General features: G+C 45.1%; 5 protein-coding genes across 11 annotated transcripts in view; 3 read left to right on the plus strand and 2 right to left on the minus strand.

Annotated features, from left to right (window-relative positions):
- Positions 1-7,118, plus strand: part of calb2a (calbindin 2a) — an 11,335-nt gene extending 4,217 nt beyond the window's left edge. The window contains exons 2-11 of the mRNA XM_060060916.1: positions 1-16; positions 187-276; positions 605-685; positions 2,041-2,097; positions 2,274-2,351; positions 3,040-3,095; positions 3,209-3,248; positions 3,443-3,496; positions 5,245-5,316; positions 6,187-7,118. The exon at positions 1-16 is cut by the window's left edge and continues 61 nt beyond it. Of these exons, the coding sequence (XP_059916899.1) occupies positions 1-16; positions 187-276; positions 605-685; positions 2,041-2,097; positions 2,274-2,351; positions 3,040-3,095; positions 3,209-3,248; positions 3,443-3,496; positions 5,245-5,316; positions 6,187-6,303 (661 nt within the window). The 3' untranslated portion in view covers positions 6,304-7,118. The remainder of the gene's footprint in view (positions 17-186; positions 277-604; positions 686-2,040; positions 2,098-2,273; positions 2,352-3,039; positions 3,096-3,208; positions 3,249-3,442; positions 3,497-5,244; positions 5,317-6,186) is intronic.
- Positions 7,119-12,447: 5,329 nt separating this feature from the next.
- syt19 (synaptotagmin XIX) lies at positions 12,448-18,436 on the plus strand. 4 transcript variants are annotated; one of them, XM_060060939.1, is made up of 9 exons: positions 12,449-12,777; positions 13,678-13,810; positions 13,940-13,998; positions 14,712-14,804; positions 15,074-15,265; positions 15,621-15,770; positions 16,346-16,465; positions 16,575-16,680; positions 16,854-18,436. In XM_060060939.1, exons 2-9 carry the CDS (start codon positions 13,681-13,683, stop codon positions 17,156-17,158), a joined length of 1,155 nt encoding a protein of 384 aa, XP_059916922.1. In that variant the 5' UTR covers positions 12,449-12,777; positions 13,678-13,680; the 3' UTR covers positions 17,159-18,436. The 4 variants fall into 4 exon arrangements, with proteins under 4 accessions (XP_059916918.1, XP_059916922.1, XP_059916920.1 ...); XM_060060937.1 differs by having other exon boundaries at positions 12,451-12,777; positions 13,599-13,810; XM_060060935.1 differs by having other exon boundaries at positions 12,448-13,810.
- Positions 18,437-18,513: 77 nt separating this feature from the next.
- LOC132464516 (cadherin-related family member 5-like) lies at positions 18,514-28,055 on the plus strand. Of its 3 annotated transcripts, XM_060060933.1 has the most exons (16): positions 18,514-18,714; positions 18,900-19,072; positions 19,638-19,691; positions 20,007-20,102; positions 20,348-20,434; positions 20,542-20,646; positions 21,215-21,400; positions 21,700-21,790; positions 22,721-22,818; positions 23,274-23,468; positions 23,610-23,720; positions 23,820-23,886; positions 25,994-26,170; positions 26,592-26,761; positions 26,886-27,400; positions 27,829-28,055. In XM_060060933.1, the coding sequence occupies exons 1-16, from the start codon at positions 18,639-18,641 to the stop codon at positions 27,833-27,835; spliced, it is 2,208 nt and encodes a 735-aa protein (XP_059916916.1). In that variant the 5' UTR covers positions 18,514-18,638; the 3' UTR covers positions 27,836-28,055. The 3 variants fall into 3 exon arrangements, with proteins under 3 accessions (XP_059916916.1, XP_059916915.1, XP_059916917.1); XM_060060932.1 differs by having other exon boundaries at positions 18,515-18,714; positions 26,886-28,055; XM_060060934.1 differs by lacking the exon at positions 25,994-26,170 and having other exon boundaries at positions 18,515-18,714; positions 26,886-28,055.
- Positions 28,056-28,587: 532 nt separating this feature from the next.
- On the minus strand, positions 28,588-32,203 carry LOC132464519 (cytosolic 5'-nucleotidase 1A). Its single transcript, XM_060060941.1, has 6 exons — positions 31,995-32,203; positions 31,772-31,897; positions 31,417-31,549; positions 31,030-31,152; positions 30,679-30,812; positions 28,588-29,807 (listed from the first exon to the last, which is right to left on the minus strand). Exons 1-6 carry the CDS (start codon positions 32,028-32,030, stop codon positions 29,547-29,549), a joined length of 813 nt encoding a protein of 270 aa, XP_059916924.1. The 5' UTR covers positions 32,031-32,203; the 3' UTR covers positions 28,588-29,546.
- A 360-nt stretch (positions 32,204-32,563) lies between these two features.
- lamb1a (laminin, beta 1a) lies at positions 32,564-60,682 on the minus strand. 2 transcript variants are annotated; one of them, XM_060060931.1, is made up of 33 exons: positions 60,525-60,682; positions 59,868-60,064; positions 58,550-58,688; positions 56,559-56,632; positions 55,229-55,417; positions 55,048-55,111; positions 54,631-54,833; positions 53,364-53,484; positions 52,191-52,379; positions 51,154-51,330; positions 50,740-50,852; positions 50,268-50,347; positions 49,807-49,942; positions 49,361-49,519; positions 49,047-49,174; positions 48,551-48,671; positions 48,019-48,193; positions 46,504-46,647; positions 45,808-46,039; positions 45,251-45,414; positions 43,975-44,199; positions 43,486-43,703; positions 43,162-43,258; positions 39,535-39,904; positions 39,081-39,265; positions 38,458-38,699; positions 38,019-38,225; positions 37,190-37,334; positions 36,420-36,627; positions 35,125-35,266; positions 34,539-34,715; positions 34,157-34,316; positions 32,564-34,022 (listed from the first exon to the last, which is right to left on the minus strand). In XM_060060931.1, exons 1-33 carry the CDS (start codon positions 60,553-60,555, stop codon positions 33,883-33,885), a joined length of 5,352 nt encoding a protein of 1,783 aa, XP_059916914.1. In that variant the 5' UTR covers positions 60,556-60,682; the 3' UTR covers positions 32,564-33,882. The 2 variants fall into 2 exon arrangements, with proteins under 2 accessions (XP_059916914.1, XP_059916913.1); XM_060060930.1 differs by lacking the exon at positions 60,525-60,682 and having other exon boundaries at positions 59,868-60,113.
- Positions 60,683-60,948: the final 266 nt, after the last annotated feature.

Below are 60,948 nucleotides of genomic sequence, written 5' to 3' on the forward strand. Positions count from 1 at the left end.
GAAAGGAGCAGGGGTGGTGAGTGAGAGGACCATGGATTCTTTCTTGCTGGTTCAGATGCTAGAGCTTCTAGGAGCTTTGACTTTCACAGATTTCTGGTTGTTGTCATTGATGAAAATGGCCTGTGTTGTATGCCACTGTGTGTGTCTGTATGTGTGTGTGTGTGTGTGTGTGTGTGTGTCTCCTAGGACCCCGCTAACCCCACATTCAGAGAAAGGATGAAGGAGTTCATGCAGAACTTTGACAAGAACAAAGATGGCCGCATTGAAATGTCCGAGGTAGGTGTTGAGACCTTCTATCGTTTTCTTTTCTAGATTTTTTTTGAAGAAATACAGCAGGGCTAGTGTGGAATATGCATTATTATCTCATCAATAAACCTGCTATGAATCTATCAGACATTGGTAAAGGACTGAAGGCTTCATCAAGTACAACATTTCTTCTGAGTTAGGAGACTCCATTATTTACGTAGCCCATTTAAGCCCTGTCCTCTCCCCTGGCTTTTCCTCCTACCATGTCTCGTTTCGCCTTCTCGTTTAATCCCTTTCTAGCTCCTGCTCTCTCTTTCTCTCTCCATGTTTGACTGTTTCTCTTCATCTTGTCTCTTAGCTCGCCCAGATCCTCCCAACTGAAGAGAACTTCCTGCTCTGCTTCAGACAGTTTGTCGGTTCCAGCGCCGAATTCATGGCGGTAAGTGTGTGTGTATGTGTGTGTGTGTGTGTGTGTGTGTGTTTGTACGCCTGTGCGGCAGTATGTCTGTTTCTTCATTAAGATTACATTACATCATATGTGTATCAAGTATCTATCCTTTTGCACTATATCGAAGATGGAGATTATGCCAAAGCTAGTAAGTTATTAAGTCAATGATACATCACCACAGTACAATATTTACTTAGGAAAAAAGCTTATGTTTAGCTGGAAGAGGGCACTGCTACGGTGGAAGATTTGGCAAATATGTAAATTGCTGAAAGAAATTATTATTCTATCCAACAGTCTAAACAGTGCAATATTGTGTAGTGTAAGCAAGTGATGTTTATAGCTCAGCTATTTCAGTGGCTACATGGTTCAGGTATACGGTTTTATTGACAAAGGCTTCTTTCAACACAAATTCAGCGGGATGGGGGGACAATCCAAAGAGAGAGAGAGAGAGAGAGAGAGAGAGAGAGAGAGAGAGAGAGAGAGAGAGAGAGAGAGAGAGAGGGGGGAAATTGGCAGATAATAGCAGAGAGTCATGTGAAACTACATGCAAAATGAAAATGTCTTTTGAAAAATGAAGGACTTTAGTGGTAGGAGGGAATTAACAGAGAGAGAGACGAGAGAGAAACGAAGGACAGAGAAAGAGAGATAATGATTTTGAGGGTGAAAGACAGAGAAAGATAGAGACAATAAGAGAAAAAGAAAGATGAGAGAAAGATAGAAAGAAACATAGAGAGAGAGAGAGAGAGAGAGAGAGAGAGAGAGAGAGAGAGAGAGAGAGAGAGAGAGAGAAGGTGGTGTGATGGTGTTTTTTCAAAAGGGTTAGAAAAGGAAAGCTGAACCATCTATTTTCGGCAAGCATATATAATGGATAGGTCCACTGTAGCCCCTCTCAGCCCAGCCAGGAGGAGGGGAGAACAGAAAGGGGAGGAGAGTTGAGAGGGGGAGGAATCAGCCCATTCATCTTTGATAAGGTGCTCTTCTTAAGATAGCGACAGCTGCTAGATTAAAACATTAATTTAAATGTCCGTGTTGGTGTTGATTTGGACTGCTCTCGCCCTGTGGTCTGTGGAGAAGACGGTTAGGATTGGAATTGAATGTGTGTGTGTTAATGAGAGAGAGAGAGAGAGAGAGAGAGAGAGGCAGGATTTGTAATCCTCCTCCAGGGACTGATTCAGAACTCCTTGAAGGACTCTGATCTCTCAGCCGTGAGGCTCAGAGTACGGGAGGCTGGGGAGCCATGTCGCCGCCCTGGGCAGGGGGGCGACTAACTGAACATGTGTCATCTAAAGGGCTCTAATAAAATGGTTATCGATGGACATGTTGCATCTGTGTGTTCATTGTGATAGGCATGGCGGCGGTATGATACAGATCGCAGTGGCTACATTGAAGCAAATGAACTGCAGGTAGGACTTGTTTTTGGGGTTAATGGTTTGACAACCCATTTATTAATCTCCAAAGTTTACAGATATTGCTGGACCTTACCAATGTGCCCCTGTGCTATTCTTGTGCTAGCCTTGACATGGCTATGGTATAAGACAGAGCTCTGTCATCCCATGTATGCATCCTTTTCTGTGTCCAGGGTTTTTTATCAGACCTGCTGAAGAAAGCGAACAGGCACTATGACGACCAGAAGCTCCAGGAGTACACACAGACTATCGTAAATCCTTTGCTCTCTCCCCCTCCACACACAAACACAAGCACGCTTCTCCTTTCATTTTCTTTTGAACAATGAGTGAAAAATGAGGTAGATACACAATGGGTAGGATAAAGACAAAACCATCCCTGATGTTTCTGGCCTCCTGCAGAGCCTTCAGGGCGTTGTGGCGCTACAATAGGTGGAGCGTCGAGGGCTGTGTTGCTTTATTTATTCTGAAGACAGTTGAAAGATGGCAGTAGTATCATTGCATGTGTCTGTCAGAAATTTTGTTCATAAGACGATGCAAGGTGGATAACAAAAGCGTTGATGGTTGCAGAGGTGTATGCCTGAGTGATGTCACTCTGAGCCTCAGGTGATGTGTTCAATGCCCAGATGTGCCAACATCTGTTTACCCTTGTAAGCCTCAAAGCCTGACCTGGTTTAGCTGAACCAAGCCTTGCCAGGCAGCTCCTGATTTGCCACAGCTTTACAGAGGGAAAAAAACGGTCCTTTGTCATTCTCGCTACCGTAATGATTGATGGTCCACCCCTGCACTGATGGGACATTTTGTCTTCCTACGACACAAAGAAACAGCTCACTTTCGAAAGCTTTTAAAGCACACGGCTAGTCAGGTTATCGCCCAGAGTCGCAATGATTTCAGAGAATGTTTCCTTTCCTCAACATGTTTTGTGTCCCTTCTCCATCACAGCTCAAGATGTTTGACCTCAATGGGGATGGGAAGCTGGGACTGTCAGAGATGGCGAGGTATTCAAAACAGTCGCACCAGGCATGATTCATGAAACCGCCCCAGTAAACATTGTCTATAACAAAAATCTTTACATTCAGTACCTAACAGACTCCTTTTGTGTCTGTTATAGGCTGCTCCCTGTCCAGGAGAACTTCCTCCTCAAGTTCCAGGTAGGACACCATCCGTGGGATATGGTTTAGTACAGCAAAACACATTTAAAGGAGGAAACAAACTTGTTTTAACTCCTTTAAAAACAAACCATTTTAAAGGAGGAAACAAAACAAAGATAGAAGCAGTATGATATTTATAAAGATGTCTTATTCTTTTCAAATCCTGACAAAACTGGCATCCTTTGGTTTTCTAGGGTGTCAAACTGACCACTGAGCAGTTCAATGCCATCTTTACTTACTATGACAAGGTAAGGCACCTCATCTGTCTTCTGTTACCTCCATGTTGAATCAATTGTGAAATCGTTTTTTAACCTAGCTCATGGTTGTAGCAAAAACAAAATCACCAAAGAGTCAAATTTGAAGTATATTTTAACTTATATCATCCCCAACCTCCAAATAACCCTGTGCTGTGTCTGGTCACTGAACCAGCACGTTTGCATAAGAAGGGGGAAATTTGGCGTTTGAATCCAGCTAATCAAAGCTAATCAACTAGACAATCAGCAAGCCATACTTGCTGGCTTGTTGTCCAATCACTACAATGGGGGCGTGGTGTAATCTGAATGGGGTTGGGGAAAATGTTATGTTGTGCCGCTAGTGAAACGGAAGAAGACAGCTTGTGCATGGCCCTGGCCAGTATCAGGAGTTTTACCCCCGACTCAGCCAGACTGAGTCAGGCTTGTCAGTTCACAAAATGAGTGTTTAAAGTGTTAAAGTATGTTCATTATTATAATATTATTTTTTCATGAATGAAGTATCCAGTGTTGCTAAAACAATCATCGCTGAGTGCTCACAATCGGCTCCATTCTGCCAAATGGCTTCAGTTTGTCAGTGGCTCTGCCGTGTTTAATATGCAGATCTTATGATGTGTGCCATGGCTGCGCGGTCACAGTGGAACTAATCTGCTACATAGTAACAGTGCATCGGCTATAAACTGAGAACAAGGCCCTCTGTTGGATTATAGATGAGCCTTCGCAGTTCACCCATGTAGACACAGTCAGCGATGCTTCAGCGTTTATGTGTATAATTAGTTTCATGAGTCCCTAGTCCAAAAGCTGGAACATGGGCAGCTGCTGACTGCTTCACTGGTGCTAAAATAATCGAGGGTAGAGAGGGCGAGAGCGGCCTGTCGGCAAACATGAGCAGGTCAACTGAACACTAACATGGCTCTCCCTGCAAGCGCTTGGGAATATGCGGAGCTTTAAACAAAATGCATGATGGCACGCAATGAAGATATCGCTACCCTCTGATATTTGGTAGTTGCTCCAACTTTTATTGACTTTACTTTGAGTGTGTGTGGTGTCTTTTGAATATGATTGCAAGAATTGTGGAACTGTTCCTGTAATCGAGGACAGTATACACCCTGGGTTGCTGTGCAGACAGAATAGGAGGAAGATATCAGGAGACTAGAGTTAATATGTCTGCTGATTCCAAATCCTTTGAAAGCAGAAACCAATCACAAACCCGTCAGGGTTTGTAGGTGACTAAGGCTTGGCTGCACTAACAGGAACCTTCTTAAGGAGTCACTAGAGGACCTTCCTGTGGTGCTCATGAGCACATTGAGATGAACAGTAGTTTGATGCATTCAACTAAAAATGGAAGTCCTCTTTTCGTAACATATTTACTAAGGGCACATTGATTAACTATTTATTCACATTAGTATATGCCGTAATCAGCATTATTATAACTAGCATTAGCATGGGGTTCAGGGTTAAGGTTAGGGTAAAGGTTAGTGGGTTACGGTTAACCCAAACCCTATGAAATAATCTTTACCTTAGTTAACATGAACAGCATTAGTAAATGATAACTAGACCATTAGTTAACTGTTAATCAACTGTTAGTTGATTGTTGGTCACTGCATACATCTGCATTAGATAATGTTAATGAATGGTTAATTAATGTGCCCATATTGTGAAGTGTCACCATACTCTTTATGATGATAAGTATGAGCATAAGCCCATCCATAATGTGTTCTGCTTGTACGGCCTCCTTCTCTCAGGATGGCAATGGATACATTGACGAGCAGGAGTTGGAGGCTCTGCTACGGGACCTGTACCAGAAGAACAACAAGGTATTTTCTGAGACCCAGATAATGGTGTTATCTCTATTCGAATCTGCAACCCCCCCCCCCTCCCCCAAAATGGAAGAAACTCAAATTAATTGATTGCTTCCCAGAACACCTAATGTGATATTGCTTATAGAACATGGAACTTGGCATTCAAACCATGTGGTTCAAAGCGTATGGTTAGAAAATGCCTGGCATATCATATCTGTGTTCTTCAGCCTGACTCATGTCCGATGGTTCTTTTCAATTTGCCTATGATTGGGCATCAGGCCGCTATATACTAAGGGCTAAAGATGTAAAGCACAAGCCTTGTAAAGCACAAGACATTGCTCCAAAATAAATGCTGAAACTGTGTTAGGCAAAAGACATCCCTGTTCAGGAGGTCAGTGGTAATGACGTGGTACCTGGTGTCCCGGTCCACGATGGGGACATGCTGTGTTCAGGAGGTCAGTGGTTAATGTCGTGGTACCTGGTGTCCCGGTCCACGATGGGGACATGCTGTGTTCAGGAGGTCAGTGGTTAATGTCGTGGTACTTGGTGTCCCGGTCCACGATGGGGACATGCTGTGTTCAGGAGGTCAGTGGTTAATGTCGTGGTACCTGGTGTCCCGGTCCACGATGGGGACATGCTGTGTTCAGGAGGTCAGTGGTTAATGTCGTGGTACTTGGTGTCCCGGTCCACGATGGGGACATGCTCTGTTCAGGAGGTCAGTGGTTAATGTCGTGGTACCTGGTGTCCCGGTCCACGATGGGGACATGCTCTGTTCCGGAGGTGGGACCACAGGCAGGGCTACAAGCAGAGCATGATGCTGGGATGTCAGCGGTTGGCGTAGAGCTGGAGGTGTCCATGGTAAACCTACGGGATGTTTGTGTGCAGGATGTGAACGCGGAGCACCTGCAGGGCTACAAGCAGAGCATCATGGCTCTGTCCGACGGGGGCAAGCTCTACCGCAGCGAGCTGGAGATCGTCCTCTGCAGGGAGCCAATGGTGTAACTCCCCCTGCCTCTCCACCAATCATCATTCATCCTGCCTGCCCGACCCTCGACCCCATCCCCAGCCCCCCTGAGACCACGCCCGCCTCCAGCAGCCTGGCATTGGACACCAGGCGCATGTGCCGGACACGCCCCCTTCATGTTAACTACTTTGGAAAGATTTAAAAAGTGCACTGACAGCACCAAGCAGCTGTTCCTCTTGAAACTGTCGTACGTGTAAGGCTAACTCCCCTGTGATAGCTGAACCACACCTGACCCTGTCACTTTATAACCCCCAGGTTCAGGCCTCAGCGCTGCCCGCTGCACTCAATGGTCGTGCAAATATATCTATTCATTCAGATCTACAATATGGGTAGCGCCCACAACTACCAATTCATAATGGCTTGTCAACCCAAATATTTACTGTAATCACTATCAGTGTAACATTTTGCATCCCAAACCCACATCGATGCCTTACCTTACCGAACCCAGACAAAGACCATTAAAGTCTCAAGATCCCTACTGTGTACCCCGATTATACTCCTTACATACCATGTTTTACCCTATTCCTGCTTACCTGCTTCTAACTTAACGTTGCAAAAAAAAAAATATGAGTGAGTACCATGCGACATAACAGGATACTGTTGTTTTATCATACTTCCTTTGATCCAATTTATAGCCATAGACCTTATAGGATTTACACTTATTTCTCCGGACGCCATCATGTTCCATACTCCTCTGTACTTTAACCATGTTTTGGTTTAATTTCTAACATTGAGTTTTGGCTGATACTGTCAATGGAAAACAATAATAAAAGACATCTTGTGGATAAGATAATGCTGTGTAAACATAATCATTGGATAACTGAAGGTGGATTGTGGATTTCTTTCTGGAGTACCTCAGTGTACATGATGCTCCACCCCTGTAAACAGCTGTAATAATAGCCAAAAAGAGCTTTGCTTAAATGTCAACCTATACGAAAGGTGAAATTGATGTACCGTAACCAACTTGTACCATGTATCAAATCAACCTAAACTAAAGGTAGTGTAGATTGGCGCAACCATTCACACTTAATGTATCATAGACAACCTAAACTAAGGTAAAGTAGATGTACCGTAACCATTAACACTAAATGTATCATAGATCAACAAAAACTAAAGGTGAGATGCTAAGTAACCAAATCGATGTATCATAGATCAACCTAAACTAAAGGTTAAGTAGATGTACCATAACCATTCCCACTTAATGTATCACAGATCAACAACCTAAACTAAAGGTTAAGTAGATGTACCGTAACCAACTCAATGTATCATAGATACCAATTGTGAAGGGCTCCTGCACACCCTCAGAACATGTAGAACACATTTACTTTACCCTTTACAGTTAATACTATTGGTTTATCAGACTCTTTCCTGACTTTCCTACTTCAACCATTGTTTGAATTATAATGCTCAACTGGCATCTGGCATGATTGCTTAATGTTGCCCACTTTCATCTTTAATATGAGGAGAAACATGGACAGTTCATTTGATCACAAATACATTGGCGAAGGAACGTGCCTTCCAGTATGTCATTCATAGTTTGGAGTTGAAGGAATCCAAAGGAGAGCTTAGCATGTTTACAAAGTAGAACTGAAAGTCTCCGAAGCTTAACCATCTAACTGAAACTAATCTCAATTCTACTCAAGCATGATTCTACTATTGAGAGATAGTATAATATTAATGATTAACTACGCGTTTGAATATACCAAATATAGTTAAATCGTTCGATTGGACGATAGTCAAACCCAATAACACCCAACAAATTGCCGATACGAGATCCTTGACCAAATGAAGTGGGGTGAAGGTACACACTACCAGCTACGATCACCAGGAGATGCTTTCATCCTTAACATAAAGTCTTCCAAGCCTCTGGGATCTGACATTCCATCTGGGATACTGAGGACAGAAAGCTTTTTTTCTAACTACTGGCGAGCTCACCGACCGGTGCTAATGGGGTTGGCATGCTTTTAAATCTCGCTGAATAATACACAACACGGGTACTGGCCCTGTGAGCGCCGCAGCGCTGAGGCAGAACCACATCCATTAATCAGCAGGACTCCGTTCTGCTGTTTGGGCAGAGGAAATCAGCGGACATCATCAGTCATGATTTCAAACACGTTTAACGGTGTTGAAGGTAAGATGTGAGAGATGTAAAAAGAGAGAGAGGGGCGACATTTTAAATTGAACATAAACATCCCCTCCCTCTCTATTGCTCTGTCATTAAGCCTTTCACGCACCTCTGATTGACTTAATATCAGGGAAGAGATGTCTTGATAGGTCAGCAAGAAGCTGTCTCAAATCAAAATTGTTTCAAACAGGCAGCAAAGTCAACGCAAAACCAATCTTCTCACCACCCATCTTACTCAATAACAGCTGAAGGATGGCTATGCCATTAACAAATTGTACTCAAATAATAGCTCTTAAATCTTACTTACAGCACCTTTAATCTAATAATTTCTAGGTACGGCATAGTTCTAGGGCCTTATACTAATATGATATTTATATGACATGCAGGGCCTTTCACTTTAAAATGTGAATTCTTCATATACGATTCCCATTCTTCGAAACTACAGGGCACAGAAAATAAGACCCTGCTCGACTCTATCTGAACTCCGGTGTGTGTGTGTGTGTGTGTGTGTGTGTGTGTGTGTGTGTGTGTGTGTGTGTGTGTGTGTGTGTGTGTGTGTGTGTGTGTGTGTGTGTGTGTGTGTGTGTGTGTGTGTGTGTGTGTGTGTGTGTGTGCTTGCGTGGGTGGATGGGTGCGGGGATGTGTGTGTGAGTGAGTGAGTAAAGTGCAAGGGCAGGTCCCCTCTCCACCCCTGTTGGTACACATCATCTCCCTGAAAGATGAGCCGCGTTAGAGGTGACTGCGCCAACATTGTGCATTGGATCTTGAAATTTGAAACTGGTCGTTGATGGACTGGCGGTGGTTCCACACGGCAAAAACACCAACGCGCATTCAAAAGGAACAACCATAGCTCATGAGAATAATTTCAAATAACTTGTAATGTATTGTCAAACTGCCTGTAGCAGGTAGAAGGATGAGGTGATCAGTAGTACCTTGGAGAATGGATGGGAAAGGAATCTATCAACACTGGTTATACAATACCACTACACACTCAAAACAAGTTTGTTCAACGATGCAAACACCTTCACATCTGCCATTAGAACAAATGTCTCTGGGAAAAAAACGTTTTGGAAATCCTCCATATTTTCCAACAATGACAACAAACAAGCAGCCATGGGCATAATGCATATGGGCCAGCTTCATGCAGAGGAGCCTGCAGAGTTGGGTCAGCTGACAGGCTCTTGCCTTTCCATAGATATAGAAGACTATTGAGATAATAAACTCAATGTAATGTTGATTGTTAAATCAACACCATTTGCTGCTAGGAGCCATCTAAATAGAAAGAAAGACAGTTGAAGGTAGACTGCCTCCGACATTACAACATGATGTTGTGCCATGTGTGCCAAGGCACATTGCATGATGAGATGCAACGTAAATATGGGAACAGTAACCGGCGCAGATAAAGGGAACGGGAGGAAAAGAGACCTCCACAGCAGAAGGAAATAACAGCCATGATTTATTCATTGATGAAAGAAACCCTGGTGTTTTATTCATGACTATTTTAAATATAGCTCATGTGAATTAAATAAGTTATTGAATGGATGTTCCAACCTAGATTCCTCTGCATTCCAAATACACTGCCGTGCACGCACACGCACACACACACACACACACACAGGCGGGCTGTCAAAGGAAAATGTGTGTGCCCAAATACACACATGATTTGCAATACATATAATGTCTCTGATAGTGGAGCTATGTAAAAAAAAAAATATGAATCTCCAAAAAACAGACAAGAGGAATCTTACCAAATTAATAATTCATAATACTAGTTCTAATATTTGAAATGATGAGTATTTTTCTGGGGGAGGGGCTTTCAAACGACTACATGACCCCTGGATTTCATCATGCCGTCGTCATGGAAACACATGGACATTGTTTGCCAAACAGACGGATTGATGAACGGTAATAAAAGAAAATAAGATTTATTCATGATGATGTGTAGAACTTAGAATTATTTTGATGCATAGAGTATAAGAAATTAATTTGTGCAGATCGAAGGATGTCTCCACCCGGTCTTTGTCCCTGCATGAGGACTCTGGTGAACACATCTGGACTGGTCTTTGTCCCTGCATGAGGACCCTGATGAACACATCTGGACTGGTCTTTGTCCCTGAATGAGGACCCTGATGAACACATCTGGACTGGTCTTAGTCGCCTGAGTATTCAGATGATTAGCAGGTTGAATTCAGGTAGAGAGACATCCTAAAGTACGCACTATGCACTTTGAATGTTTATTGTCTGTTGTATCTGTCATTTTGTCTAGAATCGTCCTCTCTCTCTCTCTCTCTCTCTCTCTCTCTCTCGTCGCTGAAGGCCTTGAGGGTTATGGAGATCCTATGATAGAGCATCCTGACAGGACCCAGGGACAGAAGGACTCCACTGTGCAGATCACAGTCAGATCGATACTTCGTATTATGATGCAGCTAAATCTCCTCGACCAGCGTTACTTGAAGGTTACGTGCACTTATGTTACACATACACACAGAGGATTTAATGACACACACCTAATGCAATTCAGTAGAAGCGACAGTAGGGGGCAACATTGTCTTCGTTATGAATGTTCCTATTTAAGGCTAGTGCTGTATTGTCCATGCAGTAATATGCTATTATAAAACAACTAATTTCAAATTTTGGTCCTGCTTTCCATCTAAACATAATTTTATCAAGTGAGGAGCTTTGGCCTGTCTCAACGTTCCATACATAGGAGAGGACATTAGACAAAATATTATAACTTTGAGTTTAAATGCAAACAATATATTACAACATATTTTATGTATTGGTCAATATACTTATTTTCCCTTCTTGTGATATATATTTCCATAGGAAAACTTTTATGTCTGTCGTAGCAACAGCATGCATATTTATAGAATAGTTGGGTCTATACCGGATAGACATACAATACACATCTGTGTTTTTCCTACTGTGAAACAGGCCCAGCGTCTAATTGATCCATTTGATATTTTTCATGTAAGCCTACATGCACCTGTTGTTACTGTGAATGTTTCCCTTTAGTTACATACAATGCTGGCAGCCCGATGCATAGATCAAAAATGTCATGTCATAATGGCTGATGCACACTAGATGGTGCTATTAGAAGTTTGAAAGGAATAATAATTGTTGGGCAAGTTGTTATTCTTCAATAAAGAGAAAGTTAATGACCTAGAACCATTTAATTACATGTATTGTTGCATAAATTATCAATTTGAAGTGGAATAGACACTTTTAAGATGGTTGATGTCCAACCTTTTCTCACATATTCTTTATGTTGTAAGGTCTAAGCCCAGGTGTCATTCAGTGTCATTGTGAAAAAAATTTTGGGCGTGTTTGTGAAGGAATTAAGGAACAAGGAAGTCGATTCATAATTATTATTTATGTCCCGAGGTTTTGGATTTCTTAGGCAAGTTGACCACTGACACATGAAGTGTGACATTCATTTGGCTATTTTTTCATTTAGTTTGTAGACCTGCACACAGCTAATAAAGCCCTTGGTGATAATACAGCCATGGCCCGTCTCCCGCTGAGCATGTTGGCACGGCGATCCTGCTGGAGGCAGCAGCCTGCTCAAGGGGCTGATTTGGGTAACTTTGGATGAGTACAATTATACTCTGCAAATAATGGTTAAACAAACCACCCGTCACTTTGACAAGCACGTTGCACAGACACAAATGGTTGGAACAACTGAAAGACAAGAGGCACAACAGAATACTGTGGTCTGTTCAAAGTAGGCAACCAAGAAGTCCATCCTAAAAATATATGTATCGACATATAGTTATACAAAGAATAGTTGGTTTTCGATTGCTCTTGTTGATTTTGACTTTTATTCTTGTCAAGAACATAGACTAAAACTTTCCAGTGGCGAGACCACGGGGGCAGGAGGAGTTATGATTTAGTGTATGTAAAAGGGCCATTTACATCTGACCAAAGTAAACCAGCACACAAGCTGTTTGAGGCATGATGAGTGATGCATACCATGGGAACATCCTCCCACATCCAACCAGACCGGTTTGGCTAGAAAGGTTGGAAAGGAGTCAGGTACTTTTCTGAGTGCTTTGGTCTGTGTGTGTGCGTGTGTGTGTGTGTGCATTCAAGGATACCAGAGAGTGTTTCAAGACAAGGTTTCATTTTTTCATCCCTGAAGGTTTTAAACAGGTAATAAGAAAATATAATGGATATCAAGATCCCTTGATGAATGGTGTTGACGAAGATGTTTGAAAAGTCAAAGGAGAGAATGGTTTTCTTTTTGCTGGACTTTCCTGGCGGTACGATGGCGATGCCGTAATTTCTACACGGAGTGTCTGAGGTTTTAAGCGTGTACTACCGTGGGGTAAGTGATTGGACCAGCTCAACTTGTAAGGATAACATAGGTATACATTCAGTTACTGTCTGTACAAATCAACACACACACACACAACTTGACTGGCAACACTTAACATTAAGGGTATATTCATTTACCACTAATAAACATTAGAAAATGCAGTACCAAGCATTATCTTTCAGTTAATTAACAGTAAACATACAGTATGTGTCTAGTAATAATTTAATAATGGTGAAAACTTTTACTAATTGTGTTCCTGTTAACCAATGTATTAATGTTCCTGTTAAGGAAGGAATTCATTTGTACACTATTTAATAGGGTTAACCTTAACCCTATGCTTATACTATTTAATATTGTTTATTACTGTATAAATGAATGGTTAATTCAAGTACTCATATTGTATTGTAGCATTATCATTTCATTCCACATTGTTTTACTTAAATATATTGTGTGTGTGTGTGTGTGTGTGTGTGTGTGTGTGTGTGTGTGTGTGTGTGTGTGTGTGAAATTCTATATGGCAATCAAATCAACACAATGTCAATGTATAACTGTTTTGTGCAATGACACAACTATATTATAATAGTCTGACTAATGAACTGTGTCTATATACACAATATTTACGCTTAAAGTCATCTGAGGACTAGAGATCCCCGGAAGGCATGACATCCTGTCTCTGTGGCTCATATCGGCAGGAGATATGGTTGTTTTGCATAAGACATGGAGGTTTGAACTGACATCTCATGATAGCCCATGTCAGCCTACAGGCTGCCGGTCCGACCGAGTCAATTCAAAGGCAGTGGGTCATGTTTTGGTGCCTGTACATTACCTAGGATCTGGACTGTATGGGGCGGCATGGCAGTGATCATAGAGTACACCGACATGCTGGGGGTCAAACACCTGGGTCTGCAGAACATGCCCTTCCCAGACCTGGTCAAGTACTGCGTCCTGGGCGTCTCTGGGCTGCTACTGCTGCTGGCCCTCGGCATCTTCCTGTGGCAGATCTTCAGATGCTGCACACAGAACAACGCCACGCAAGATACAAGTAGGTATTCACATATAGAGGGGCTATCGCAGGGAGCTAAACACACACCTCAATGAGACACTACATGTAAGCCTCTATTGTAACAGAGTTCAGACTGATTCTGTTGTTTATTCTGTCTGTGTATTCCAGGTGATGACTACTGGGAATCACACACAGTTGCCAGCTTCTTGCAGGGGCCGAGCGCTTTGGTAAGAACGGTATGGGTTTGTGTTGAGGTCAGGGTTGGGGTTAGGGTGAACACATTGCATACAGCAGGACATGCAGCCAGTCTGGGGGGGGTGGGGATTAAGTATGTAGAAACCCATACATCATGCGCCTGTTTTGAATATGCTTATCTGATAAGATAATAGGTTGTACAAGACAGGGACACTCCAGAATGCAAAGTAGTGAAATAGTTGAATGTGCTCAGTCAGCTTTTCTATTTTTGGCTTTGAGATTATTGTCACATATTATGTAACATTACAAAATGTTGAACATGTGTACGTATGTTATATTCAGGTTCCTCCAGAGCTCAGTTACACAAAGACCTACAGTATGTAAGGTGTGTGTCTGTGTGTGAGAGAGTGCGAGAGTGTGTACGTCAGCTGTGTTTATTGAAGTGGCTTTTTATTTATTGCCACTAACTAGGTCAAGGGAGGCATCTATGGACTTGGCATCATGTCTGAAGTGCCCCATGCTAGCACAACTTAACACATACAAGAAAAGCCAACATAAATAAATATGTAAGGAATTAGGTAGACTGAATTTGGAGCGCAATGATTTGGAAACCGTCAAAAGGCAATGGAGTCTCATTATTTGAAAATAATGCACACACTTTGAAGGTCATTGACGAATCGGACTCAGGTATTCAACAATGCTGTGTTATCAATGATCAAACGTGCTTGTGCTTGTGTTGTGTGAGAATGGAGGGCCGGGCCGGAGGAGGACTCTGAATCATACCCCCACCCTGAAAGGGGGCGCCACCAGGGAGCTGGGAGAGCCCAGCGAGGACAAGGTGATTGTTGTGATATTGGGATTATTTCCTGAATACCTTGGATTTTTCACATTATTCTCAAAGTGAAATGATTAAAAATTGTAGGCATGTAGATTATGTCTTTCATATTTGCATAATTTAAATTGCTACTGCGAATAAAAGTGCCTTACACTGTAAGTTTAAGGCCCAATCCCATTTCTACCCCTTACCCCTTCAAAACAAGGGGGAGGGGTAAGGGGAAGGGGTAAGGGGTAGAAATGGGATTGGGCCTAAGAGTCCTCTGGTCCCAGCAGGTCAGCGGGTCACTGCGCTTCTCCCTGTTCTACGAGCCGCTGCCGTCCCGCCTGGTGGTCACCATCCTGCAGGCGGAGGGGCTACAGAGGCGGAGCCAGGCCCACAGACCACACCCCTTCGTCAGGCTGAGGCTGATGTGGGAGGAGCCGGAGAACCAGGAGCAGAAGAGCTCACTGATGAATGAGAAGGTCAGAGCTTTGAAGTTGTTATGGCCCGGGAGCAAAGATGCAGATGATTATTGATAATGTGTTCACTTTTATGAAGCACTGGAAGGATGCAGGTTAACAATTACAAGCAGTGAAAACTGACGTATTGAAAGCTGAGAAGCACTACAAAGTACTATAACTACAACCTAATGAAAACTGCAAAGCACTACATATTACTACAACTACATAGTACTTCAAATACAAAGTATTGTGCAAATGAACGAGGAAGGATTTTGAGGGAGTTTCTCCTGATATCCCACTACCCTAATCACTATCCTCCAGCGAGTGGACTATGTGAGGCTCCTGCCCCAACATGTGTGTCCCGGTCTCCTCTCAGGGGGAGGGGGAGCAGCCCGCTCTGTGCTCTGCGCTGCAGGAGTGGCACACGCGCATCGTGAGGGACAGCTGCAGCCCTCTGTTCGGAGAGCAGTTCAGCTGTGCCCTGCTGCGGCAGCACGACCTCCCTCGCGCCACGCTCCGCATGGAGGTAGGAGCCCAGCGCCACCCGCCCGGCCGGCCCGGAGTCAGCTGGCTTTGAGTTAAACCGGCGCTTTGTCAGTATCGACTGCAGCTTCAACGCCCACACACCACGAGTCGATTCCTCCAGGGAATTGTTCTCTATAAACGGTTTGGTCCGCTTTTGCTCGAGCGACAACTCCAGCCGATTGATTGCCAAAAAGTGGACAAGTCAAAGTAAATGGAAAAACTAAACGGAGACACTAAAGTGCTAAATGAATCAGAATCTAGTATTAATGATCAAATGGTCTTATTTGATCATCTGAAAGAATGACAACATTGGTAAGATTTGTAGAATAACCGGATGTTACTCTGTCACTAGTACAAACTGATCGTCGAAGAATTTGCTCAATCCATTATAGACTCAAGAAGAAATTCCAAGGCTAAATATATACATTCCTGAAATTCAGTATGATAGATTGTATTGGTGCAAGATATAGATCTAAACATGAAAAGGTGTGTATTTGGAGAGAAGGCTGCTGAAGACATATGATCACTAAACATTCCATGCACGTGTCCTTATGTTCATGTTCGTCTGTGAGACAGGTTAAAGACTTTGATGGCTTCTCTCGACACATGGTCTTGGGAGAGGTGAGGGTTCCCTTGAGACATCTGGACATGTCCTATCCTTTGGAACTACGAGAGCCTCTGCAGACACCACAGAAGGTGACACACACATCTTTATGCTTTCTACATACTCTTCACATCAAAACGGTCCTCGGTCAGGTGCCAGCCAGACAGTGGGGTGACTCTGCTGGTGCCTCTGTGTCCCAAGGACCCAGTAGGACAGGTTCTGCTCTCCTTGAGGTTCCTTCCTGCTGCCCAGAGGTTAGAGGTCGGAGTGCTCAAGATCAGAACGCTGCAGACGGACTCAGATTCTGGTAACATAACAATAATAAGAATAATTTGTATAGCGCTACCCAAGGCATCAAAAATGATTGACATGGTGTGTGTCTTTCTGTGAGTGGAACACAGCACATCCACACAAAACAATAGGTAAAGAAAACATTGCTCTTCCAATAGTCTTCTCGTATTGTCTCTCTTTGATTGACAGCCCTGCATGCCCGGATCAGTGTGCGGTGCGACCAGTCCAAGCTACGCCAGCAGAGGACTACTGCTGTCCACCAGGGCCAGGTGACGGTGTTCAATCAGGTCCTCATGTTCTCCCTACTGGAGTTCCCGCCACAAGAGTGCAGCATTGCGCTATCCGTGTACAAGACGGGCGGCAACAGGAGGCACAAGCATCTGGTGGGTCAGCTGACCGTAGCGAAGCAAAGGAGAGCAGAGGACCTTCATTGGACCTTGATGATGCACTCCGTACGCCAGCCAATAGCAATGTGGCATCAGCTGCTGACCTAAGCTGAGGCTGAAGACGTGAGAAAGCATCAAAGACCGTTCCCAAAGACCATCAAGATTAGAAACAACGCTGCCTGGGGTCCACAGTCCACTGGGACAGAACACAAGTGCTTCTCAGATATATATTTAAGAAAAAAACGATGCACTCTTAGAAACTTTTTACATAAAATAGTATGAGTTTGCAATGGTGGGCAGTCGTAAAGGTTTCTGTTGCGAAAGAACAGAGATTCGGAGATGTCTCTGGCTGATGCTCACGGCTAGAGAGGTAGCTCTGGGCATGACATTCATTAGCAGTGACTTTTTCTGCCTAAACTCAACACATTTAGGTGCATCCTGTGCCAGGTCTGCATAACAATAAACATAATTAACTATTGTAATGTGCCAAGTCATTTTGGTTTGCTGACCATCGGTTCTCCCTACGGTCTAGCGGTAGCTGCAACCATGCCCAAAGCTGTCACTACAGCATCTAAGTACTTTTGTTTCAGAGCCCTTCCTGAACTCTTGGACATATAGCCTACTACTCGGAGGATGGGAGACCGCCTGGGAATACCAGGTGCTGTAAGTGGTGGCGGCCTATAGGTGGCACTCTACCCTCTGGCCTCTTCACTCATCAATCCTGATGCCCCAGTGCAGTGACGCGGACACTGTGCTGTGGAAGGCGCCGGCCTTCGGAGGAGACGTAAAACCGAGGTCCCGACTCACTGAGGTCATAAAAGATCCCAGGGCACTTATCGCAAAGAGTAGGGGTTTCCCCGGCGTCCTGGCCCAACCAGGCTCATTCAATCTGGCCCCCTGATCATCCTCCTGTATAATTGGCTGACTCATTAATTCCCTCACTCTCCATCTCAAGCTGGTGTGTGGTGAGTGTTCTGGCGCAGATTGGCTGCCATGCATCACCCAAGAGGGTGCTACACACTGGTGGTGGTTAGTGAGGTCCCCCCTTCACTGTAAAGCGTCTTTGAGTGTCTAGAAAAGCTTTATATAAATTCAATCCATTATTATTATTATTATTACTCCTATAAACTTTAGACAGCTCAATCTGTACCATAGTAACCCTTTCAACATATACTACCCACCTTAAACATCGAGTTTAATAATTGACTGGAGACATAAGTGGCAATCTCAATTTGTAAGATCTAGAATTCCCTCCTTCCATTTCTGATGTTTTTCAGAGATCTTTTTCTAACTGTGAGGTGGTTGGCTGCCTGGTTGGAATGGTGTGTACATTGTTGAATTGTGTATTTGGTGGTATTAATAAAGATTATTTTACAACCACCATAATGTGGAGGCCCACTGTGTTATATGTTTATGAGCAGGTCAAAGTCCGGGGCATGTAAATGACTTCCCATAAAGTAGTAGATCCACCCTGGGACCAAAGGTCTGAGGTGTTGACCAGGCAGCTCCATCTCCGTTGGGCAACATAAGTGCTGTCTCGCCCCCTCTCTCCTTGCACAGCCCTGGAGCTGACACACAGTTGAACAACATGGGGCTGCAACTTGCTTTGAGGAATATACCGTTTCTTATGCTGGTGTTTCCGATGTGGGGCCAAGCCCAACAACGTAAGTATTCCTTTTTTTAACATCAATGTGGTTTAACTTTCATGGATAAAGCTGGCCTTGTTAATATAACAAAATAAAATAATTCCAAGAATCAATAGCCTTACAGCCCATTTAAATATTGTCAACCATAAAACATAGCTACTTGTAGGGTCTACTCTAAATCCTAGGTGCGTTGTTCTCCACAGTATGCTCTGCTCCGGATGGGACTGTAACAGAAAACAACGCCGTTGGAGATGTTGTTACCACCATCCAGAAGCTCAACCCAGGAGTCGCTCTCGCATTCATTGATCCTCCACTTGACAACCCATTCCGCCTCGAGGAAAACCGAATGATAGTGACCAGGGCATTGGACTTTGAGGTACAAATGTAATAAATATCATTAAAACAATCACACATTTGAACTGAAACCATGAAACGGGTTGGCATTGATTTGTTGTGTGTTGATAAAAGCCCTCCCCCTCCTGTGCCAAATCAACCCAGGGATTAATTTTCTCTCTAAATAAATGTAATGTGTGAAGACACGCTGCAGTTTTTACTTGACACATGTACAGTATATGAAGTGATGGATGTGTCATATTATTCTTTAGTATATTGTCATTTCAAATAAATTCAAACAAAAGTAACGGCCACAGTGAAAATAAGTGCATGGGCAGATTGGAATGGGAAGTAATACACTTTTAAACCTTAACATTATATGCTTGAAAAAGTTGGTTTGCTGTGAGTCTGAAACAGATCTTTGTTATTAATGGCTATATTCAATGTAGAAAGTGTTAAATGTCTATTGATGTTTATTAAATATGAATTCTGATTGTAGTCATATGTTTTTGCATGCATTTGTTTTGGTAGAGAAGACAACCTCAATTTATATTGTTTATTAAAAGTTAATTCTGATTAGAGTAATATGTTTTTACATTTTTTGGTAGGCAGGTGATAATTACATAATGAAAATCAAATGCACGGATACAGCTAATCCAGCGGTAAGATGAACAACATCACACCTACAATCAAACAAAGATTCACAGTACTCTCTCTCTCTAGATATATAGATATGGTTACCTATATATCTTCATATAAATATACCTATCGATAAAGATATTCTTTGAACACTTCCTCATTTGAAATATTGTAAAACCTTGTCCTTTGTCATTTTGAAAATAGATTATAAAGCAAAATACAATTTCTATGCTTTCTAGAAATATGCAGATTACGAATAGCATAAGAATTCCCGTTTTATACGTGTGTCATGGATGTGTGAGTGGTCGGTTGGGTATTGACGTCTTCCTCTGTTTTAGTTCAACATCGAAATCCGTGTGGTAGTCATTATAAAGAATGTGAACGATGAGGGCCCTACGTTTTCACAGAACTCATACGACCTCAACGTCAAAGAGGTGAGTCAACCATCTTTCAAAGATTCATATCAGAGAAGCACCTCAGTCGTATAACATTACGAAATCAGTTTCCGTATAAGCACATGATTTATTTAAATTAATAAGAAAGATGTTGCACTTGAAGTTATTCAATTCGGCTTCTTTGTTTCTAGTATTATTTCTGTCTCTCTAATGTATTCATGGAGATGTATGTGTCTACATCTGCCTGTATCAAATTTCCTAACGGGAACTTCTTGTTCTTAAAGTTTACCCCTGTGAACGACGTTGTTGGGACTTACGACGCCACTGACAAGGACTCAACAGCACTTTACTACAGACTGATCGTAGAACCAGTAGGAGCTTCTTTTATAATAACCTAATTTAATAATCTTAATAATCAACATAATTTGTTACATTTACACATGATGATAGTTCTTCCTTTTTTCTTTCACTCACGCAGGACGTAGGATTTGGATTGGAATCTCTTAACAACGGAAGAATTGTAGTGAAAAACCTTCTGGACTATGATGTGATTAAAAGTGTGAAACTAACACTTTACGCTCAGGTAAGAACTCACAAACAATCAAATGTACAGTGTCAAAAAGGGTTGGATTAGTGCAGGATAAACAGGCCCATCAACCATATAATGTAACATGGATAGATTATAACCAGAGGGCACATTTAAGACTGAAGCAAGAAGTAGACAATACACAAGGCCATACAAAGTAATAAAACAGAGGATAAAGCATCCGATGACCTATAGAGGAGTTCAGCCATTAGAAAGGAACATTTATTTATCATACATTATATTTTTCTTTTAACGTGTAACAAAAAAGCTATAAAAAGGCAAATCAGCTATCCATTCATGTCCCAATATCTCCATGTCTCAGCCATTGCGATGCTGTTACAAAATTTGACACTCGTCCACTTCCGCACTGCGATGCCAGGAGAAACGGTTAGTCCCAGTGTAACTATAACCTGTTCATGTCCCTCAGGGTGTGTGGGGGGTGCAGTCCAACAGAGCAGAGGTGGCCCTCTGCCTAGAGCTACTGCCCCCAGCCCCTCCAGGGAGACGAGTCCAACAACGAGACCAACTTCCTCATCGTTTTCTCGTATCTTGTTACTCTTTTAAGGACACAACAGAGCCCCCACCTGAAGGTGTACCGTCTTTCACCGCCAGCACCACCATCATGGTCACAATCACTGATGATGACAACAGACCCCCCTGGTTCCAGCCATGTGATGTCATCAGCGTTGGACCGAGTAAAATCTGCCAGACCTATGGCTACACAGGAAGTGTGAGCCTTACAGAGCAACAGGTATCCACAACTCAAAGGAGATTACATGATAGCGTTGTAGCTAGAAGCTTACTTAATACACATTAATTTGCCTTGGAAATTAACCATGAATTTAAACAAGTCTTGCTTCCGACAATTTCTAAACACTTGAATAAGAGTTAAATACTGCTGCGGATTATTAGGTTTGATTATCTCTAGGGAAGAATATGAAATATTGATGTAAAATAATGGTTGTTTGTTGGATCAGCAGTTATTTATTTGTTGTAGCTTAGCCTACAAGAAATATTTAGATTGATTTGTGCGTTTTTTTTTTAATGCAGGCGGATGCCTTAACTTTGGAGCCAGGACCACTTTATGCTGTGGATGGTGATAATGGAATTAACACAGCAATGGTATACTCAATTTTAAATGGTAAGGTGCCTGGACAATAGGCTTCATGTTATTAATAAGCCCATCAGTGGCATTCAGATCATGAAGAAATACGATTCTGCACCACTCTTTCATACACTTATACAGCTGCCATTCTATACGGTGGTGATTTGAAACTTCAACAGCCACTTTGTCTAAGAAAGTTAGTGATGTCCGACCATGACGTTTTAGCTCGTCTTCCCACCTGCTGATACAAGTAAAGTTTCCAGCTTTGCTGGCATGGTTTCCCAGCGTACCGCTGGAGTTTTCCTAGCTGTTTGCTTATGCCTATCCCACCCCCTCAACTTGATTAGTCAAAACTAAAACGAAGCAAAAGAAAGTGAAACATTCAAATGCCTGTTAAACAAGATTTAACCTACTTAAGACAACCCTGGAGAAACAAGCCTTGATTTGATATAAATTAACTGAACTCGTAATTGCAGGTCAGAAACCCTCATTGCAGAGATCTGACTTGTTGATCGAAGTTGTTACTGAATTGACATCAGTAATAACTGTAAACATGGCCACACTGCCGTCTTCATCGGAATGAAATTATTATAAAAGTATATTAAAAGATTGAATAAAATTGCAATTATAATACAATTATCCAATACGTGTTTGTATCGTTCATATTTCACTCTGATAACAGCAATGTGTGGAATTCATAATTTACAGACTTAATTATCTAGCCAGTGTTTTCGTTTCCAAAGTAAGCTTAAACTGCTGCATATATTGTTTGTAATCAATATATGCAGCCGGCCCCCCCCCACGTTCAGACTGGCCTTGAACACGGTGTTAAACTCATCAGGCTTTAGATATTTCAGAAAAGTGATCAATATTATACAAAAGTTATTGAATTGAGTTCCTTCTTACACTTGTGTATTGAACATTGGAAGCTGTTTGGACAGATCCTTTCCTTTTCATATTTTTCAGGAAACACAGGAAATCTGTTTCAAATCAATGCGAACAGTGGAAACATTACAATGACGAAAGCTGCGGATGTCCCCGGCCCAATCGTCCTCAGTGTCATGGTAAAACAACGCCTACAATTATATTCGAGTCTATCTGTATTTGTGTGTGTTACAACACAAAGAAGTTGTTGTTTTTTTGCATGCCAAGTTCTATCTGCGCCCCTTGGTGTCGCCCCTTGGAAATAGCGGTTCAAGACATGAAGTTTGCAATTTGTCCGGCGTTGCCGGGCTAGGCCCTCACTGAGGCCTGTAGTGTGTTCACACATGGTTCAAACTGCTGACTGAGGCCGGTAGTGTGGTCATATGGTTCAAACTGCTCACTGAGGCCGGTAGTGTGTTCATACATGGTACATAGTGTGCACATATGGGGCTATGTAGTTGGGTAAATAGAGCAAATGAGCAACTTTGATTATTTTATAGCCCAGGCTCACTGTAGACATTTAGTTAAGTACTTAAATGTTGTACCGTCAGCCATATGAACAACCAACCAACCCTAATGTTTTCTCCATTTCCAGGCTGCACAAACCGTCAATAGCTTCCAATTTGCCACAACAACAGTCACAATCCAGGTTGTCCCCAAGAGTCTGCATGAGCCAGTATTTGAGGGGGCTCCATACAGTGGCGTTGTCTCTGGCCTGGGCTCCATGGTTTTTAAATCAACTGACAATACGCCCCTGATAATCCAGGCTACAGATGAAGACTTCCTTGGGGTAAAATAGGGCAGAGCTCAATCTTAACATTTGTTCTTGTTTGATGATGATTTGGAATTATCTTTGGCTTTCAGAACATTATTTATTTGACTAACAACTAGATCCATAGGCCTGACTTACAGTCTATGTCTTCTAATGCAGGGGGAGAATCCTGACATTGTGTATGCAATCATTGGAACCAGCAATTTCTCAATAATAGGGCATAACTTGTTCTTGATGAAGGACTCTCCATTGGGTGCCGTTTCCCTACAGGTAAGCTAATCCAGACCATGAATTTATGATTTATCTCAGTCGAATGGACCGACTGTACCGTGTTTGAGATATTATACTAACTGGCTTGTACATTCCTAGGTCGAAGCAAGGGACACTGCAGTTGGAGATGTAATAACAGCCGAAGTGCAGGTAGAAGTGACCTCAGGTAGGACAATTTAGGATTTATTACGATTCAGCCACCAGTTTCCTAGTGGAATGATGAATGCTTATTCTAATGCTGCATGCTGAAAGGGGTCTTGGAGTCCAAATTATTCTGATTTGATGAAGTTACAAATAATCTAAAATATGCCACAATGCTTTCACCAGACCTATGGAGACCTTAAGCAGGGCAGGTTGCGCTACTCTTAGAAAGGAGCAGATGGAACAAAAATAACCAGGTAGAAGAGGGGATTCTGGACCTCTATGGGCAAAGGGCAGGTGCTCGGGCCCCCTGAAGCCGGATTCATAGGCAACGTTGGTGAACTGCACAAACAGGCGTGGACCGAAGATGCGGTCACAGTAGGGCAGAGTTAACAAACTTAACATTGGGTGGATGTGATGTGATTGGAGGATTTCAAATGATGTCACGCATGGCATTTTTACTTCCTACCCTTGAGTTGTAGTTATCTTTCAAATAGGGACGCATTTTAGGAGAGTTTGTGTGAACAGTTCTGTGTGAGGTTTATGAGCCCTATGCAAAGACACACAGAGTTGCTCAAATGTTGGCCAATTCATGGAAGGAGATAGTGGACTCGCTTTCCAAAGATATCGGATGCCATGTTTGGTAAAACATGGGATATGTTTGAATTGGCTCACTTGTTCCCTCATTACCTATATGGTGAACACTATGTATATTAAGGGAACAAGTAAGGCAGAGAATTAGTAAAGATTCTGACACTTAAATGTGCCCGAAATCTATCATCGCATTGTGTGTAGTGGTAAAAGACAAGTTAAATGTCCCTCGACAGCTATTTTGCATAAAGAACCAGTATGTGCCCTTTCTATTGGATAACGATAACCACTGTGCATCGTTGAATATAGGCTCGTAATAAGTGTGCATCAGTTGAACACTTATTTGAAGGTGTATTATGGGTATTAGATGTGCACTGACTATATAGGGACCCATTTGGTCTTTACTACCTTCTCTTAGCCACCCCTTCCCCGTTCACCCCTGTGTGCTCGTGCACTCAATAGCTGCGTTTCCATGAGGTGATGCGAATCTTTAGAAAGTTCGCAAAAAAGTAATTCGAATTAGGTGCGTTTCCATCAAGTGGTTGGAGCGGAATAGGGTGATGACGTTACACGTTGATGTCGGCAGGGTTGCTATGGCCGGTCGTTATGCGGAAATCGGAAAGACTGTCAGTCCTGTGTGTTCAAAGTTCGCTACGTCACAGCTGAATCGCAAAATGTGTTTCCATCTCCCATTTTGCGAATTTACTCTGTTTCGCATTTCTCAAAAACCACCTCAAGGGAGCGGATAAACTTTTTTGCGAATTAGAGGATTTTGGTGTTTCCATCACCGTACTGATTCGATACTTCAAAGTTCGCATTAAATTAGGGGGATGGAAACGCACCTATTGAAAGCGTCTTTTAAGTTTTGAAAAGCGCTATATAAAACAAATTTATCTAAGTAATGTACAATCCTAAATTGAGAAACGCTATAGCTGTTTCATACGCAACGTCGCCCCATAACGACAAATAATTTCACAATTAATTATTACTAAACAATGACCAAAACACCAATACTACCAACATGCCTTTGCTTCTCTACTTACTCAATGGAGTCGGTCATTGGAATGTGGCCTCCCGATGTACAAGCCCTACAGGAACTAGATTCATACACTAACATTTCAGACAACAATACCAAATGATGACAGCCTAAGAAGTGCCCTCTATAGGGCACAAGTGGACCAAATTGAAACAAAGACATGGAAAACCTTTCCTCTGATAGTAGTAGATAGTAGCTTAGTAAGCAGTCTGTCATGCGTCCCATGTTGGTCCAATGTCTCCTGTCTTTTTGGCCAATAATTCAAGCGCATTGTTACAGAAAAACAACAAATTGCATGGCCGTCAATAACGGCACATCACATCGGCTATCAATTAGGATTTAGCGCCCCGCCGTAAACCGCCGATAAACCACGCCTGCCAATATATCAATTGCTATTGGTAACACTGTTTATTTGAGGATATACTGGTCTCAGGAATACAAGAAATAAATACAGGCATGAAATAATGACAGAGTATTGAGGTACAAACACTTTGCTCTCCTGCAGGGCAGCCAACCACAACGTTGGCTCCAACCACTAGCTCTGAACCTCAAACCGATTCCAGTACGACATCCATTCCTACTTCTAGTCCCCCTGGGTCTACTCTTGACAGTATTACTACTGACGGCAGCATGACAACTCAAGGCAGTGATTCAACTGCCAGCTCAACACCTTCTCACCCAGGTAGCACGTCTGACAGGGAGGAAATTCGCATCGTGCACTAATCAAATTCAAGAGTGATGAAGAGAAAAAGCCAAGCTGCTCTTTGCAGTCAGCCAGCTAATTGAAATCGCTTTCTCCAACTCTGATTGTTCTAATTCCAATCGACAAGGTTTCCTTAGAAGAAAACAAACTACAGTTAATTAACAGCAAACTAATTGTTACTAATCAATTAACGGTGTTCATGTTTACTAATGGTGTTCATGTGAACCAAGGTCTTAATTTATACGTTATATTATGGCCGCTTACCCAAACCTCTATTGATCTGCTCTATAAAGCTAATGACTGCATTAACTTATGTTAGTTAATGGTAAATTAATGTGACCTTATTGTAAAGTGTAACCAAACTGTTGATCATTAGGAGGTGTTTTTGTTGCTCTTTAAGCTGCAGGTGGAGCTGGCAGATACGGTGCATCAGACATGGCGGCCCTCGGAGCCACCCTGGCCGTTTTACTATTCATATCTCTGGGAATCATTGGATACTTGGTTTATCGTGTCCAACACGGAAAAGCAGCCTGGGGGAAACTTTCCGAAGCCAGTGTTTTCCGAAGTTCTGTGAGTTATTGTGTCCACAGATTCCTGTCCAGTATAAAAACCTCAGATCCTGAACACATTGTATTGTTAACAGTTTCCAGTCTTTTACTTTTCACTCTTAACTATTTGATGTTGGCCCCTGCAGCTCGGTCGAGGTCCAGGGGGTCCTAACGACGGCGTCCAGTACACCAATGAAGCGTTCAAGAAGGACGAAGACTCGGACAGTACGGGGCAGGCCAGTCCCGCGGAGCTCAGGCGCAAGCTGAGTGCAGAGACGGCGTCCACCATGACCAGAAACACAGCCGCCACAGAGGAAATCGTTATGAAGTCTGCAGCAACCCTCCTGGCCATGTTGCCTGAAGAAGAGGGGAGCACGTCGGAGATGGACGGAGTGGACGGCGAGAAGGAGGTGAAGCCCATTCTGACCAAGGAGAGGCGCACGGAGGAGGGCTACAAGTCCGTCTGGTTCAAGCAGGACATCGTGCCGGACGCCAAGGAGGACGTGCACATCATCCCAGACAACACGGAGCAGGATGCCGAGGAAGACGACGAGGCATCGACCTCAAGCGGAAACGAAGAGGACTCAACGCCCGGACGGAAAGTGATGTTTGGTGATGTGAACCTGGACAGCGGCTTGGAAGTCAAGGCTTCAGATTCAGGGTCAGATTCAGAAAATAATGAAATTGTGACGTCAGATCTGTGAGAGAAGGTTGATTCAGAAAGAATTTAATAACTTTAAGATAATTTAAGATGATTCACGCACTAAAATCATCCAGCGGGGACAATCCCATGACATTGGAATGGGCTATCCCCTGCCACCAGTCAGAAGCACTTTTGTCTTTGTTGAGCGCTGTCTCTGTGATTTTGTTGTAAATGTTATGCAACTCTAGTGCCACAGAATGATATATATGACATATATATTTTTTTTTATGTATCAGTAATCATAATGTCCTTTATAATTACAATTAAATTGTGTCTATTTTATGTAAATATGTAAATATTTAAAATCTGTTGTGAAACACTGCCATATGACAAAATGTAACAAATATATTTATAATCTTTTTTAGATTTTCTTTTCCATTTCCAAGTCTTTAGGGGATTCTCCAAGACACTGGCCAGTGGCCACTATAGAATGAATAGGGACCCAAAAGGACCAGACCGCTCCAGGAGCCTATGGAAGGCTAAAGCGTCAATGCATGTATACATGACGGACAAATGCATATTGACTTTGTCTGTTTAATATTTTCCCCTCACTAAATGCAAACTATAAAAGGACAAGGAGATACAGCAAGTAATAAACAATGTTGGTTTGAAAGATGTGGTGCATGATTAGTTAGATAAGTTATAAATGATATGACAGAAATGGACTTTGTCTAGCCATCTCCCATGCCAAATACTAATCCTCTCATCGCATGGCGTCACTAAAATGGATTGTATGTGTTACGTGGCGATCGGTAACCAACACTATTTCCCTGTCCATAAATCCATAGATTATACACAGTATGTGCTTAATTAGGAGAAGTTACCAAGCACTGCTGTTGTTATGATCTTACCATGACCATTTACAATAGAGGGTATTTTATTAGACAGTGAAATGAAATAACATCTGATTGATGGGGAAACTGTCATACTCGGCAATACTGCACATTTCCATAGCAACAGTGGAATCATAACAGATATGCTTCCAAGGCAACAGTGGAATCATTACACGTGATCGTGGCCACACCCACAAGGCTAAAGATTGCTGTTTCAACATTCCAATCGTTATTGCACTTTATATATATAAAACACACCGCCACTGATCTCCACTGTGGATATTTGTTTTCTCATGAACTCATGAATGCGTATTATTCTTTATAGGTTGTTTATTGTCTTTGAGTGGGACATGAGTAAATTGAAGGTATAAAAAAGCAATACATGCAAATTTTTTATGAAGCCAGAACTAACAAAACTAACAAATAGGCTGTATATAAAGGACTCTTGTGCCAATGTTTTCACCCAAGTCTTGTGCCAGTCTTCCAGCTCTGGTGAATGAAGTGAAGCGTACAGCTACACGGCACAGCGCCCTCATGCCCAGAGGTGTTCCAAGCCCTTCCGCTTTATATTTTTAATACAACTAATTATCACAATATAGTCTTACCTGAAATTGAAGGGGACTAAATTTCCCTTAAAGGATTAAAGACACACAAAAACATCTCCTTTTATAAGAAAAACTGTACTATCTCTTTCAGGAAGTAGACCAGACAGATGGATACACTTTGGATCAAAAATAAATACGACTGGCTAATAGATTTAGCCATCACACAAGAGAAGCACGAAGAGGTTCCCAACACCAGTAGCCTTTTAAACTGCGATCTATACATTTATAGTGCATAAATATTACTTAACACTTCTTGGCCTAGAGCAACCCTGCATTATGTTTATTTATTTATTATCAAAAACAAAGAACTGCTTAAGAGCAATACTCAGGCTGGTTTGTGAAATGCACAAAATCAACTCCAAAATTATTATTGGAATCATCCTCACACAACATCCACCACATTTGAGCATGAGGGTCACTACTTTGGTTTCTCTAAATTGTGATCTTTATAGAATTGGCTGAAAATGGGATATCTTGATAAGACACATTTTAAGTGGATCGTATGGCAAGTGCAGTTGAAGTAATCCAGCTTGTAATTTGACCTTGGAGTTAATCATTATCTATTTTTATAAAGTTGCCATCTATGTGACATTTTACAGCAAAATGTAACATTATTTTGGCTACCAGTCATGTAGCAGATAGAATGCCAGCGTGTGGATTCTGTGGTCAGGGAGCATGGGTAGAATGTGGACCGACCGTGACGAGGATGTGAGGTTTGACCAGGGAGAGGATGGGGTCCTTCGGGGCCCCCGCCAAGCAGTAGGCCTCATCCACAGCCAGGCCCCAGGAGCGCAGCGTCTTCAGGGCCTGAAGACACGTGTTCCTCGTGCCGCGCCCGGTGACCAGGCTGGTGGTCAGAGGGCTGTCTTCCACCCCGAACCTCTGCCTCATCCTGCCCACCAGAGTACTGAACTCCCTGAGGGGCTCCTGGGAGAGAGAGAGCAGAGAGGGGGAACTTCACGGCTGTGCGCTTAAGATTAGGGATGCACCGAATATTCGGCCACCGAAAATATTCGGCCGAAAATGGCCCAAAACATAATTTTAACGGCCGAAGGAGTAAAAAGGCCGAAAAAATACACAGGACATTTTTATTTTTGATTAAAAAAAAAAAGAATTTTGTTTTACTCATTTATTTAAAGTTACATTGTTCTTAAATTCTTGCTATAAAGTCTGCTGGAATGTTAGAAAACGTTCAGCATTAAATTAATATTTCAAAATTTTATCAAATTTGTAATTGATTTTTTTTATTGAAAAGCAAGACAAAAAAGTTTATAAAGGACATTTAATTGTTTGATTTATGCAATGGTGAAAAATTAAAGCAAAATGAATGAAAAACAGCAAAAGCCACATTCGGCTTTCGGCCAACTGTTTCAGTATATTCAGTTTCCGTTTCGGCCAAGAATTTTCATTTGGCTGCATCCCTACTTAAGATGATGGCCTCAGCACCTGCCTATGACTACATTAATGGCACAACATTAAAAGGAGCACATTTAAAAGGGGCATTTTCTGAAAAAGATGTGGGATTGCTATCTGGGCCCATTAGCAGGTTTACATGCTAAAAGCCAGATATTTGTGCTCTGCGCGCTTAAGGAATAATTTATCACTGGAACATTTTCAAGAATGGGTCATATCACCATTTACACAGAACATAAAGTACAATATAAGGTCCTTAAATCCTCTATCAAAGAAAATAGAAACACGCATGCCCTGGCCTTGGCGCCTTATAAAGACGGTAAAAACGATCTAGCCTCCCCATCCACAAATATGGTGTACCATGCTCTTGCGCCAGCCGTCATACCTGAGAATCTGGGACGTCCGAGGGGCTGGCTGTGCAGTCATCCGGAAAGCCATCTGCATTGCCATAGAAACCAACTCGGAGCTGCTCGGTGGAGTGTAGCGCCGTCTGCTGGACGACCTGAGCCCCTGCGATGCCTGCACACAACACCACAGCACGGTTCATGTATTCATCCGTCTATGCATCCATGTACTCACTCATGGAGTTTGTTGACATTTGTTTATTTAGGAGACATGTTACTTATGAGACATGCATAAAATACCTTATTATCAATAGCTTAATTTAGAACAAATAATTGTAATTTATCAAATAATCCCAGAAATTGTCGTGTATGACTACGTTGGTGAACCAAACCTCCTTGTGAGGCCTTCCAAACGTCACTGGAATCCGTCGAGAGGAAAAGCTTGACATTGTTGGATCGCAGACCTTCTACCAGATCCTGTGCAGCGCAGAAACATAGTCTGCTGATTTCCAGCGCTGATCAGAAGTAATGAGCAGATACTGTTAGACAACATTTCCGCTGGAAGAGCAGACACAATTCACCAGCATTGGATTTGGACTGACATTATCCATAACTCTAGTAGATAGAGGGCAGGGTTCTTGAATGAGGCTGAAAGAAGTGGGTTTATTTCAATGACACTTTAAATATATTCAAATTGTTATTCAATTGTTTTTTTTATTCCAGTTGCTGCTGGAAGAGCTCATTGAAATTATTATTTCAGAATCTGTGCTATGGTTCACCGTAATGTTTTAAACTGAGCAGGCTGCATGTTTGATGCTCCTCTGTGTCTTCTGATGATATCATAATGATGTCAAACAGCAGTGTCTCGGACGGATTTTTCTCCAGGAGCCTTTCATTTACTCGTTGAATAGCCTGAGAAAATGTTGAAACATACATTTAAAGTAAGAGTAGTAACAGTAGTTGCGAAATATAAAGTTTCAGAAAAAACATTAAAACGATTAAATAAATCGAACTAATCGTTAAAACAAAGATATTTGCTGTAACACTATACAGTACCATTTTGCCATTAAATATACATTCAACTCTTCCATGGTCCACATTATAAAGTCAAAATAAGGGCCCAGGGAGGTTCACCTGGATAAAAGGGAACGCAGCTCCCATGGCGTAAGGTGATGTGTTCGGGCCGTCTCCTCCTGGGGCTTCTGCCTCGAACACAGCATGAAACGCTACGGCGACCACCACGGAATGAGCAGAGTCTCTCTGCGGACGAAAGAGGTGTATTACCTCAGTCAGTTTCGGCTGAGCCCCGAGTAAGAACCTTTCTGACCTAGCTGCTACAGACCACTCTTAAGGTTACCTGCTCCACTTCGGTGTTCAGCACCGTCGAAACCATGTTGTTCCTTAATGTTATACTATTGACGGATAGGATTTAAAAGGGGTTGCTTCACTGGGCATGCGGTGGCATCTACGACAGAGAACCCCAGAAACTTTAATTTAAGCAGATATGTCAAACTTCAAACCGGATGTTGCTTTGGTAAGCGACGGTGTGTCCAGAGTGGTGTGTCAAGCTAGTGGCAGAACTGCAATAACAACATCCGGTGCAGTTCTCAAAAAACGCAATGCAAAGTCAGATCGTTAACATGAGTGAGCTATGTTCAGTTGTGTTAAGTACAATGTAGAGGAAAACATTATAACTGATTCGAAGGTAAACATCGGGGTTAGTTGATGGTATGCGTGCTGATAAGATTAGTTAATTTAGTTCAAACTGTTTTATGTATCCGCTGACATCTACTGGTTATATCGAGCAAATACGTGTGTCGAATTTACCCACTTTACCTGGATTTCATTCACTGAGATGATTCTCCTCGACACTTATTTGTGTTTTTTTTGTGTGTATTTTATGCATTATACAAGCAAAAAAAATAATCAAGATTTCAATGGATTTTTTATTACAAAAATTGATTGGGTGTAGAAAATTGTCACAGGTTACTTGGTCATAGAGTATTCTCAAAAATACAATAAAACAAGTTCAGAATACTGCAGTCTCATGGTATTTTTAATAAACATTTATGGCTTGTGGCTTTTTTTACCAAGCTTTAACAAATAGTCAAAATAACGTTCTTCGACAAGTGTAACATTCATCATTCTTTTTTCTTGGTTTACTTGAAAACAATGATTTATTTGATTGTTATTCATTAAATATGTCAATGAGCTCATATTGGCTAATATTGTTCTACATATTCCTCAACTGCATGGATACAGCCTTTGACAAAATTGGAATTTTGTTCTGTGTTGTGCATTTGAATGTGCTGCACTGTAAAAAACACTGTGATCAATGTGAAATACTTTGGTTTTGTTTTTAAATCAACCTATTTAGATATTAAAAACATGCTCTGGAATTGGACTGGTGATTGCTGGTTTCTCTCTGGTGTAAGAGAGCTTATCACATTATCTTGACTTAAACAAAGATTAACTATCTTATTCCATCTCACAGACATCTAACTGATAAATAATACCCTCCCTGTGCTCATTATTTTTGTTTGCTTTAAGCTTGTTTGTAAGAAAGTTCTGTCACACTGCATGATAAAAACCCATAATTTGAACACAAACATGAACACCCACAAACCTGCAGTTCTTTTATAGCCAACGTTTGTTCTATCGCAATTTTCAAGTTATTTAAAATGTCAACATTTATAGCGATACTTCATGTCATAGGTTGCATCTATGAGGTATGTGATGGAGCAAGACAGGTCATATCAAGGCTAACTTACTGCTTTAAACAAGCAAAATGAGACTGACTCATTCAGACTAATGGGAGTCATCGGGGCTCCCCTTTTGTGTCATCAGACATGTGTTCTGATCCTGAACAGCTGAACTGGGTGGGCTGAACTCGTGGTTAAAGGTTATCTATACTGTGGACAACAATCGGGATGTGGTTTCAATTGACATGTTACAATTAAGGAGCAAACAAGCATGTACTGGTTCTATTGTAAATTAGATTTGCTTCATGAACCAACGACAAAAATGGATGAACCTGTGTTTTCCTAAAGTAGTTGTGTAGAAAGGGAAATGTCCATGATTATTTGCTCCACTGTCTGCAATACAGCAAAGCAGTAGTGCTTTCCAGAGGTGATCAAAAGATCAGCACAGCATGGTGTTTAACATGCAGATGGCAGGTAAAATGCAAGGCCAGAATAGTGATTGTCAATGTGTCATGTGAGAAGCTATTTCTCTCCTCCAGGCTCCTAGAAAAGACAGGTGCTGTAAATTGTGACTTTTTGGCTGATGTCATCCAGAAGTTCTTTGACTGCTTTCTCAAGTTCCACCATTTGGTTGGCCTTCTCCTCCAAAGTTCTTTGGTTGTCCTCGTACGACTTCTCCAGGTCTGCACCCACAGAATTAACAGTTATATTATCAGCATTGCATATGGACATACGGGTATACATCATTTGTACCTATTTTCAAATAGTCAATGCAATATAGCATCATAATGCATATCAACATAGCTTGCTATCGTACCTTTTAGAAGCTGTAGCTTGTCGCTAGCCTGTAGGAGGAGATCTTTGGCTTCCTGCTGCAGAAGCTCCGCCCTCTTCTTGGCCTCAGCGACACCCTCTCCCTTCTCAGAGATCAGCCCGTCCACCATGGTGTATTTATCCTTCAGCTCACCGTCAAGGGTCTACATATCAATACACACGCACAGACAAAGTGATTTTTTAGTTGTGTGGATTGTGCAAATAATAATCTTAAACACACAGTGTTCATACATAGACCCACAACTATGAAGTCAAGTGGTGGTGTGAATTCAACTCTAACCAAAAAACCTACATTAGATACCTTTGCTTTACCGCCTTGCGGTGACCACACAAAATCCAAGACACAGAATATACACTCAACTGACCTTTTTGACTTTCTCTGCGACCTGGTTTATGCTGTGGGCATCTTTCTGGGTCTGCTCCACACTCAGGCTGGTGTTCTGGACCTGGTCGCGGAGGAGTGTGACATCTCGCTCTAACACCTGTAGCCTTTGGGTGGCGTTGTTGAGCCTAAACTCAGAATCAGTTGTCTCCGTCTCCACCTGCACACAAACGACAAGAGATGTCACTCTGCTGCCTCACCTCATACACACTCAGGATCCCGCTGTACTCACTCAGTGTGAAGAGTCAGAAAGGATCACACTCTACTCACTCGCTGTGAAGAGACATAATACTCTCGAAGATCTTTTCTCTTTTATGTCAACTTCATATTATTTATCCTTGAGCATGATCGGGCATCATGCAAAAGGATGCTTAAAGGTATAAAAAATATATATAAATATATCTATATCTATTTATAGATATAAATGGCCTAGATTTCTATTATAGATATATATATAAATAATATACAGTATATAAATGATATATATTAATAAAAAGGATAACTATGACTGAGGCCATTAGTACAAACCAGAATTTCACCCAGTAATAAAAGTCAGTCAGCCTTCCTACCGAGGAGAGCAGCTTGTTGGTGTCCTTGATGTCGGAGTTGGCCTGTCGGATGGCCTGGCTGGCCGTGGCCTGGACCCGCTCAGCCTCCTCCAGGGCCTCCTTCACCAGCACTGCTGAGTCCCGCACGTCAGACGCCTCCTTACTGCCACGCACACACACACGCACAACAAACGATTATGGCAAACATTGTGGCCGGTTCGCAATATACATAGATGTATTTTGAAACCATGCCGAGATTTTTTGGAACCCTTCCAATCAGGTTTTAAATCACGTCACAGCACTGAGACAGCCTTGCTGAAAGTAATGAATGACCTGCTCCTCAGTCTAGACTAGCCATTTTGATCTTATTAGACCTCAGTGCCGCCTTTGACACCGTCGACCACAACATCCTCTTGTCGTGCTCGAATAATTTCTGCTTTGACAAGCAAATTGCTGCCGCAGTCAAGATCAGTTTTTACCAGCTGAGTCATTGCTAAAATGAAATCCCATTTATCATTTCACAATCTGGAAAAAGTAATACGCGCCTTCATTCTATTCACGGCTGGATTACTGCAACTCCCTTTACCTAGGTCTCCCTCAATCACTCCTCTCTCGCCTTCCGCTGGTCCAGAACTCCGCAGCAAGGCTGCCGACTGGGTCCAGACAGCGGGATCATATAACCCCCCTCCTAGCTTCCCTCCACTGGTTACCTATCTAGCACAGAATTCATTTTAAAACCCCGCTTATGTTTTTTAAAGCCGGAAATGGCCTGGCCCCGCCCTACATCACAGAGCTCATCCAGCTCCCAGGTCCCTTAGATCAGGTAGCACGGGTCTCCTGCACGTTCCACGCACTCGATTAAACCAGAGAAGGGACAGAGCTTTGGCTGTGGCTGCCCCCCCCGCCTTTGGAACGAAGTGCCGCCTTCAATTAGAGACGCTCCTTCTGGCACCATTTTTAAATCTAAGCTCAAAACACACCTCCTCTCCCGGGCCTTTCCTCCCCTTTTGTGATATGTTATTTTTTATGTTTTCGTGTACTGTCTATGTATGTGGTATGTATTCTTTTATATGCCTTTTCTGCACCAGGTACGGCACTTTGGCCAGTGAAAACTGTTTTTAAATGTGCCTTATAAATACATTTTACTTTACTTACTAGATGTGGACAATTGAAGAAATTTAAAATGTTCAAGTAAAAATCCAGTCATGTTTGACTTCCCCCCTGTGGACCAAAGTCACTTAATTTCATTCATAAAGTGTATTTATTTGTCACACCTACTATGACTAGGAGGAATGGATTCAAATGACGGCACATACCTGGCTCGGCGGGCTTCCTCCAGAAGGTTCTCTGCCTTCTGGATGTCTTCGGCGCTCTGGTTGAGAATGCTCTCCACGTGACCCAAGTCTCCCACACGCTCCCGGATCTCCTCGGTCAGGTTCTGCAGCTGGGCGGGGGTGGTGGGCATCTGCATGGCCAGCACCTTGTTGGCCACCTTCTCGATGCTCTCCAGGTCGGCTGCGTCCTCTAGGAGGCGCCAAAGGACAAAGGGGTTATTTTTAACACAGACAGTGCACTATCAGGCGCACCCGAATCTGCTAGTAACCCAATTTACATCTGTTGTCCCTGGGCAGAACAAAAACAGCCACCCCTTTTTTGGAGACCTACCATTAAATGTATTCATTACAAAGAAGAGCTATAACAGGTCTACTTTATAATGAGTTTTTTCATTATAAAGGAAAGCTATAAGAGGTTGTGTGAGAGGTACCTGTGAGGTTATTCATTATAAAGGAGAGCTATAACAGGTTGTGGGAGGGGCCTATAACAGGTGGTGGGAGGGACCTACCGGTGAGGTTATTCATTATAAAGGAGAGCTTTAACAGGTTGTGGGAGGGGCCTACCGGTGAGGTTAATCATTATAAAGGAAAGCTATAACAGGTTGTGGGTGGGGCCTATCGGTGAGGTTAATCATTATAAAGGAGAGCTGTAACAGGTTGTGGGTGGGGCCTATCGGTGAGGTTAATCATTATAAAGGAGAGCTATAACAGGTTGTGGGAGGGGCCTATAACAGGTTGTGGGATGGGCCTACCGGTGAGGAAGTCTCTGATCTGCTTGATGAGGGTGCGCAGCTCCTCGTTGCTGCGGTCCACGCGCTGCTTGGTCTGGTTGGTCTTCTGCAGGACGTCCTGAGCGCTCAGCTTGGCCTCGTCTGCCTTCAGCTTGGCCTCAGACACCTGGACATGAAAAGGCGGAACCAAACAACAAGACCCCTCTTTTTAGAAGACTGCCCACAGCATATATACTGCATCACTGTTCTGCCTTTTCAGTTGTTCTTCTACTAAAACCAAATCTTCATATGATCAGGGCATTTCCTCCAGAAATGGCCCTACATTGTTTAATCAACAGGTAAAAAAAGTCTGTATCCTAACTTCAGGATAGTAAATACCAGTTGTCTTCAAAGCATGCTTTGTCTAGTATAGTGTATAGTGTGTGGCAGACGCCAGGGAGCAGTGAGGGGAGTGGTTGGCCTGGCAACCAGCTGGCTCCACCCCCAGGCCATATATGGAATTCCTCCAGTTAGCGAGGCAGTTCTGAAGGCCATTAAGCTGGAGTGCTTGGAGTTGAAAGGGAGAGCAGGCTACCACAAGCCGGAGCTGGGGCTAGCAAGATACAGAGAGGACTGGATCATTAAGGAGGTGGATGACCCTTTTCCCACCCTGGTTGTGTTTACTAGGTGAATAAACCATCCTAAGTTGAACCTGCTTTGTGTGTTGTGTCGGTATTGTCTATTCAACTGGTGGCGTGGAAACCCACACCCACAGGCCCGCTACAAGTGTATATGCCATTTGCACAGGTATCACCTGGGTGAGTGACTGCATCCATAAGCAAAACAAAGTCAACATTTGGGCTCCCCTCACCATCTTGGAGAGCTTCTCCACCTCCTCCATGGCGCTGGTGATCTCCTTGTCAAAGTCCTGGGCCTGCTGCCAGGAGTTGTGGGCCAGGGACACAAGGCCGTCACAGCCCTCCCCTCCACACCTCCGCTTGCCGTGGCCGTCCACACAGTTCAGACCCCCACAGGGGGAGTCCGAACAGGCCTCCTGTCCTGCTGGGCTGCCACAGGTCTGAGGGCGGGGGGAGGAAGGCAAGAATTGAATACCAGGACTGCACAACCATACTGTAATATCAAAAGGAAATTAAGATCAAAGTGTTTTCCAGGTTTTCAGAGACAGATGTCGACCATCGCTCTATTAGCCGTCATGAATGCAAAACGGCAGTCCGATGGTTTTTGATGTATTTCACTTTATTTTCTAAACACAAACCGACGATTGGTTGGCCCCCTACTCTGTGTCATACCTTCTCGCTGAGCTCTGATAGGTCGAGGGTCTCCAGCTCCCCGGCCAGGTCGTCCAGTCTCTTGGCGTGCTCCTCCTGGCGCCGGAGGAACTCGTCCTTGGTCTGGTTCATCTGGCTCTCGGTGGCTCGCCGCAGGGTGGCAGAGCTCTCCGTGGGGCTGCCGGCGTCAATGGTGGAGGCGTTCGCTCGGGCCTCCGCCGCCAGAGACTGCTTGTAGTATTTAGTGACGCTGTCCGTCGCCCCTGGTGAGAGGACACAAGCAGAAGAACTGTAACGAGTGTGGCTGAAACACTGCACTTTAACATTTCTGAATCTGCATTAAGAATAAGGAGTCTGGGTCAGCTCTGGGTACATATGTATAGACAGGTGCATCTCATTAAATTAGAATATTTTGGAAAACTTAATTAATATCAATTATTCAATTGAAAAAGTGAAACTCATATATTATACTGATTCATTACACCCGAAGGGAAATATTTCACCTTTGGTGGAATGAATCTATATAATACATGAGTTTCACTTTTTAAATAGAATTATTGAAATTAATCATCATTTCCACGATATTCTAAATCATTTAGATGTACCTGTATATAGATTATGGGATAGTTCCCAGTGGTACGTACCTCTGATATCAGAGTTCTTGATGAACTCCACCTGGTCCAGCAGGTCTTGGACGGTGCGCTGCAGCTTCTGGGCGTCGTCCCGCAGGGCGTCCAGCTTGCTGTTGGTGCTGTTGTCCTCCGCCTTCACCAGAGCCAGAGACTCCTCCGTCTGGTTCAACTTCTCGCCCAGCGCGGCCATCAGATCGCTGAGAGACACAACAACATGTCATCATCACAGGTTGGGTTATTTACCATGCCTTTATTTTACTGCAAATAAACCTTCTTACAAAAAAGATATCCTCTTTCTTGAAGGTATTAGAGTTAGGGCCACCCTTAACCATCAAATTAAATTAATCACCGGTACAGTCTCAAAGGGCTTAACAGACCGTACATTTATGACACACCCCTGACCCTATCTGACCCAAAGAGGGAAAGAAAGAACTCCCTTAAAGCTCCCTTTGCCATGCGTCCTCACGTGGCTTGTTGGAGCAGGCCCTGGATCTCCGAGAGCGGCTGGGTGGCGGGGTTCTGGGACAGCAGGGTGCTGACGTCGGCGGCGCTCCTCTCCAGGTTGTCCATGGTCTGCTTGTAGGGGCCCGTGACGCCGCCGGCCTTGATGCCGTTCACCTTAGTGACCAACCGGTGGGTCTGGTTGGCCAGCTGGCCCACCACCACGTCCCAGTCGGCGAAGCACTGGTGGCAGCGCTGGCAGTCGGGGAAGGTTCCCGAGTAGCCCCGGGCGCACACATCGCAGCGCGGGCCGGACGCCCCCTCCACGCACACGCAGCGGCCGCTGGCTTTGTTGCACTGCTGCTCGGCGGTCCCCCGGGGCTCGCAGTCGCAGGCTGGGGGGGGGGGGGGGGGGTTAGAGTGAGCGGATGCCATCGACTTGATGTGAAGCAACCCGGAAGGGCGTCGTTACTGTGGTCGGTCAGTCGGAGTTCTCTTTGCGACAAGCCGGTAGTTTTAACTAGGCCTAGTTGTTTTCAGAAAAAAGGAACCGCCCAATTTCAAATTTCTTTGTCACTTGTAAAGGTGAGAGCAAAGTTCCCTTGTTCGTAATATACTCGGTTATATTAATTTATTTTAACAATTTAGGCTTAGAATTCCAGTACATATTCCCCTTAAATTGTATGTCTTAGCGTCCTCAGCCCACGCCAGAGCAGAAGTGAACCCGTAGGAAGTCACATTATTGAACTGCTGTGAAAAAGATGTTCTAAAGATGTTCTATCAATAAGGATTTTAAACCAACTCTGTATGCTGATATGAACTAAAGTGATTAACAGCCAGCGATGGAAGAAACGCCAAAATGTGCCTGCGCAACTTCCCAACGTCAGTCCCGCAGCTGCTATCAGTCAACCCAGACACATGACGACTTAAAGGCCAAACTTCAAGTACATCCTGTGTGTGGATAGAATGGCCACGGAATCGACATGGACTGAAATGTTAGGGTTCCCTTGTACGCAGAAAGAATGCTTTGCAATAAAGAGAGGAGGGATTTATAATATTATTATTAATGGAAAGTGAATTGGGCAAAAACTCTACAATCAACTACTCCAAATGTGAACACCTGAGAGTTGTCAAATGAAATTATCTTATGTAGACGGGAAGAACAAAGGTCTCCAAAATGTTTTGACTAGCTATGACAGGGGGAGCTATAACTAGTGGTCAAACCCGTTTCATAAAAAAATCCAAAGCTTTTCTTTCTGGGCCTTATTTAGAATGCTGAACCCGTGTGTGAGAGGTAGATGGCGGATAGGATGCAGACAAGAGGAATTCTGGGAGGAAGGACATATCAGTGGAAGGGATCAGGGAGGGAGTGAGGGAGGTATTGGAGAAAGAGGAGGATGTTTGTCTACTTGAAAGGAAGTATGCACAATGTGTGATGAGCAAAGGGCTCCAAGGGTGTAGGCAAACAGACCACCAGCAAACTGATGTCTTTAAAAACCAACCATCACACAAGGCCAACAAACACACACACATTCAGCCCTAGAAGCCAGGTCATATTATAATATGGAATAATTCACACCTGTACATACAGTCTACTCTAAACACACACACACACACACACGCGCATATGCAAACTTGCACCACATGGATACACAGGGATTTAAGTCAAAGGGTTTTTGACATGACTTGAACCACCTATCACTAACACCCCCCGCCCCCCCTCATGTGTCCATTTCCAGAGGCAACAGAAGCAAAGAGCATGGGTCAAATAAAGACATTTTGTAACACTCCATAAAACATCTGAGTGCTTCACCATGAAGCCCCATGTTGAGAACAGGCAGTTGTACAGGATACACTTGTTCCCTTCGGCACGGTGAGACTTGTCCTCCCTTCTCTCAACAACGCATCTTTTGTTCACTCAGCGGTCGATAAGGATGAGCATTCCTAACTGTCTGCAACACACAGCGTCCACCTGGCTCTGAGCTAGAGGGTGGAGGTGTGTGGAGGGGCTGGCTGCTGGGACGCACGTTTGTGGAGGGGGGGTACTTCAGGAGATTAGGAAACGTCAGTACCTGGTTGCAGCTGGAAGGCCCTGGCCAAGACACATCAGGCGTCTGTGCCCTAACCCTAACCCTAGCCTGGACCCGGGCTTAGAACGAGTGGCAGGCGGGGGGACCCCCACAGGGCAAGTCTCAGGAACTCGGTCAGTCGTGCAATTTTTCTTAGTCCTGGGAGTGGAGCTTGAAATGTGGACTACACTCTCTATGCACCCTAACCAAGGTACAGCCTTGGTTCCCTGTAGTAGCTACAGGTGTGTGTGTGTATGTGTGTCTGTGTCCGTCTCTGTGTGTATGTGTATGTGTGTGTGTGTATGTGTATGTGTATGTGTATGTGTATGTGTATGTGTATGTGTATGTGTATGTGTATGTGTATGTGTGTGTGTGTGTGTGTGTGTGTGTGTGTGTGTGTGTGTGTGTGTGTGTGTGTGTGGAATACTATATAAAATAAATATTTGAATATAATGAATACATATAAATATTTGTTTCCTGGTGCCGACATGAAGTATAGACCAGCATTGCAATGGGGTGATCAGTGGAGCTGAGATTAAGTGATTGCCTCACTCGCTGACCAAACATGCGCAGAGACATCTCAAGAGCCCCACCATGTATGGACAGCTAGTGGAGAGTGTTTGATTTGAGGTCAGAACCCAACATGGCGGCCGAGTCAACATGAGGCGGAGGAAACCTGACACCGGCACAGCACATAGACTTTGGGGAGGATAGAGGGGGTCTTCCTGCCTTGCACCACCTCTCCAAGCAAACACTGAGGACTTCTGTCAACATCTCCTTCACCCCGAGAAAACACAGACCACTGCCAGAGCCAGAATAACCTGGGCTTTGGGGAGCAAGGGTTCTTCTCTGATAAGTTCTGAATGGGAAAACAGACCCTTTGGCCTGTAATGGAACCATTAGTCACACTGGATACAGGTTGGTTTCGTCTCTGCTGTATGGCGCCCCACACATAAAGGCAACTAGTAAACGCTCAGTTGGTGACTCTGACCCATTCCGCTTTCTAAATGAACAGTGTGCTTCAGTGGCTTATAATGAGCTTCAAAGTGTCTTGTGAGAGAAGCCGGCAGGCAAGCGCCTCGGTCAGCCCAAAGATAGAACAGAGTTCTCTTTCTGTTGTCAGGAAACTCACGTCGCAGCGATACGGGACAGCAACCTCCCAGGACAAAGGTGCATTGTGGGAGACTGTGGGATATTGGAAGGCTCAGACAGATCCCCCGCCTGGTCGCCATGGTAACACGACTGCAGGCAGCGGGGCTTGGAGGCTAACATCTGGAGCCCATACTGCAGAGATCAGCGGGGGCGTATGGGGAGGAAGGGTCCGGAACAGCTGAGGCGCCCTTCTGCCTGCTCCCGCCACAAGCCTCAGGGAAGTCATGAGTGGCTGGGCTTCATGGGTTGCCATGCTGCCGTTGCCATGCTGCCGTTGCCATGCTGCGGGGCGAGTAATGGCGTGCATAAGAGGATCTACGGCCAGCAGCGGGGATTAAGATCCTTTTTCTTCACTCAGGTCAGGGAGTCCCAGACCAGCGGGGAACTAAGAAAACACACAAACACACGCACATACACACACAAACCCTCACCGTGGCACTTGACCTCTGGGTCGCCCCAGTACAGCTCTCTGCACTCCCTGCAGGTGCGTCCTCCGAAGCCGGCGTTACAGGAACACTGGCCGCTTATCTGGACACAGCACACACACACACAGACCACTCTCATCACACCCCCTCCTATAGCACCTTCAGTCTATGGGTCACGCTCACAATGGTTCCATCCCAACCATTTCCAGATCGAATCTGAACACACTGATGATGAATTAAAACAGGCTGTCACGAGAGCAGTATGAAACAGTCATGAGAAAACGGTAAGAGAACCACCAGATGGTTGTTTGTTGGCGCTGGTGCACCCACCTCGTTGCAGGAGCTTCCATAGGAGTGGGCGGGGTCGCAGTCGCAGACTTCGCAGCCCCGCCCGCTGGCCAGGTTCCAGGTGTCGGGCAGGCAGCGGTCGCAGTGCTGCCCCCCCACCATGGGCAGGCACTGGCACTGGCCGCTGGTCCCGTCGCAGTGGCAGTCCCCGTCGGCTGGGCAGCTGGCCGCCGTGCTGCCCAGCTTGTTGCACACACACTCTGGGAAGGGGAGAGCAGGGGGTTAGAGTGTCTCACACACACACACACACACACACACACACACACACACACACACACACACACACACACACACACACACACACACACACACACACACACACACACACACACACACACACACACACACACACACACACACACACACACTCTCTGGATCCAAGTAATAATTGCTGTAATCTGTAATCATGTCATCTACTCTGTAATCTGTCATCGTGTGATCAGTGCTGAACCGGATGATGTCTTGACGTACTCCTGCAGCTCTGCGTCAGGGCGTCGCCGTAGTAACCCAGCCTGCAGCTGTGGCAGCCGGGCCCGTCGGTGTGGTACAGACACTTGAGGCAGCGGCCCGTGGCGGCGTCGCACGCGCCCGGGTCCAGCATGTCGATGTTGTTGTTGCACTGGCACTGCTCGCACTGGCCGCCCGCCTCCTGGGTGTTGCCATAGAAACCAGGGGAGCATTCGTCACACCGGGCGCCTGGCGACGGGAAGATGGAGAACAAGGCGAGGGAGATCAATGATGATTATGTATCAAATATAAATATTATATGTATATATATATATGGATATATTAATATTAAAATATATACGTAATATATGTAAACATAATACATATTACCCTCTCGGAAAGTTGGAGAAAGGACAGTATAAAACAAAGTCAACAATGTCAAATCCTGCCCGGTACCGAGGTGAAGGCCACGCTCCACCTGGGTGACTTTCAATGGGCTCCCCAGACAAAGGACACAGGTTGGTGGTCTTGGAAGCCGGTTAATTGTAAGGTTTGCAGATAATGTTATATGGCATGGTGCTCCATGTTGCCATGCAGGAGATCTCTCCCGGAGTGTGTGTGGTGATGGCTGGTTTAACCGGCTCAGATTGATCGCTCAACGTGCAACAGGTCTGCTACTGAGGTCCGTCCTGAGGCACGCTGGCATCACCGAGCCCCATGGCGGCCTGCCCACACGTGACCACCCGCTAGCGCTGGGCTCTTTATGGGCGCCAGGGATACAACAGCCATTTCCTGCTGTAATAACACGCTTCCCTTCACATCCAGCATGCCCTCATCCGCTTCCATCACATGTGAATATAAGCATGGCTTCCTGAAGGGGCTGGGGGGGGGGGCGTGTGCCAGCAGCACTGATCTGTAATCAGGCACGTGATGGAACCTTTACAGCCCGCTGATTACATGTCACCAGGTGCTGCTGGCACGCTGTCTGACTGTAGCTGGGTGCCTGAAGCCTGACAGTAACACACCAACTGTGTGGTGCCGCGGGGATGAATACAGCACTGTCATGGCTTCTCAGCCTCTACACTGTGTTTTACAGAGGAACTGTCTTCACACATGAATGTTATATTTGAGCAAACCCTCTGGCTGACAAATCAAAACAATAGGCAATTACTCTGCAAATCAGTGTTGAACACATTATCAATAAGTGTGATTGATTGCTCAACACTTTCTCTCTCTCTGCCTGGTGTTGGCTAAGCTCTCTGGCGCTGCAGCAGTGCATTGTGGGGAGGTGTTTCCTCACCTCTGTGGCCGGGGCTGCAGACGCACTGCACCTGGAGGTCATCCTGACCCAGGTAGCAGCTTCCAGCGAACTGCCTGCCACTGCCAGGCCCGTCGGGGCACATACAGGGACGGCAGTGGTCCCCGGAGCCCAGCTGAGGATCGCCATAGTAACCCTCCAGACACCTGGGAGGGGGTGACGTTCACAACAACACGGGTTCAGTCCTCAGCCCTCACAGGGCAACGGTCACTATGCAAAGCTGGAGCCATAAGGCAAGGCATTGCAGGCTTTGAGGATCGTCAGAGAGAGCTACATTTACTGGGACTATACATAGTGTGAACACGTTGATGTTACAATATAACACGAAGATCTTAAACAAAACACACACACACACACACACACACACACACCACACAACACACACACACACACACACACACACACACAATCCCCTGTAACATCCACAAACGAAATCCACACATACACACCCACCCACATCCACATCCCCGCCCACCCACACATGACACACTGGTTAATGTGACCCACGGTGGGGCCCGAGGGAGGGGTGGGGGCCGTACCGGTCACAGCCGTATCCCGTGGTGAACTCCCGGCAGCCCAGGCACTGCCCGCCGTGGGGGTCGCAGTCCTCGGCGTGGCCGTTGCAGCCGCAGGGCCGGCAGCTGGGGAAGCCCCAGTGGCCGGGCAGACAGCGGTCGCACTGGCGCCCGTACGCCCCGCGCAGGCACGCGCACTGCCCCCCCAACGCGTCGCAGAACGAGCTCTCCGAGCCCTGGGGGTCACACTCGCAGGCTGCAGAGGGTGTGTTCGTGTGCGTGTGCGTGTGTGTGTGTGTGTGTGTGTGTGTGTGTGTGTGTGTGTGTGTGTGTGTGTGTGTGTGTGTGTGTGTGTGTGTGTGTGTGTGTGTGTGTGTGTGTGTGTGTGTGTGTGTGGGTGGGGTAGGAGGGAAAACATAACACATGATTGATAATATGATGGAGAAAAGGGGATAATACGAAATATGAAATATTTAAAAGAAACACGGATAGACCTGAAACAACAACATACTATGGAATGAAAGGCAAGAACATGGGATGTCCTGCATATGATATCAAACATATGATGTGTTATCAAGTTCAATATAGAGTATCCATGCTGTACTACACAGTGTCAAGGAAATCTTTTTTTATTATAATTAACTCTCTCTGTATTGTCTCTCATTGGAGCAGGTGAAGGTGTGCTGAGCTCATTGCAGCGGTCGTGTTTGGGCCGCCCACCTCTGCAGCCATTGGGTCCAAACTGGTAGGTAGCGGGGGAGCAGCTGTCGCAGTTCCTGCCCGCCACGTTGGGTCGACACTGGCACTGGCCGCCACTGGGCTCGCACACCGTGCTGAGGGACCCCTGGGGGTCACACTGGCATGCTGCAAATGGAGAGCAAAGAGGAAAGCATTCAGACACATCGGTTCATCGACTGCTCCCGTCATTGGTAATCATCTATCCCCTGTTACTGCGTTACGTGATGACGTCATGACCGAGACTAACCAGACTGTACACATATGTCTGCTAGTGTGTGTGGGGGTCTTGTTTTTGGATCCACGTTGTCTGGCGCCCCAGGCTTTCTTCCTTTCGAACCGGTTGCAACATGTCCTAGACCTGCTCCTCACTAATCTGCTTTACGAATTACTCTCAGATTCTGGGAAAACCCCCGCCCCCATTTATTTTTCCCACCTGTTCGGGTCGTCTTAACTTCCCCTCTCAGTGTACCTGTTCTCTTCCAATGCCCCTACCTCTCCCTGAACCCCTAGAGAATGTTCCTCATTCCTCAACAGACAAAGCCAGACAAACCCGGAAACCAAACGGTGGAAGTTTCATTAAAAGTGACTGGGAACCAGAGACCAACAAGAACCGGACCGCGGAGCTGCCTGGGGGGATGCTCCCCAACGGATATCACAGACAAAGGGTTCCAAAATGAAACTTCAGGAACAAGTTCAGGCTGGCTACCATGACAGAAAGGATAACATGATCCGTGTGTGTCTACACACATATTTTCATAAAGAATGCAATTTTGGGATTTCTCATTTTTTTGGGATACCATTTTTGTGGAGGCCACATGAACATGTGTCATTAAAGATATTCTATCCCTTTATTTTCTAGTACACCAACAAATGGATACCAAATGTTGCTCAGCCCCGTCTTCTCTGCAGAGATGTTTATGATCCCGGCATCTTGTCAAGGGTTTGAGGGGAAAGAATTTACAAAACGCAGGAAAGAGGGGGAAGCTAGGAGATGGACATGTTCCAACACAACGGCTCAACATACACACACAAAGGCCCGTGCGAGCACGTCCAGTAGCGCTGAGTGACAAGGCCCACAAACACACACCCTGAGGGGTGCTTGACAGCAGGAGGTGATGGATGGACGGGGAGGGGGGGAGAGGGCAAGAGTGGAATCCAAGTGACATCATGGAAAGATGATGTCTTGATGAGGAATTCTTGAGCGTCTGCATCAAGCCATCATGTATCATTTCACACATTTTGGCAACAAATTATTACTTACTATATAACAACTTGTTGTTGTTGTTGTTGTTATATTCTATTCTATATATTCTATGATATATCTGATCATTGTTTTGCTCCATTCAGTGCAGCTTTTCTCTGTTATATTCATCTTCCATGTCCATACGCCCTATTCACATGGCAGCCATCTTTGTTTAAAACGCTAGCTGGTGCTTGGAGGAGAATGCAGGAGATGGCCACTAGGTCGATGAGGCCTACGGGGGTTCTACCTCCTACCTTTGGCTCCCTGGTGCAGCAGGGCAGACACGCTGAAGATGTAGTTGTAGCAGATGTCCGTCATGGGCGTCTTGACCACGCTCTGGCTGTTCTCCAGACAGCGGTACCTCTGGAAGGTGTCCCACTCGGAACCCGTGAAGAGGTCCAGGTTCTTGCAGTGAGGCATCAGGACAATCTGGAGAGTAAACAGCAGCAGTTAAGTAACACAGCTCATGGTCATTGTTCCTAAAGCACATCAGAATAATGACCAAGGCTCACCCCAGAGTAGGATCTATTCTGATGCTTTTTTTCATATATTTCTTATATACATAGGAAAGATCAGCACAAGATGATATTTAGTGGTTAAAGATATATATCTTTATATATATATAAGTATACCCAAACGTATTCTCAATACAAATATTGGAAGTATGGAAGGAAGGTTTCCTTCCTACAGGAAGGTTTTCAAACCTAGAGGTTAACACCAGGAAAACATTTAGTCCCCAATATGAGCCCCAGGGTTGTTTTGGGGGGGGGGGGGGGGGGGGCGTACCGAGTCGATGAGCGTGTAGGGGGACTGGACATCGCTCAGGGCTGAGTAGAGAGGCAGGCTCAGCCGGATGGTGTAGTTCAGACCCGTCTCGAAGCACACAGGCCTCTGCAGTACCACGTAGCTGAGGAGGTGAAGAAACAAGACGGGACAGACAGGGTCATGGGGAGTGTTTACACATCTGGATTGAGCATGGTTACTGTGAGATGTCACAGAAGAATGTAAACATGTATACATACACATATACGACAGACACTCACATATGAACACACACACACATGACAGACAGGAAACAGAAACACAGCCTCTCCTAAACACACACACACACACACACACACACACACACACACACACACACACACACACACACACACACACACACACACACACACACACACACACACACACACACACACACACACACACACACACACACACACACACACACACACACACACACACACACACACACACACACACACACGAATGGCAGCTTTACCGGGAGCCTGGGTGGAGGGCATTCATTTGGTTGTCGTCATCAGGCATGGTGTTGGCACATCGGCTGTCTGCTGTGATTGGTCCAGGCCGCATCACTGTCATCAGAACCTCTTCCCATTGGTCAGGGAGCTGCAGCGCAACACAACGGAACACAGTCATGGGCATTCATGGCGAGGAATATTTACCATTCACAAAATGCAATGTCAGACCTGTAAATCTATATCTGCATCTAGAGGTTTGACTGAGCCGTTCATGTAGCGGTACGTCACGTCTTTGTGGACATGGCTTCATAGAGGGACGGGGGGTTCTCCCTACCTGAGGCTCGTAGCGGATGATGATGTCATACTCCATGGAGTGCGGGATGTTGTCCACGGAGAACTCCAGGAAGGCCCCCTCGGGAACGTTGACCAGGCCGACGCCCGTCCAGGTGGGACTGCGGTCCTGGGGGTGGGGTCTCTGCACCACGGTGACACCCTGGAAGGGGAGCAGCCAGAGGAGTAGGAGACAAGAGGAGAGGAGGCGGAGGAGGAAGGGAACGAGACGAGACGAGAAGAGGAGAGAAGGGGATGTAGGGGATGGAGATGGTAGGAGTGGAAAGGATGACGATGTTTAAAGTATAGTACCAATATTACCGGCTGTGGCATTAACAAATGGTGGCGAACATAATAGTAAGAACAGCAGCAGTCATTCAATGTTAACAATCATTTTGAACGATTAAGCATTGGTCTAATTTTTATAAGAGGTTATTGTGAAGTACATACCGGTCCAAATTTGGCTTCCTCTGCTTCGTAGGTGTAGTGGTCCAGAGCGATGAAGTAGAACCCGGACTCCACCTGGTCACAGCGCCGGCCGAACATGTGCTCCCTGCACTCACACTGGCCCGTCTCCTGGGAACAGCTGGGGAGCACAGCAAGGTCAGGGACACATGGAAGGGTTTCTCATGGGGGAAACAAAACTCCTGGCGGACCAGACTTCCTTATCAGAATACTGATGAGCTGGCAGAATGACTATGCCTGAGAACCTAAACCTGCACTGTCACATTTTTTCGCTTAAATCACAAGCACTCATCAATCCATCCATAGAATTGATCACTTGGTTCAAGTGATCAATTGTAAGTCGGATAATGCTTGATAACTTAAACTTACATGCTGCAAGTTTAAGGGATGAAGTCTTATAATACTTGGAAACCAAACATTGTCAGTCACACAATATTTGAACTTACTTGTTGTTGACGGCCCCTCCCAGGTCACAGTCGCATTGTCTGCAGCCATCCATGTCGTTACTCAGACCCCAGTGTTGAGGCTGTTCACACACACACACACACACACACACACACACACACACACACACACACACACACACACACACGGACAAACAGACATACATGTAAAAGCATTAACGCCTGGTTGACCCCATACTTTCGAAATCTAGGACGAGCATTTATGTGTGTTTGTGTGTGTGTTTGAGAGAGTTAAAGAGAGAGAGAGAGAGAGAGAGAGAGAGAGAGAGAGAGAGAGAGAGAGAGAGAGAGAGAGAGAGAGAGAGAGAGACAGACAGACAGACAGACAGACAGACAGACAGACAGACAGACAGACAGACAGACAGAGAGACAGACAGAGAGTGTGTGTGTGTGTGTGTGTGTGTGTGTGTGTGTGTGTGTGTGTGTGTGTATGTGTGTGCGTGTGTGTACTCACCAGACACTGGTCACAGTCTCGTCCGGTGACCAGCCGTTTACAGTAGCACTCTCCAGAGTCGGTGTCACAGGGGCTTGCTCCCGGAACCGTTCCCAGGGAGTTACAGGAGCATGCTGTCAGAACCGTAGCCACGACAACAGGTCAACAGGTGCGGACATTGACATTGTCCATTTTGATCTCTGAGTTGTGTCTCTGTGTGTGTAGATGATGTGTCTCAGTTGTACATGTTTCCATGTACATTTGTGTGGATGTGTGTGCGGGTGTATTGTATACTGTGTGTGTGTGTGTGTGTGTGTGTGTGTGTGTGTGTGTGTGTGTGTGTGTGTGTGTGTGTGTGTGTGTGTGTGTGTGTGTGTGTGTGTGTGTGTGTGTGTGTGTGTGTGTGTGTGTGTGCGTGTGTGTGTGTGTACCCACCCTGGCACCCCAGGGGGTGCTGGCTGAGGCCGTGGTGGGCCTGCCTGCACCGGTCGCACCGCTCTCCCTCCACGTTGGTCTTGCAGCGGCACTGACCCGCGATCAGCCCGGAGCGCACGTCCGTCATGCCGTCACAGATCCCGCCGTGCATGGAGCCCACCGGGTCGCAGTTACACTCTACGGCGACACGCAAGGGGACAGAAAGGGACAGAGTGACTTCTCTTCCAAGGCATGAATGTTGAGTTCATCATGGTTTCATTTGTGGAAAAACGCAAACGCACACATGAGAGTATACTTAGTATTCTTAAACAAGAAAGCACACGCATCAACATGCACACATGACATATCACACACAACAGGTCGGTGTAATCTTGTCTCGGATCAGAGGAAACCAAAGTGGACTTTAAGGCGTCAGATCTTGTAATATACAAATAAACACACATCTGCACGTCGGCCCAGCATACACACACTTAAAAGCCTGGAGGGTGACTATCTTGTCTCTTGAATCGTCTAACCCTGGGTTACTCTGACTGGCTGACGTGCCTTCAAAGGGCAGGTGTCCCTTTCAAGTGTTCACCACAGGAACCCTTCATGACCACCAGACCCCATCAGCCAGATTCATATCACACACAGAGACACCACCCAGAGGGGAGCTCGCTTCTGATGTCGGGGATCGGGGCGTCTATCCGGCGCGAAGAAGTGGGACGGAGATGCGAGGAGTGGTAGAGGTGTGGTACAGCCGGGCTCAAAGGCAAAGAGAGCGCGCAGCCCCTCACTGCACTGACTAGTTGCAGTCCTGGGTCTGCTTGTCATGTCCGACATTTAAATGGTCAAATAGTCTGGATAATATTGGGGTCTAAGCAATAATCCTCAAAAAATATATAATGTACAAACCACTTCAGGTAAGAATCTTTTTCAAAGTGTGAAACCATGGCAACAAAACCATACGGAGCCCATATGACTAAACCAATAAAGCCCTGGTGGTGAACCGCCAGGCGGTGGGCAGGGGGGGGGGGGGGGGGGGGGGTTCAACTCACGCTGGCAGATGTTGGGGTCCCTGATGTCCTTCTCGGGGTGCTGGTAGTAGAAGGGTTTGCACTGCTCACAGTGGTGTCCCATGGTGTAGTGCTGGCACTCGTCACACACGCCTCCGCTCACGTTGCCGCTGGCGACGTACACCGCCATGTCGAAGTGGCACTCGGCAGAGTGGCTGTTGCAGTTACACTCTGGAGAGAGGGAGAGAGAGAGAGCTAGTTACACTCTGGAGAGAGGGAGAGAGAGAGAGCTAGTTACACTCTGGAGAGAGGGAGAGAGAGAGCTACAGTTACACTCTGGAGAGAGGGAGAGAGAGAGAGCTACAGTTACACTCTGGAGAGAGGGAGAGAGAGAGCTACAGTTACACTCTGGAGAGAGGGAGAGAGAGAGAGAGCTACAGTTACACTCTGGAGAGAGGGAGAGAGAGAGCTACAGTTACACTCTGGAGAGAGGGAGAGAGAGAGAGCTAGTTACACTCTGGAGAGAGGGAGAGAGAGAACTACAGTTACACTCTGGAGAGAGGGAGAGAGAGAGAGAGCTACAGTTACACTCTGGAGAGAGGGAGAGAGAGAGAGCTACACTTACACTCTGGAGAGAGGGAGAGAGAGAGCTACAGTTACACTCTGGAGAGAGGGAGAGAGAGAGAGCTAGTTACACTCTGGAGAGAGGGAGAGAGAGAGAGCTACAGTTACACTCTGGAGAGAGGGAGAGAGAGAGAGCTACAGTTACACTCTGGAGAGAGGGAGAGAGAGAGCTACAGTTACACTCTGGAGAGAGGGAGAGAGAGAGAGAGCTACAGTTACACTCTGGAGAGAGGGAGAGAGAGAGAGCTAGTTACACTCTGGAGAGAGGGAGAGAGAGAACTACAGTTACACTCTGGAGAGAGGGAGAGAGAGTGTTAAAGTTACTCTACAGACAGTTACAGCTACACCAAAGACAGAGAGTTAGAGCTGAAAGGATGGAGAGAGAGAGAGCTACAGTCACACTTAAGACAGAGTTCCAGTTCCTCTAGAGAGAAACTGTTACACTCCAGAGAGAGACAGTGAGACAGAAAGACGGCTAGAGAGACAGAAAGGGAGAGGGAGAGGGAGAGAGAGAGAGAGAGAGAGAGAGAGAGAGAGAGAGAGAGAGAGAGAGAGAGAGAGAGAGAGAGAGAGATATCTGGTCCGTCTTACTCTTGCAGGCGTGTGTGTTGCGGCCCTCTGCCGGGCCCCAGGGCAGGTCATGGTAAAAGTCGTGACACTTCTCACAGTTCAGCCCCTTGGTGTTGTGGTTACACATGCAGTGACCGTGGACCTGCACAACAAGAACAACCACCACACAACAGGTCATCAGTCATGTCAGACAAGTCAATCGAACAGTTGAAAAGATGGTGACAGTGTTTCAAAATTGTAAATTAAGTCCATCTCAAGAAAACACACCATTACGTCTTCATTTACCCTGAACCCTCAAAGGGTCATGGACAAACGGCCAGAACACAGTGTGAAAACAATGGCTATCACCGCAATAGAAGCAGGGTCGATTAACCCAATAGAATGATAAAGAATCTATGCATTTTAGATCAATCAAAGAAAAGTAAAAAGGCCCAAATATTCTACACCATGGAAAGATGATTGAAAAAAAAGCAGAGGCGTTTTGCCGTGTTACCTATCGAGTTCATTTTAACGTAGAAGATTAAAAGCAGCACTTGGTGGCTATTCACTGTAGCCATTCTGAATGTGTTTAAATGTGTGATAGACAAACAGCTGAAGTACTCGTAAAGGGTCTCACAGACTATACAGGAACACAGACTAAACAGGAAGTGCCTTGTTTGGGCTTCTCTGGCTTTATCATTACACTCTTTCAGCCCACACACACAAACACACATATACACACAACAGTCACAGCTGTTGGCAAATACAAAGGCGTGCATAGACAGTACACTGGGATGAAGCGGAAGTAAAAGACAGTAGCTCATCAAACAGGAAGTGGAGTCTGAAGACTTTTGTATAGACAAAGCCATTTACATGTTCAGTGCACAAAAGAACACACTATACCACTCAGCAGCTTCACTTTGTCTCACTATCTCTCTCCATCTTTCTTTGTCTCTTTGTCTCTCTATCTCTCCATCTCTCTCTGTCCATCTCTCTTTGTCTCTCTATCTCTCCGTGTTCATCTCAAGCACTCAAGAGTCAAAGGATTGATTCAGAAGAGTACTGTAACTCTACAACAAGAACCCAAACGCACTATGAAGATTATAGTGATACAATTAAGATGAACATGTCCTGTTTTTTCAAGGATTATAACTTCCCCTGTTGCACTGCAATAAGGCAAAATTGGAAACAGAAACTATTACTATTTAATATTTGTAGCAGTAAATAGTAATGACTATTTTGCTATTTTGTACTATAATAAGTAGTAAATGACTGAGTAGTTAATAGTGGGTGGGTAGGGGGTTCTCACCATGCCCTCCATCGCCTCCCCGGTGCCCTTGACAGGGGCGCACTCCGAGGCATGGCCGTAGCAGAAGCAGTTCCCCCGCACCACCATGTCGTACACGGCGTAGTAGTACTTCTCCTTGATCTCCATGCGGGAGTCCAGCAGGTTGTCCCCCAGGGTGTGGAGCTTGGTGAACTTCACCCTGAGGTTGGTGATCTTCAGCAGGTCTGTGCACACACACACACACACACACACACACACACACACACACACACACACACACACACACACACACACAGGGGTCAAAGGTAAACATGGGAAACAACTGGTTTAGGATTTCGGCAGTTTAATCTCAAGTGACTTCAACATCTGTAACCGCGCTGCTGTTTTGTCCCCCAAAGACCACCGCATGTGAGGACCATGTGGATGTGAGTGGCCTACCTTGGATCTTGGGGCTGTAAGGGTCGTCGATGTAGAAGACGGGGTCCAGCACTCTGTAAATGGTCTAAAACAAAAGAAAATCAATGAAGAAAAATGTGAATCTCCCAATTTCCCCATCCTAGTGGGACCCGTGAAACCTTGTTTAAGGAGCTCTCTCTGCGCGGGGGAAGTGATGTCATACCTCTCCCTCCGTGGATGGCTCGATGTCGGAGTAGCGGGTGTCGCAGATGACGTCGTCCACCTTCCGCATGGACCCGTGGTAGATTTCGGGGAACGAGGTCTCACAGTCGTACGCAAAGTAGCGGTACACCTTCCACGTCTTCCCGAAGTCCGCCGAGCGCTCGATCACCATGGCAGCCGGTCGGAAGGTCTGGCCGAGGGGTTGGAGACATCAGCATCCGTTAGGGTGGAAGATTTATGACTGGGGTTGATGAGGTGGTGACGGAGTGTAATCACTAGCCTCTGTATATCAACCACCCCTTGATTCGTCATCTTGTATCATGCTCTAGATGTCATCGGCAAACAATGTAACTCATGGGTCTGCATCGCTTCGTATCTGGTTCTATACCATTGCATTCTGAGTGCACTGGACAAAATTCAACATTCCTTAGCTAACACTACCTGTGCGCTGTTATTTTACATGAAAATACCTTTGGATAGAGTTCAAGACCAATACAAATGGAACTGTGCCTTGTTGGGCTGTCGTTTCAAGGTCACAGGTTTTAATAATGTTTCATTTACAATCTAAACCCTTTCTCTCTACTCTAAATCATGGCTAAAAAATGGCTATTTTTCCGAAATAAACAGTTGAAGAAAATATATGTGTGGTTTTGTGTGGGATTAATATCTGTGTGCCGTGTGTGCGCGTGTGTTTTTTTATTTCCTCTAGCACACGGCCAAATGGTCAACCTGGGGTTTATCAGGCTGTAGGCCGTTCCGCGGTGCGACCACAGAGCCTGAGAAAAACACACCTCCACATGGGTGGGTGGGCTTCTCACACATTCCACAGGCTGACCCAGCTGTGTGTGTGTGTGTGTGTGTGTGTGTGTGTGTGTGTGTGTGTGTGTGTGTGTGTGTGTGTGTGTGTGTTGGTATGTGATTTTGCATGGTGCCTGGTATCGCACTGATAACATTTGTGTGCTTGAGTCTTTGTTTGTGAGTGTGGTGTGTGTGTGTGTGTGTGTGTGTGTGTGTGTGTGTGTGTGTGTGTGTGTGTGTGTGTGTGTGTGTGTGTGTGTGTGTGTGTGTGTGTGTGTGTGTCTGTGTGTGTGTGTGTGTGCACGTTTGTGTGTGTCTGTTGAAGGAGGCGGAGGAGGAAGAATGGGAGTGTGGGGGAGAGATAGAGAGAGGGGGAGGGCCCAGAGGTTGGAGAGAATGAAGGAATGCAAGGGAAGGAGTGAGGAGGGGAGGGGACCCCCCATTGAGAATGACCGGATCACCAGCTCCCTTTCTACTGACACAACGCTGCCCTCCCCCCTCCCTGTCCACCAGGGGGCCTCCTGATTGGTTACCTTGAAGGTCATGATGAGATGGGTGAAGTGAAACTCCGCCTCCAAGTCCAACTGGATGGTCACTTTCTCTTCACCTGTGGGGAGGAAAACATTAATCAAACATTATTCCACAATCATTAAACATCTCTCACACAAAAGGTCGACTTACTTACAGTGAGACAGCAGCAAGGCTGTCTCACTGTAAGTAAGTAAAATATCTTATACAACTTTGTATTTAATCTGCTCTGCAGCATCACATGACTTTAATCAAGTTTATAGCTAAAGTTATATAAACGACACCATGTGTGCGCTCTCCAAACAAACTGATTTGGAAAATGTGTTGTCTTTGTTGCTCTAAGCTTTGGAAAAAGAAAACCAACGGCCAGAAGAAGAGAACAGGAAGAGATGAATGTGGAAGACAGACACACCGAGAGAATAGAGCCAAGAACAACAGGACACACTTATCTATTGGGCCCATTCACTTCCTTCTGAACCAATGTTAAACAACATCAATGTTTTATCCAAATATATCTACTCTTCTGTCCATTATTTAAAAAATGAGGGAAAAGGTATAGAAAACATGGATGTTGATGTTGGATGGCAGAAGTGTGATCACGACTTAGTAATTACATAGTATACAACACTGGAGGCATGTTTAGTTGAGAGTCCTCAGCTTGTTAGAATGAACACCACTAACACACATTGTTAAGGTTTGTTCATTTGATAGACCGCATTTCTGATTACTTTTAAAACCGTTTTCTGTTCTCTTTTAAACCAAGCCGCTGGTGCATTATGTTCTATAATGCAAAACATTTCTGTTACACTTCTTACTATCTTACTGAGGACAAAAATGTTCTCCAGTCTAAATTAATGAAATAGGCTGTTTATTTCTTTAAGTCATGGGTCACATAAACATTGCTTAATATTCCTAGAATGAATCTACACAATACCAGTTCAAAAATTGTACAGCCCTCTTTCAATTAAACTGACAGATCTCATTTGTTTTGCTGTGTGTATTTTTTTTATCTGGCCATCTGATTAGCTTATGAGACTAATTCCTAAACCAAGATGGTTAATTCTAAACTAATATGATATGGATGCTACATGAGAGGCCCTCTGTAAAACCCCTCAATTAAAAGATAAATGCATAAACCTCAGCCTTAGGATCACCGGAAGTATAACTTAAAACTTGAAAAGTGCTTCGGACATCCCAGTGCCATTGCTGGCAGAACCCCTGAACTTAGCAGCAGGCTTCTAGCCCCACTTTAAGACAGGAGACAATGGACCGTACACGTGTACATGGCCTCCTTTACTGCCCACCCAGCGTCACTGTAGGACGACAGTGAGGAACAGCAGGGAGCCTTTGAGAACATCTACTCTACCAATGAATTGTATCAGCAAATCAACAGAACATGCTCCTAAAAATATCACTGTATCACAACCAACAGCAAATTCACAAAATACAGCGTACTAGTTTTCCCGGCCCAAAAGAGAGACACGAGAGAACAGAACCGCTCTAACCCCCGACCCACAGTTTCACTGCCTTGCTCGCGACCCTGAGTATTGCGGCGACGACCGGCAACGTCGCGCCTCGTAAAACCAACTGGCTTGCGTTGGGCGGGAATGACACGCGCTGCAGCGTTTACAAGCGGAGAACACATCCTGCGGCCCTGTGGCTAATCATTGTCCAACGTTAGGCCTGTAATCTCAGAGTTTAGCGACAGGTCACAGCGTATACACGCAGAGCTCAGAGGGCTCTCTCTCTCTCTGCCTCATTCCCTCTCTTTATCTGTCCCTCCCTTTCGCTCTGAAATCTCGCCTCCTTCAGTATGATTACAGCTGCTTCGCTTTGTAACTAGAGGCCTGAGAAAGCGAGGATGTGGGGAAGAAAGAGGGGGGGGGAGGGAGAGAGAGGCGGACGGACGGGGGGAGTGTAGGTAGGTAGAGTCCCCCGTCATTGACCTCTTCGATTCAATTATTTTCTTCTGTCCTTTTTCCCGTGGGAAACTCACCGTTCTCCGACTGGAACCAGGTCTTCAGGCGGTTGTGGGCGAAGGTGGTGACCACGTTCTCCACGCGGTGGCTGGTGCTCTGGTTGCCGTGCTGGTTGTAGAGGGCTGCCGAGTCGCACACAAAGCACTTCTTCTCTTCCTGGAGAAGAGAGGGGACGGAGGGAGAGAGATTGGGGAGATTAAATAACACTTGAATCAGGGAGATAAGGTTTTCTTTGGAGGCGGTGCGGGTGGGCTCGTTCATGCGGCGGCCGTGGGGGGTCTTTTGTGTCCTGCTCACCGTTGTCTCCGTCTCTGTGATTGTTTCTTAGGTTAGTTTAGAGACGTGCTTACTCGTTTTGAGACGCCTGAATGGTTTTCTTTGTCATTCGGGGCTCATTTGGCCACCAGATGTGTGTGCTTGTGTGTGTGTTCATGAGCAGCACCCAACGCCTAGCTGAACCTCCTCAAACACACTACGACAAAGTCGGCCCCACACTGTGCTCCGTCTCAAAGGGGATCTGTTCAACTGAACCAGGAAAAGCAGCCATGAGTCATCAAAGATTGAGTTTCTTCATTTAAATAAATCAAGTCAGGAATTAAACAGTGCCAACAACTGATTGTATGCGTCACAAGAGCCTTTGATGTTAAGCTGCTTAAACATTGTGTTCTCTCTCTCTCTTTTTAGGACTGTTTCAACATATCACCCATAATAATAACCATCAGATCTCCATCTGGATGACAAGGAGTCTCCCGGACTCTTCCCGTCGGTTCCCACCAGAGCTCTGTGGGTCTTAATATGGGGGGGTTGTGATTGAGGAAATGGTCTAGACGGCCCGCATACACCACCCCCCACTTGCTCTATCCAACTGACAAGCATTTCAAATGCAGGAGCTGAACCTAACATCTTGAGAGAGAGAGAGAGAGAGAGAGAGAGAGAGAGAGAGAGAGAGAGAGAGAGAGAGAGAGAGAGAGAGAGAGAGAGAGAGAGAGAGAGAGAGAGAGAGAGAGAGAGAGAGAGAGAGAGAGAGAGAGAGAGAGAGAGAGAGAGAGAGAGAGAGAGAGAGAGAGAGAGAGAGAGAGAGAGAGAGAGAGAGAGAGAGAGAGAGAGAGAGAGAGAGAGAGAGAGAGAAGAGGGAGGATATGAGTTAACCACCCCCCCCCCCCCTTTTTTCACTGTTATGCATAATATATATATGTGTAATGTGCATGTAATGACTTAAACGTTTTAAATGTTAATGTAGGCTTATGTATACAGGATGTAGCCTAATTAAGAACATAAAAAGTAAAGTGTAATTCAGAGCGAGGTTGAACGAGCAGGCACATTATAGACATTTACCTGTAAGTGGCTCACGATACAGAAGGGTTCAGGTCGGTGCAGTCCGCATGTGGATGTGCTGGACAGCTGGTGGGATCGGCCGATGAGGAGGTCTCCCGTGTTGGGATAGCAGCTCCCCTCCGTGCATACGTCGCTGTACTCGGGGAGGGCGAGCTCGTATTGGCCCTCGTACTGCTGGGCCGAGACGAGGGCCCCCGCTGATAGCGAAGAGGAGACACGTTGGACAACCATGTGTAAGAAACGTTGAGATAAAACATAAAAAAACGTAATCCAGGCATGGATTATGGGAGGTAGCAGAAGCGTTTCTATTGTTTTGAAAACACATTCAACTCTAAGAAGTCGGCCTAAAATGCTGCCCACTCTGTAGAAGTCCCTGTCTACATCTGTGGCTGTGGTTTCACTGATGTTAATCAATGTCAGATGTTCATTTCTTGCAGGGGAAAACAAGTTGCCCGATGTTACGGCGAGTACGATTTTATTTTGCTATTTATATGGTAAGTTGTTCCATCCGTTGATTATAATAGACCTTCATAATCAAAGTTAAAATTGATTGAAATCGAACTTTACGTGGATAACATCGATTAAAACAATGCAAAAGTAAAAGTAAGACAAAAGATAGCGAACAAGTTGTTGAACTAACGGAAAAGATCCACTTACCTAGCAGGGCCGCAAGATGAAATATTAACATGTCGCTGTTCTTGTGTGTTGCTCGTAACGTGCGTTCCGTTACCTCCGAGCGTCTCCTCTTACTCCAAACCTCTGCAGGACATTTCGCCTGCAGACTCCACAGCACAGCAGGACCGTATTCACCCCTCCCCTCAATGTGGCGGAAGTCTTCCTCCTCCCCCCCAGCCAGAGTAACATGGGGCTACTTTTGAAGTGTATCCCACCCCATTAATATGCGCCTCGATTGTAATTTCATTAGCCTACCTGTTTACTTATCATTAATGTTGTCGTTTCAAGCGACAGAGAGAACATATTGTTTGATGAGTTTGAAAAGACACACACCACACAACGACCCCAACACTTTCTACCAGCGACAAAGGCCGTCCTACACCCACCCAGGTAAAGCACAGGCCTG

Source organism: Gadus macrocephalus, chromosome 9 (assembly GCF_031168955.1).
Source record: "Gadus macrocephalus chromosome 9, ASM3116895v1".
NCBI classification, from domain to species: domain Eukaryota; kingdom Metazoa; phylum Chordata; class Actinopteri; order Gadiformes; family Gadidae; genus Gadus; species Gadus macrocephalus.

What these genes read in the sequence shown, in the direction of transcription:
- syt19 (XM_060060935.1), top strand. Translation starts at nt 13,519, where the DNA reads ATGTCAGCCTACAGGCTGCCGGTCCGACCGAGTCAATTCAAAGGCAGT. An exon ending in TGCAGGGGCCGAGCGCTTTG is followed by an intron (nt 13,999 to 14,711) that starts GTAAGAACGGTA and finishes GTGTTGTGTGAG; the next exon opens with AATGGAGGGCCGGGCCGGAG. An exon ending in GCAGACGGACTCAGATTCTG is followed by an intron (nt 16,681 to 16,853) that starts GTAACATAACAA and finishes TTTGATTGACAG; the next exon opens with CCCTGCATGCCCGGATCAGT.
- LOC132464516 (XM_060060932.1), top strand. Translation starts at nt 18,639, where the DNA reads ATGGGGCTGCAACTTGCTTTGAGGAATATACCGTTTCTTATGCTGGTG. An exon ending in GTGGGGCCAAGCCCAACAAC is followed by an intron (nt 18,715 to 18,899) that starts GTAAGTATTCCT and finishes TGTTCTCCACAG; the next exon opens with TATGCTCTGCTCCGGATGGG. An exon ending in CAGATGAAGACTTCCTTGGG is followed by an intron (nt 23,469 to 23,609) that starts GTAAAATAGGGC and finishes CTTCTAATGCAG; the next exon opens with GGGGAGAATCCTGACATTGT.
- lamb1a (XM_060060930.1), bottom strand. Translation starts at nt 60,098, where the DNA reads ATGGTTGTCCAACGTGTCTCCTCTTCGCTATCAGCGGGGGCCCTCGTC. An exon ending in TCATCCGCTACGAGCCTCAG is followed by an intron (nt 49,175 to 49,360) that starts GTAGGGAGAACC and finishes GTTGCGCTGCAG; the next exon opens with CTCCCTGACCAATGGGAAGA. An exon ending in GCTGCACCAGGGAGCCAAAG is followed by an intron (nt 46,648 to 48,018) that starts GTAGGAGGTAGA and finishes CTCCATTTGCAG; the next exon opens with CATGCCAGTGTGACCCCCAG.
- LOC132464519 (XM_060060941.1), bottom strand. Translation starts at nt 32,030, where the DNA reads ATGGTTTCGACGGTGCTGAACACCGAAGTGGAGCAG. An exon ending in TGAACACCGAAGTGGAGCAG is followed by an intron (nt 31,898 to 31,994) that starts GTAACCTTAAGA and finishes TTTCGTCCGCAG; the next exon opens with AGAGACTCTGCTCATTCCGT. An exon ending in CGGACGTCCCAGATTCTCAG is followed by an intron (nt 29,808 to 30,678) that starts GTATGACGGCTG and finishes TCTCTCTCCCAG; the next exon opens with GAGCCCCTCAGGGAGTTCAG.